The 72,089-nt window shown below is 32.1% G+C and overlaps 2 protein-coding genes across 2 annotated transcripts; both read left to right on the top strand.

Moving 5' to 3' along the window:
- Positions 1-28,664: 28,664 nt before the first annotated feature.
- LOC117683656 (uncharacterized) lies at positions 28,665-31,482 on the top strand. Its single transcript, XM_066073627.1, has 3 exons — positions 28,665-28,846; positions 29,203-29,252; positions 29,332-31,482. Exons 1-3 carry the CDS (start codon positions 28,829-28,831, stop codon positions 31,349-31,351), a joined length of 2,088 nt encoding a protein of 695 aa, XP_065929699.1. The 5' UTR covers positions 28,665-28,828; the 3' UTR covers positions 31,352-31,482.
- Positions 31,483-44,687: 13,205 nt separating this feature from the next.
- Positions 44,688-48,970, top strand: LOC117683757 (uncharacterized). The gene is made up of 3 exons (XM_034453573.2): positions 44,688-44,765; positions 45,777-45,826; positions 45,909-48,970. The coding sequence occupies exons 1-3, from the start codon at positions 44,748-44,750 to the stop codon at positions 47,965-47,967; spliced, it is 2,127 nt and encodes a 708-aa protein (XP_034309464.2). The 5' UTR covers positions 44,688-44,747; the 3' UTR covers positions 47,968-48,970.
- The last annotated feature ends 23,119 nt before the right edge of the window (positions 48,971-72,089 follow it).

The raw sequence follows: 72,089 nt of genomic DNA, 5'->3' as shown, positions 1-72,089 counted from the left end.
CAGGAAGAATTTGAAAACTTACGAGCACATTAACTTAAAGAAAACGTTAACCATAAAAGATCAAGAGCGCAATAGTTTGAAGTAGAAGAAAAACCAAGAAGATATTTTTGTTATCAAGAATCATGCAATTTTGTCAATTAACAAATAATCAAAGCTGAAAATTGAAAATAGTCAAATTATACAATCGCAAAAACAGATTTTAAACAAAACAAAGTTGTTTTATTAAACTTTATCTAAACAATGTTTACCACCATCCAAGATGGGAATTAAATTGGAAAGAAACAACGTTCGAATTATTTAATGTAAAGTTTACTGTTAACTAAGATGAAATGATAAATCTAAATTATACTAACGAGATGGAAAAATATTAAAGTTAACTAGAGCCGAGCTCGTTGCAAGCAACTAGGATAACTTCCGTTTAAGCTGCAAGCCAAGATAGGATTGTCAATCAGCCTTAATAAAACCATCCCCCTTCTCCTTACACTTGTTAGGATCTGACAGGTATTGATAGGAGGTCCTCTTTTATAGGAGGTCATCTTTACACGACCATAATTTCTGACCAATCAGGGCTTTAGATAATGAATTGGAACGCTTCAGAAGTTGATAGACAAATTAATTCATGCCTCTTTTCTTTGTAACCTCCAACTGCAGAGTCTTGAAGAGTTACCCCTCTTATAAAACAGATAAAGGCATGCAAATGTAGAGATCATGTGAAGATGACCTCTTATCGATACCTATCAGACCCAGACGAGTGTAAGGAGAAAAGGCAGTGGTGGTGGTGGTGGGGGGGGGGGGGGTGTCATCTAGCGTTTTTAAAATGCAACATTTGTTTATACCACTGCAGATTGGTAGTAAACCATATACATTAATTTGAGAAACAAACAAATCGTGTTAACAAATCTATGAATAGATGATGTACATGTATGCATAAAACAAATAAAACTAGGAATTCGAATCGGGACGGGTAAGGTTACAGTCATTAATCTGAAATTGTTTTGGGACAGTGATTATAGTTATAGTGAATTTTAACTAAAAGACCTAAAAAAAACAACAACAGAAAAGAGAAACGACGCACTGTACAGACACTCCCTGCTTTGGGAAAACTGAAAAAAAGTTTGCAGAGTTTTTTTAACGTCATACAGCTGTAACAATAAGAATAGATGCCATATACACGAAGAAATGGATACATATATTTTAAAAAAATTTAAGTGTTAATTCCCGCTTTTGCATGTGATATTATTTAGTTGATGATAGCTTAAAACACATTATTAATGTACATGTATGCGTATTTAATCATTCCGACCAAAAAATCAAAGCGAATAATATGTTTATGTACAACTGATGACAAGATACAAACTAAGCCTTTATCATAGTGTGTGAACACAAAAGTCACTGCACTGATTCATGGAAAACAGTGTTTTTATGTTTAATAAACATTTCGATTCCCTGTAATCATACTAACACCTCTACTGCTAAGACATGGAATAGTTTATGTAAAGTGCAGTGAAAAATCAAAATATTGAAACGAACAAAAACTGTAAATAAACGAAGACGCCTTCCCCCACCCGATGGTGTGCTATCACAGGATGAATGACCATCTTTAAGTCCTCCTTAAAGATAGCTTAAAGGTGTTTAAAGGTAACTTAAAGACGATCTTTAAGCCACCTTTAAGCTACCTTTAAGCTATATGTATTGCTTAAAGGTGGCTTAAAGAAAGCGTAAAGATGGCTTAAAGGCAGCTTAAAGACTATCTTTAAGTCACCTTTAAGCCACCTTTAAGCCATTAAAAAAAATTTAATTCAATGTTGTGCTTAATTTCCAACAAAATGTATTAACTTTATGAAAGAAAAGGTATTAAAACGGTTTTTGTTCTAGAAAGAAAAATGAAAAAAAACAAAAACAAAAACGGCCACTGCGAGAATTGAACCCGGGACCCTTAGTTTACTAGCATCACCACACATCCTCTGCGCCACGGCAACTTACATATATACGAGCGTTTTTATATCCTATATATCAGTGGATATTGAATCACTGTATTGAATGTGTTTACTTGAAAAGATTTTGACAAACCATTCAGTTTGTAACAATCAATTATATCTAATTTATAAATTACATGCATGCATGTATTTAGAATGAAATACGGAACTTGTCTTCAGTGAACAAAAATATATTATACCTAAATGGAAACCGTTAGGTTCACTATAGTAGGCTTTCTGACATGTAGTTAATAAATTTAAACCGAGTAGATATACGTTCATCTTATTTATAGCTATAAAAATGTAAGAAAGAAAATGAAATCATTTCTTTTATTAAATGCATTGATACTATTAGGGTATTTGTTCAATATCCCGCAATTTCCAGGTTTTCATGATCGCGGCGCCGTTCCAATATGTTTAAATATTTACATGTAATTGTATGTACATGATTTATAAACTATCAATTCTATAACAAACAAAATTACCAATTACCGGTGACGTATTTACTGCATGTGGAAATTGCAAATGACTTGTACATACAATTGTATGATGTGCCAGGCCGGGTATATTTGACATATTTACCCTTATACATATATTAAAATAATCAACCCCTATTTATGATCACCGGTACATTGATTAATTAGCCTCAATATTTTACTCTTACATACATGTATCGTTAATTTGTAGACGTAACATCTTTGAAACCCAGAGCTAGGAAATAATACTTTGAAAATGAATTACAAATCTAAATTAACTTTTATTCACTAGACTTATCGTATACTCGTACATACTAAAATTCAACGCCTTTAGAAACCCTGACGTGCACCTGGGGACACGACACACCTGTTGTGTATATCTTGTATATTCTGTGTTAGTTCCAGGGGTTTTCTTAAGTTGGACAAACAATAGACTTTAATTAGATATACACAAACATGCACCTGGGCACACGACACAACTGTTGTGTATATCTTGTATATTCTGTGTTATTTCCAGGGGTTTTCTTAAGTTGTACAAACAATAGACTCTAATTAGATATACACAAACGAACAAAACTATGTCTAGACAAACAAAGCAGTAATATCCTGCCCGATATAACAGAGGCAGTTGAGAGTCTTTTCATCTTTAACATGTATCTAGCAGATCTAGAGTTAGAAATAATGAAAATTGAAAAAAAAATACAAACCTTAAACCGATTAACAAATTAAATCATGCATTTTTGGTTCATTATCTCTATTTTGTTTAATAACCGGATGAACTGAGAGAGAGAGAGAGAGAGAGAGAGAGAGAGAGAGAGAGAGAGAGAGAGAGAGAGAGAGAGAGAGAGATTTTTCACCGATTAATTTATAATAGGAAACAAACATACTATAATTAGTTTTATGCACATATTAAGATACATAGACTGCGCTTATCCCTACAATAATTTTGAAACCCCCAAAAAATTATAAAGAATTTTATAACGGCAATCTGTGTCCATCGGAGCAGTGCTGATGATAGCGATCTGTGTTTAATGGAGCGACGATTAAAACCGCCTGGAACACCCCCCCTTCCTTGGAAATTATATTATCACTCGGATGACCCCCTTCCATCTCTATAAGAGAGCTTTTGCATTTAATATATGTGTTTATTGTTCAGCTTGATCAATATTGACTTAAAGGCAGCTTAAAGACAGTGTAAAGGCAGTGTAAAGAGAGCGTAAATGCCACTTAAAGATGCTTAAAGGTGGCTTAAAGGTGGCTTAAAGAAGTTTGGACATTAAGGACCTATAAGCACTTGCTTAAAGGTGACTTAAAGGCGGCTTAAAGGTCGTATAGCCTTTAAGCTGCTTTAAGTCACCTTTAAGCCACCTTTAAGGACTTGCTTAAAGGTGGTTTTTCGTCCTGTGTATACGAGAGGTGCTCAGTGGGAGGGATAACTCTTCGTATAATGTTTGGTCATGCAGGCACTTTTATTTTAAAGGATGAGCATAATTTCTCAGAAATCTTGAGAAGCAAATTAAAGGACAGATTCTAAAATCTTAAAAATCTTAACTGTGAGGGAAGCACGTGTACATATAGGGTTTGTGAAGAAACTTTAACTACTTTTATTTTAATACATTTTAGTTTTAAATATGCCAAAAAATTTGTTTGGACTTCATCTAAAAAGTGTGTGTGGAAAAGGGGTGTGTCAATGTCCCAAAATTTAATTTTCTAAATGTAAATTTCAGGGAAATTTTGATTGCAAGAAAAAGTCGGCGGGGTCGGGAGGGGTTGGGGAGGGGGGCAGAGCTCCCACTGGACCAAACATACTTTTTGCCACTTTAGTGCGGCACGATAATCGACCTATGTTTTACAATTATTTCTATAATATCACATATGCATGTTACTAACTTGTTTTTCATGTACATGTATGTATATTTGCAATCTCCTCATTGACATGTGTCTATTTGTATCACTAAATGATTTCGAAGTAAAAATACTGAAATTCTGCAGATCTTTAGAAAGAAGAAAAACACTTTTTTCTAAAATGAAACAAAAAATATGGATTCATAGACATAAATAAAAAGATGAAGTGAAAGTCACAGAGACATTATTTCTTCTGTTCTTTACTATTTCAGAGGGGTTACAATTGTACGATCTCCCATTTTGAAAAGTCAGATGTTAAATATTCTGCTGGGTTTTAAGTCGATGTGTAATTTTGAGAGGTGCTTCTATTTTCGGGGGAGAAATATGTCGCTTTTCTGTTAAGTCCAGTGAATTATGTTCCAAGGTGTTTCAAAGAAACTTGCATTACCCTGATGATTTCTATGGCGACCGACCGTATTGCAAAACGTATTTCAATAATTTTTAAACATGAGAAGAAATACATGTGTAATTAAGTCAAACTTGTATTAAACAGTCACCTGCAGGAGGCACCCAAAGTGACCTCTTAACAGAGGTGACCTTTGAATAGAGACTTGTGAATTTGCCAACATCAAATACCTTATTAAAACAATTATCACAATAAAACAATAATGAATCAAAATGATAGATAATGTAATTGATTGAATGTTTTTATAGTATCAATTATATTTACAAATAAGTACAATTACATAGCAATGCATTGTGCATTGTGCATATGATTTATATATATATTTTTTAAATTATTGAAAAAAGTCATTAAGTGGTAAAACCTTGTCGCTGACATTTTCACAATTATACAGTTTCATGAGTACCGTACATGTATATATAAAAAACAAAGACTTTTAATACAAATCAACAATTTAGTTTTTAACCGACAGTTTCTGAATTCAAAATCATATTATTAAATTAAGCAATTTTCTCTTGTGTTTGCGGCTAAATTAACCCATATGTGTAAAACGCAGATACTGTGTAGTACGTACATGTGTAGATACCACTGACCGCAAAGTAGTCCAGCCGAGATCGATATCCTCGGCCACGGGCAAGAGAAAGGTGACGTAATGGTACACGCACACGCAGCTCAGATTCCATATAGATTTCAAATGCAGACAGTATAATAACTAAATTGTATTACACATTACACAGAGGTTTTTTTTTAAATCCTTAATTTGAGTTTTACAAGACAGGAAAAAGAATGTTTATATTTTCTGTTTCTCGTTTTTAAAGGATTGTTCACAATAAAAACTCAGAGACATCAATAAAATGTTATTTATTTCCCTGAAGAACTTAACAAAACATGACTTTTAGTCCTCACATAAAAACATTTTCTTAATTTTTTTTTTTTTTATTAATTATGAAAATATATTTTCATTATTATGAATTAAGGGATCCCGTATATAATCTATACTTTCTGTGATAAATTTATGTCACTTGTACGCACAGACTTTCGTTAACTTGGCCGAATTGCCGCAAGTACTGGTCACCACGTTTTACTTTTTACCCTAATATTATGCAATACCCGAACACAAAAACAGTTTTATGAGATTAATAAAATAACAAACAATTTTTTTACAGTAAAGCCCATATCCAAAAAACTACCGTTTTAGAGTTATAAAGCAAAGACTTATAAGGGATTTAGACCCCTAATTTAAGGGGCAAGCCCCTTTTTTATGGTATCAAATATAAACTTTTAATACATTGCACTTCTTTTTTTCTATATGTGTTAGGGAAAAAAAATACATCTTAAAAGTTATGAAGTAGAGATAAAAGCAAAATTTTACATTTTTTGAAACATAAATTTCGAGATAATTTTTTAAGAAGTATACGTGGGTTAATCAAACATGTAAAACTAGGAGGACAACGTTCATGATGTCTACATTAAGGATTTGTAAATTTAAACTGCTTGCTACGGATTTACTCGGAGCGTGTGTGGGTACACGAAACCCACTTAAAATGTTCAAAGTGGAATAACTCAAAACCGGAAATAGAGATTTCACAATATTTTGCGCCATAGTGAGCTATTATCATTTCCAATAGACCCTGAACATTTGAATAAAATCTATGACAATTAAGCGAGATATTAAAGTTTTAAGAAACCTTGAGAAGAAAAATAAGCAGAAAAATAATTATGAAGAATTTCCAACAGAATCAGTACAATGATAAGGCAATTGAAAAATAGAATGCTTACCCCTCTTGGAAAAACTATCAATCATTTAGGTGGAATAACACATCATCAAAAAATGGCTGACTTCTGATCGAAACGACATTTCGTTTTCTTAATTTTATCGAATGGCAACAGGTCACTTACTCCATAGCCTAGTGGAAAAATTGTCGTCCTTGTGATTCGTACATCTCGAGTTCGGATCCTGCAGGGGGTCTCGTTACTACTTACTGAATTTGTTTTTAGATATTCATTTATTATCTCCAAACTGCAAACTTTTTGCAGTTGGAGATATGTACGCGGGTATGATAAGGCATCTCTCAGCGATCAAATTCCTCTGATCGATATACGTCACAATAAGAAGCAACATATGTCATACTTTACTCAGAAACATGTCAATTTTAACTTTATCTCTGGTTTAAATTATAAAAACTACAGGCATAAAATATCACTAGAAACTCTTCTAACTGAATATATCTTCGATTTCTCTGTATTACGTATAATTATCATTGATGACGTCAGAAGCATGTTTAATAGAGAAGATCATGTCGGAAGACAAATCATCGGAATGCAGTGTAAATAATGCCGAAATAAGACGTATTTAATGCATATATTTAAGATTTAGATGTGTTTTTAGTTCGGATATAATCGGGATAATACAGGCATGGATACTTTGTTTAATCAGCGAGTGTTATAAGGTAAGCAGATCGACATTAATATGGCTTGTCCAGCCTTTTCTCTGTCAGTGTGTACAAAAAGGCAAAAGTGTAACACTACCCCGGATAGCATAAAAGATGACTTTGGTAAATATCAACAGTATATGACCTAAACTACTTGAAAAGTGCTGCTAGAATCCTGTGCTTGTTTTAAATGAAATATACGTAGTATTTTCAATGAAATTATAGAAGTTGAGAGGGTTTCCGATAAATATTTAAAATATTTATGTTATGCGATCAACAATAGGATTCTAGCAGTAAAACTAATAAACATGAACGAATTGCCTATCGAATAATTGTAGCAAACATACAAATGAACTTTGGGGTAGTGTTACACTTTTTGATTTTTTTGTTAAGGTACAAAAGTGATCTATTTTTAACTGTCACGTGATATCAGGGCACGGCAGCTCCAAAGACTGAGTCGATTCCGAAGTAGAATCCACCTTATATACAATTTTAAAAATAATTGTTTAAACTTCTGCTGGATGGTAAACTGAACAAAATTTAAATAGCTGCAGTTATACAAGATTATAAAGATGGCGATCTAAAATGATGAAATTTCAGATTTGATAATTTTTCTCAATCTAGTCGGACAAAAGAACTAATATTATACACGGATACCTTTTTTATGATTTTTAAACTTTTTTAACGCAAAGTTTGTTTAAAATATATGGCAGATTTGTTATTAAGAATAATTATGATACAAGATACCCCAGAACAGTTACTGTATTAATCTTTTTAAGCTCAAACAAGGGCGGTAAGGAAATGTATAATGTACTCATCCCGAAAAAGAAAGAGTTGCCAACATCTAAAAAAGGGAAGAAAAGGGATACTACTTTTTAAGAAAAGAATGGAATTTGCCTTTTTAATATACTCAAGAACCTAGGTAACAATGGCTTCAAAGCCAATTATTGCACATAATTTCTGCTACAAAAAAATACCTATGTAACTACAATTGGCTCTGAATTGGGCTGAGATGACCTCTGTGATGACCCTTATGGACAACTGTTCTACTAATCTGAACATTCTCAACTCTAGGACGTCTTGTTCTTTGTAATATGTTAACCTATATCATATAAACAGCATAAACCGACAATGACAGGAACACATAGTTCAGCAATGCTTAAAAGAAATAATAAATTCAATATGAGTGAAGCTGTAGATATATAGGACAAAAAAGCAATGGATTAAATACAATTTTAATACCTTTTTACGGATTATACTATAAATAATCTTTTATCAATCAGTTACAAGAAAGGTAAATCTAGACTGTCATAAGAATGACGTGTTTGTTCTTGAGAAAGAAATATTGGAGTATCAATTCTTTTTATCAATATTCCATCTTATCGCGTTTTTTGCACGAGCGAAATTTAAATTTAATAGCACATTTCGCGTCTAATAATAAGGAAGATATTGACATATGAATAGTGCATAGTGCTTGACATCTTCCTTTGTTTACTTAGATGTTAGACACAGCTTAACCTTCCAAGAGCTAAAGAGCCCTTCATAAAAATAGATAAAAGATTTCATTTGACTAAATCTATGGGGACTGATTGATTTGATGGGTTTTTTTTAAAAACACAATCTTCTCAATTAATCTCTCTTCCAAAACTAGTTTAGAGTTAATGATTATTCACAATTTCAGTGAAATCTCGTTGTAAAGAACGTCACATTTTTGTTCTTTTTCAATCATTACAGTTACTGTAATAGCATGTTTCAGGAAGTATAGAATTAAAGATACACACCAATCGAAAACTATGTACAGGCATTAATGTCAAGATGATATTATTGTTGTGTTTTTATGCCAGCACTTCCTAAAGAAAGTTCTGGTATATTGTTTTAAACCTGGCCCGTCCGTCTGTCACGTTGTACTTTCCTAAACTACTCTTACATGTTATAAACCAGCAAGTTGAACTTTTTGAGTTTGATCGGGGTGTCATGTTGTATTGTACAAATGTTCAGAAATTCTTCGGTAGTCTTGGGGTCAAATATTATGAAAAATGACGTTTTTTCACAAAAAAAACCTGCCTCATCAAAAACCTCTTACATTTTCAACAATAGACAAATCATCTTTTCGAATAGCTTTAAGGGTGTCCTATAGATGCGCAATAACGTTTTGGAAATTTTAAACTGTCCTCGGGTCATTAATTGCCTGAAAAAAAGACGGTTTTTTTTCTTCAAACATCTGATTTCAAAAGGTCAACATATTTTGCAGTAGCCTAATGATCTTCTAGATTATTATGGGGGTGTCATGTTGATGTGAATTAGGTTATTCTTAATTTTTTATCACGGGGGTCAATTGGCAACAAAAATGACATTTTATTTTAAACATGTATGGTTCCTAGATGTCTTTTACAGTTTATGCAGTAAGTATGTCATCTCTTGGGATATGACAGGGGCTTTCCTATAGATGTGCAGTAAAGTTTGTAAAATCTCAATGTCATCCAGGGAGTCAAATAGTAGCAGGCAAGTGACGTTTTTTACTCCTAAAAAACCCAGTTCCCCGAACTCCTCTTATGATTTAATGAATAGGCACATCACATCTTGTATTATGAAAAGGACTGTCCGATAAATAACTTTTAAAATGATGGAAATTGTACAAATGCACAAGGAAAGTTACCAATGATAAGCTTATTAAGATATGTTGATACAGTATGTATGCTGGCAAAGGGAGACCACTTATGTAGAAAGTGAAATTATTTCAATGGTTTCTCATAATATTGCGCTACTGCATGTATTATACTTACCTACACTGGTCAACATCATAATGATAATCTAATTAGAGCACAATATGAATTCTTTTAACTGATCACTACAAAGGAAACGTTTATGGATGTTAATTGATCCTATTCTGCATATCTAAAACACATATGTACATGTAGACCACGTAAAACCCGTCTGACAAAAAGAGCTGGATAAAACTAGTACCCACTAATGCTGTAGATTTCTGTTGTGTACGTAACTTTAAGCAAAACCCATTAACTTACATGTTAAGCATGCATGTATTTTCACAATTTTATTCTTTAAAACTCCTTGCACTATTTTATAAATGAGCTACTTAACCATGTAAAGCACAAATTTCAGCTTAAATGTGGTATGGGACACCTGCATAGAAATAAACACTAAAGTATAAATATAATATTTTCACCCCAAAATTATGATACAGCACAGGACAAATTGGGTTAGAGAGTTAACTGCTTGTCTGTAAGTAAGAAATTAAATTTTGCTAGGCCTTTTCTAATTTTTACCTTAAGTTTCAAAATGTTAAGTAAACGTACTTTTGTTGGCCAATTTTTTAAGATTTGAAAAATCTTTAAAGTGTTTCGATTTGATAACATACTTTTAATCACATAAGTACCGACGTGTGTCCCATAACACCTTAAATAATTCTATTTTCTGTCCTGGCAGTCCAACAGTGTAAAGCTCTGCGCAATGTGTCATTTATTTTGCACGGTTTACCCTCTTCTTTGTTGCAACTACATGTACAGACTTTCGTTTCAATAAAAATATTCTGTTGTTTATTCATCTCCTGGGCAGTAGCGTCGCATGTACGGATTAAGAACTATTCAGTTTTTCCATTTGGAGTGGGGGTTAAGGTCAGAGTAGTAATTGTGATTGCAGGGATGGGGTATGGGGGTTGGAGTCCGAGGTATATTTTTGGTTTTTTGGTTTATTTTTGGTAATTTTACAATATATAAATTTTTCATCTTTAAATTTAAAATTCACATGCAAACCCCAAATTCTACATAAAAGGCTTCAGGGTGTATTATGGTACATGTATGAGATCTCATCCTTCACGAAAATTATATTTTTTAAAAAGTACCAGAAATTGCATGTGGCCTCTTTTTTACTAAAACTGGTACAACAATATTTTATTTAGGGGCCAATACCTGGTGCAGGTATTGCCGTCTAATGTCAATATCTAGTTTGTTTTTCTCTTTTTGGAATAGAAAATATGCCTGTTTTGGTTGTAAGAACCCGTCATTATCAATTTTGAACACAAACCTGTGTGCAGAACCTGCCTTTATTGTGTAAACGCATAGCAAAATATTATTTTAATAATTAGGATTGTTTGAGAAACTGTAGTTTCTTTGTAATAGTAAAAAAAACTTTGAGATTTTTCAAAGTCACCATGTTTCCATGAGGACAAAATGAGAAAACTAAAAATAAATTTCGTTAGGCTTGGTGAATTTGTATATGTTATTTGTATGTAAAAAAAAATGACGTATTTTTGTCGATAACGACACTTACAGAGGCCATGCAAATTGTTAAAAACTCAACGATCGTTTTGATAAAATATAAAATTCCTATCAACTTCACAAAGAAAATGAATAAATGTCATCCGGACAAGCTTGAGCTCCTACCTTTAAAAAAGATACATTGATAGCAATGGTGCTAATAATTCAGTCTTTAAAATTTGAATTATGTCAAATTGCACTAATAATATGTAACTACATTTTTTGAATCTAGATTGATTATACGTAATTATGATATAAATGGAAATGAGGATGACAAATTTCTATATATTTAAACATTAATAATAAGTAAATAGTAAGTAAACAAAAATTTATTATGCAATAACTTAATATTTCTATCTTTAGATCATTCCTAGTCTGAGTTTTCATTTTTTTTTAATGTCAAAGTATAAATACCACAGATATTACAGTTTGTAACTCTGTTAATAGCTAACATTATCATCTCATCTAGTATTTTATGGAAAATATGGGTAATTTGTCGACCATCGAATCTCCTCACCCACTTGACAGCTGTGAATTGAATTCTTATCAAACTCAAGAAATTCAGGAAAAGACAAAACATGATTTTTGGGGGTTATATTTGCTTGGTCAATAATATTTTCTGTCTATATTAAAAACGTCCTTTTTTCTAATTTTTGCTTTATACGGTAGGAAATAAATGAAACCGAAAGAAAGAAAAAATGATTTGCAAAAAAATAGATTGATATAGAATTTTTTATCTCTAATAAAATTGTGTTTTAACATCTTCTCAATGTGTTTTCTGTATTATCGCTTTGATCACATTTAAAAAAAAACATTTTAATTTGTTATAAGGCTTTGAAGGTGAACATTATAAAAGTTATTAACGGTATAATTGCCTCACATTATAGTTATGTGTTTTCATTTGCCACCAAAAATCTCTAGTTGAGAAGTACAGTGTATAGATTAGCTTCTTTATTTGACGCGAGTAATTGATTCTGCTGTTTTAATCACAAGAACTCGTCAAACGATTGTGATATCATGTAGTTTACAACTGTCAAGTATAGGAAAGCTATACAGGTCTAAGAATTCACGAAGGATGCTTCAAAGATTTTATGCTAATATCATATTCGTGTTTAAGTAGGAATTTACAATAGTAAACAAACGAGAGACACTCAAGGACTATTTGTTATTACAAAATTATGTATTTAGAAGTATTTTGATTACTTATTATAATCATCTATAAATACCAAATAAAAATCAATCGTTTTTAGAAGTTTTCTTTACTTCCTGACTGCTTAGTGCATGTATAACGTGGTTCATGTAATATCAACGTTTATTTATTTTTCAGAAATTATACACTTATCAGATAAAAATGTCTTCAAACGCCACACAGCATACGTAAGTAAATTTGTATTTTAACTTTACGGGTTGTAACATGCTCACCGATATCAAAATTATTTCCAAAATATTTTTTTTCCAGTCAATTGGTTTTGCAGTTAATGTCTGAGTCAGTTTATCATGGCATGTGTCACGAGATAGGGACGCCCAGAAGAAGTTAGCTATAGAAGGGACATGGTTGACATTAGCGAGTTTCTAGGAAATCTGTTGAAAAGAAAAAACCAGAGCAAAGAGATGAGAAGTGGTAGTTATAAAGAAGGATTCCGATTTGATAAATCAGACAGAGACATAATGTATCTCCAACCTAAGCACCGTGTAATTTGGGATATGTTTCAATTTGAGGTGTACAACGCAGACAGACATACACTGATTCTCTGTAACACTTCTGAGAGTCCGCCAGGATTCGAATTACTGTGGTTACCAATAGAAAGAACATACACACACGTTTATTTTGCTTGTGTACGGATAAACGAAAGGCTGTATATATCAAGTTCTAAATTCAGAGAGATCACATGTTACATGATAGCAACTAATGCTACAATACATGGACCATGTGGTAGTGGACTTGCCGGAAGAACAATGTATGACTATGCCCATTGTTATGTCAGTGACTTTTGCCCCCCCCCCCCGCTGCCTCCTCATGGATCGATAGATGTCACTCATGGCCTCCGCAGCATGTTGTCAGTAACATTGTCCGAAATGGTTGTCACTTTGTTGCAATAGGACACAAATTAGGAAACCATGCAGATATCGAATGGAGAATATCTTTTTCTCAGGCAGAAAACAAACTTGTGTACTCCATGAATCATACGCAATTTTTAATTTAAGGCTTGCTGAAAATGTTCCTGGATGATGTAATTAATGCTGGATTAAGCGATGAAGAGAAAATGCTGTGTTCATATCACATGAAAACAGCCATTTTTTGGGCCATTCAACAAAACATGCTACCTCAGTGGTGTCCAGGAAATATAATGGCAGGTTTCTGGATCTGCTTTAAACTTGTTCTTAAATGGGTGTATGAAGGGGTTTGTCCAAATTGTTTTATTCCCCAGAACAATATGTTCTTAAGCCGTATATATGGCGAAGATCAGAAAAATCTATTTAAAAAACTCAATAAATTGTATGAAAAGGGTAAATCCCTGTTGTTACACATTTCACCTATCAGAGACTATATCATTAACAGCGTAATCTATCTTGGATGTATAGTTTCTTACGAATACACTATGGGCTGTGAGATTTGTTGTGATTTTACTTTTTTGGAAGAAATAGAAAGACGTTATTCTATAATACCCAACAATCTACAGGACTGTGCAAAAGTCCTCCTTAAAATAGAACAGTTGATCTGTTCACCTCTGACAAGTTATACGACCATCCTGTTACAAAAGCTTACAGCCACAGTCCTTCAAAGTACTGCATTTGTACTACATGACTAATACATTGATAAAAATGACAACAAAAATACATATATCAGAGACAGAAACGCGCTCAACTTGCTTGGGTTATCAATGAAATTTGGATATTTGTCGGACATGCTGTACATTGCAATGTTCTATTACAAAACATTCAGATACAAGGAAGCTTTATCTATCATAGATATATCAAAAGTCAAGATGTCACAACCGTATGTCTTATTTAGAGGAAACGGACAACGTAGGGCGTATATTGAGGCTGTAGGAGGACAACCTTTGAGTACAAAAATGAGACAAGCAATACCAAACTATATACGGCTTGACAATGCGATTTGTTATATTACTGAATTGATGCTGGAACAGGAGTCTAGTAAACGGAGCCACAGAACTTGGATTCTCATATCACCATTCATTGTTGCAAATATGCTAGAGTTTTTAATCTGTAGACATAACGACACATCAAGAGCACAAGCGGCTCTAGATAATATAACTGCTCTTGTACAGCATGGCGAAGGTTTAGTGGATAAAGATTCTGATATTTCGTGGGAGATTCTTGGGATCTGTCAAGAGATCAAGGGCAACATCCAGGCTGCCCGGTTTTCATTTCAGCAGTCACTTGAACAATATCCATATCTTGAAATACAACTTGCTACCAGAGAGAGAATTCAAAGATTATAGATAAGGATGTGTTACAAAATAAAATTCCAACACTTTATTTAACATTTATTTTATCTATCTTTGACAAGTAAAATGTTTTATGGTGTGACTGTTGGGGCGAGCGCAGGATGTGTTCAAATAATGAATTATGATAAGTAAAAAAAAAATAAAAGTAGCAACGTAACGTATATGAATTTGAATGAAACATACTTATTTTTCAGAAAATTTTCATTTATATTTAAGCAGAATTTATCCCAGATACAATGTTGTTGAATAATAAAGATTTTAACATTATGTTCATTGCAGTTTATTTCCTCTTTTCTTTTCCTAAACTTACATATAAAAAAAATTGACTTATCATAAATCATAGAGTTGCCCCCACCCCCGATTTAAAAATAATAGTTATCTTTTTCTAAACTTTACATGATCATATGAGGAAAATGGAGTCCCCCCTCCATTTGGGAGCATGTAATAAATTGAAGTGAAAATAAAGATATTATTGAGCAAGTAAAGAACCAAAGGCATACTACACACTCACCATTTTTCACCCCGTATTAGAATTTTCCTGATTTTGAAAAAATTTTTTTTTTTTGCTTGTGAAGATTTTTTCAATGAGGCTGCCAAGCCCCCTAAAAAATGTTCCTGGAAATTGCCGAAAGTATAGTGAATAAAATAAATGTGAGGATTCATTCAAATGAGAGCAAGTTACAACTGTATCCTATCTCTGAAGAAATGTTCGCATTCGTTAGCTCTGCAAGATTTTGGTATTTATATTTCAGCAGATTTAATAATAACTAGTTAGAGTAATTTCCCCTTATTATGAAGTCAAAGTTACCGTCTCTCAAGTGTCGACTGTCTCTTTAAAAACTACCCTGAAAAAGAACTACGCGAAACGTACGGCCATATTTACTTAAAAAGCATGATGTTCTTGAAATTACAAATTTATTCTGTTTCTCAAAAGTTTTAAATTTAATTCTCGCAAGAATGTGAGGTTGGAAACCATTGGTACTTTGAATTGTGGATCAAAATTTACAGACGCAGAATAAAATCTATCGGATCAATGTATAAGCCTTGACGTGTATGACATCACTCGATTATTTTTGATTGAGAGAGTATTGAGATGAACTTTAGAGGTGAGATTATTTTGTCAAAGCCCTATAGTTGTGTCGACTGTATGCCGTATACATCGTTATTGGGTTTTTTTGCCATGAATTCAGGGAACTACTCGGACGATTAAAACAAGGCATTACTGGTCTGATTTACTGACGCAAAAAAGCCAAAAAACTGACGATGAATGAATATGCTACAAGTCTTAATTTTCTATTCACACACGCCTTGCCGCTATAGCTTTAAACCATGTTCAAAATTATATCTTAAAAAAAAAACAATAAAAAGCGTCTGATGTACAATTTATGGAAATATGTATGTGTTGATAAGTCAAATTGTAAAATATTAGCAATCGTCTCTGTGTTTTTCCATTAAATTAAGGTACCTATACATGCTTTTACATACAATAGCCTAATCACTGCGCTTGAATTTTCTTAATAGTTCCATAATTAGTTCTCAAACAATGATCTCTTGAATATCGTTTGAAAATATATTCTAAAAATGTTTTTAACCACCATGTTTTACAGTCATTTAATAATAAAGTTGATTTAATAGTTCAAAGAAAAAACCCAAGAGTTCTTAATCATGGATTATATTTTCAAAGCTCATCTCAAAAGTTTATTTGAATCAATTTTACAAAACAGCTGTTCTTGCTCTTTAGAACCAACCCCCTCCGTGATCTAAATTATATATCAATTATTAAATAAAATAACTAATTTCATGAATAAGGAAATATGAATAAGGCATTACATGGTTTGTTTTAGACATTGTGGTGTCAATAAAAGCCGTTAGTTGAGCAGAAAAAAAATCATCAATTTGTTTGTTCACCTGACTTCTCTCTCTCCCTCCCTCTCTCTCTTTCTCTCTCTCTCTCTCTCTCTCTCTCTCTCTCTCTCTCTCTCACTCTCTCTCTCTCTCTCTCTCTCTCTCTCTCTCTCTCTCTCTCTCTCTCTCTCTCTCTCTCTCTCTCTCTCTCTCTCTCTCTCTCTCTCTCTCTCTCTGTGTGTGTGTGGGGGGGGGGGGGGGGGTTCTGTATTTATCTTTCCGTGCAACGAATGAAAATTAATCATTGAAATTATAATGTAACACAATTTCATATGTCATCATATTTTACAACTTGACCGAACAATTCCTGTTGCTAGCCTTTAGGTAATCTAAATTTCTAAAACTGGCTTTATCAAGATAATTACAAATAAATAAATATATGTTGTATAGAGAATTCCTAACGATTTGATGTTATCATATTTCAGAGATGACGCATCCTCTCCCATCAATTATATTGAGATCACCTCTATATGGCTCTGAATAGTACTTCATTACTTAATCTGGAAATTCTCAATACTAGCTCGTCTTTTCTTTCGTTATATGTCTTCCTATATCTTTAAGGCAGCAAGGTCCGATTTAGACTTAAACACATTGTTGGTCATGCTCAAATCAAAAGTCAAGCGATATGAGTCGAGCTATTAAAATTATAGGACCAGGAAGCAATAAATCAAACGATATCTTAAAATTTGTCATTAACAAAAATTTTCATAAATTTAATCAATGCCAAAAGAGTAAAAAAAAGCAAACTTCATTTTTTTCTTCTAAAAAATGATGCATGCAATTAGACCATTGATTTATCTTATTTTTTTTAATATACTTAGAACCAAATTTGAAGCAAAGTTAACGGTCTATCCCCTTCCTATCGATCATGCTACAAACAGGAATTAATCAATTATTCATATAAAGGCCAAGATAGACAAAAAAATCAATATTTAACCCCCAATGTTTTTTGTCATAATTTCATTTTTCTTTTTTCGAGAAAATAGTAAATTGATGGCACAACACATGCCTGTTTAAAAGAAAATATTGGCATATAAAAAGTGCATATTGCTTGGCATCTTCCTTTATGTATTTTAAAATTAGAACAGCTGTTCTCTGAGTGTCTTAAAGACGGCTCAAACTTGAAAATGTAAGGACTCTATATGAAAATAGAATAAAAAACCCAGATTCAATTGGAGTATATTTAAGAGGACTATAAGAGTGTTGCCACTTTCAGAATATAATGATTTCCTTGACCATAAAAGGTCAATACAAAGATTAAGGAAACTATTGAGGTCAGTACAAAGATTAAGGAAACTATTAGAAATTTGAATCTTGCAAATATGAAATTTTACTCGACCAAAAATAGTATATAGCTTAAAAAAATAAATATAGATCATATGGGTAATTTTTAATCTTTTACCTTAATCTTTATGAGTAGATTTTTTTGTGTGTTTGATACCCAAAAGTATAGTAAAGAGTTAAAATTTGATTTAAAGGTAAACGTTTTCTTTTATTTTTGTGTTAAGAAGATCACACTAAAAATTATCGATTATTAACGAGAATAAGCGAGATAACTCGTTCCCATATCCCGAAATATTTTATTCGTACCATGATTTCTGGCATTTATATTTTTCGGAAATCTTTTGTCAAAGAAGGAGAATATGTTACTAGTAAGCAATCGAACATGAAGGGAAACTTTCAACGAGCTAGAGACAAGAAAGGTCGGTTCAAAAAAGGGTTCACTTGTTTTTCCACCGGCTGTGACGTAAATAACATCGATGTGAACAATAATGAAACTCAGACATACGTAGATGATGTAAATTCTGGTTTGGAGTTGGATCACTGTAAAAATGATAGCAAAGAACTTTCTCGATCGACATATATTGATATTTTTGATGGGCGAAGGATCGTAGAGTTTTCAGTTTTGGTTGATCATCTAGAGCGAGGATGTGTTGTGTGCCATAAACCACTAAATTAAGCAGAGTGTGTAAAAGAAAGACTGTATGGTCTTGCGAGCTTATTAACGACACTAGTACTTAAAAAAGTCAAGTTATATGGTTTTAATGAAATACCTTTATTAAATAGTAATAGGTGTAGTCTTAACCATGAATCACATTTTATTTAGGATCACCTTTTCAAAAGAGCATAAAAGAAACATTTAATAAAATTTAGAAGCCTTAGATAATTTACAACCGCGATGCCTTGTAGTGTTTACATGCTATGAGAGAGATTGCATAAGCACTCAGAATATGAAATGAAAATGATAGAAATGATAGAGCATTTACTTGTAGCACTTTTAAATCTCTCCATCTGTCACTGGGATTTAAGAATGTATGTATAATGTTCTTTGAGAGCAGTCTATTCTGTTGAAGACGGGTGATGCATCCGGAACACATTTGGTCTTTAAGAGAAAGAAACATATAAACAAATCATCCGGAACACTTTAAACCTTTTACAGAAAAATAAATACTGTAGAAACATATATTTTCGTTGGGTCAAAATTTCGTTGTTTTTAAACCAAACAAGATTTCGTTGGTATTTAATTTCGTCATATCGTAATCTTTTTGTATTCATTAATACCAGGGTTAAAAATTCGTCATGGATTTAATTTCGTTGATTTATATTGCCAACGAAAATAACGAAATTAAATCCTCAGCGAATATTTCTGCTTCTACAGTAAATCTGATGAGTTTAATCCTGTGAGATTAAGTCCGAAGGTGTTACGCATGACTAGTAAACATACAGAAACTTGCTAATATGATATGAAAACTAAATGTGTTTGGAACGGGGAAGTGTCAGACTAATTCATAAGTAGCAAGCTTTGGTGTTTAAAAAAGAGAGGGAGAGAGAGAAAGAAAGAAAGAAATAGAGAAAGAAAGAAAGAAAGAAAAAAAAGAACGAAAGAAAGAAAGAAAGAAAGAAAGTAAGAAAGAAAGAAAGAAAAGAGAGACTATCATATCACATTTACATTTAAGGAACGAATTTAATTTCTACTTATGTTATACGATAAAACATAACTTGGGGTAGTTTACGCTCTATAAACCGCGAAGCAGTGTATAAAAAGCGCAAACTGTCCCAAGTTATGTTATACTGGTATAACATAGGTAGAAATTAAATTTATTTCTTATAATTTAATTTTCTACTGCTGAAATCAGAGAGAAATGTCCATTTTTTAGTAAAACGACGTTAATCTGTACAAAATTTAAACGTAACGGCAGGCAGATTTATACGTTTTGAACGCACGTCGTATTGTAACGTTAGCAAGTACATTCAATTACAGAAATTGAACATGTACCCTCATCGAATATGTATGTAAATACATAAGTTAATTTTTAGTAAAAAAAGAAAAAAACCAGTTGTGTCATAATATATAGGTGTTTAAACAATTTAAGATATTTTTCGCATGATAAGGTGAACCATTTCACCTAAATTTATTTGGTGACGAAATATCAATAGACTTGTTAAATGGTTTTGCAGAAAATAAGAGTGAAGATTGAAAATTGCAAGGCAAATTGACACATTAAAATTGCACCATAAACAACCTAAACATGTGCAATTAATTTCATAACAGTTTATCGCTTCTTGAAATCAAAACTGTTCCTATACACTTCATTAATTATTTCCTTTTATTGCGGAAACACCGAGGGTGCTCGTTAAGACTATGAGGTAAACAAAATGTCCTTATTTAAATGAAAGCTAAACATGACCCCTTGCTTTCGAAAATCTTTACAGTTAAGTTTTTCATCAGCAAAAAATCTGTCGTAATGGTCGATCATTACAGCAAAATGATGAATGGTGTTCATTGTTCCACTCTTATTGAAATACATGATTATGTCTCTATTAATGAAACATAAGCTTGTTATGTAGCTGTGTATGAACGAAACGCAAATTTGAATTTGAAAACATGTGTTTGGATCGTTCTTAACAGAGTCAACAGATTTATGTATTGTATTAAATCCAGTGAATGGCTACTACTATGTCTCTTCAGTATTCAAACAGAAAGGATACAAGCATAATACGCGCATGTAAATTACAAGCAAGATTTACACGTTTAAAAATCATTCCGATGGTTGTCCTCATGAAACGGTCTTTGGCGGTGTAAAAACTTATAAACAAATGACCCCAATTCATCGACTGTATCTCAAACGCATAACGTTTACAAGTCACCTTCAGCATCATACAGTTTTTTTAAATTTGATATCTGAAAGCTGTTTTAGGAGAAGAGAAACTTGTGCATTACACAGTTTTTACCGGGATAATCTCTTCGTTTTTTTTTTGTTTTTTTTACTATTTTCTTACTTTCTATTATCAAGATTAAAAAAAAAACAATCATGGTTCTGGATATATGATTATGAATGAACGAATGAAACAAAAAAATATAAAACCGACATTTAATCAAGCGGTTGTCTTTATCAGGTTACATTGTTACTAAGTCATACAATTTTTACACGGCAGTTTATTGGATTTAGCTATGCCATTTACTGCTAATAAACCTACAGTTACAGTGTGACGTTATACATAAATAAACTAGACTTGACAAAGACTTCATTTATGGATTTTTGGTAGGGCGTCAGTTGATGTCGATAGCCTGCCAATTTTTTTTAATACCAAATAAATAAGATATTTATTTTTTCAATAAATACTGCACAATGGGCAAACTGCATAAAGCAATGTTGTTGTTACCGTTAAATATAATGAAAAAAACCAATAACTTTTTTTTGTTCGGATAAAACTAAACGAGAAATATAGCAATATGAATGTCAAAGAAGAGACTTGATTTGGAGTGCACGGAAAATGTTAGATTTTTTCATCTACATACAAAAACTCGACATTCGTCACGTTTTTGACCGAGTTCCATAACACCATTCCCATTAACTGTACTTTAATCATAATGTCCTAACAAGGATGTTAACACTTGAAGATGAAGAGTATTGTGCGCCACGTTATGATCATTTATTGACGGCCATGAAACCAAAGGGCAAACACCATTTTGTTGTAAATAAGGACTTTTGCATGAACTGCATGATCAAACTATTTTCGTGTGTTTTGTAATTTTTCATTTTACAGTCTGTAGCTTTTGGTTGTTGTCTTTACAAATCCAGTACAAATCTCTTTTAAACAAATCATTTATAATGCATCGTCTTTATTTCTGTATCAAGTTGTATGTAAACACACTGTAACACACAAAATATTCATTGGAAAAAAAAAAGATTTACAAAAGAGCATATAATAATGTTTAATCAGACGATGTCATACCGTAACAACAATGCGTATAATATAAAGTGCACGTGCATGAATTTTTAGATAAATTCATTTTTGCGTACGAAAGAGGATATTAATTCCAGAGTTTAAATGCTCTCTATGAATTTAAATCCGAATTGTTTCAGAGTAAACAGGTTGAAGCCATGTATATTTCTCTGTGTAGACCGCTTCAATCAATATTGTACATTGTTTCAATTATAAATACCATTCAGACAGAAACTGTTGAAACTATTGCTAATGACTCGAACATTTACTTTTTTTTCGCATGCCCCTTTTCGGAAACCTAAGGATATTGACACTAACAAATATACACTTCTACAATCTATACTAGTATATTAAAATAATAGCTCGAATTTTTGGTCTTTAAATACCGAGAAATCGGAAGAGTACTGTCTTTTGTTTTATATATTTTAAACAGCATTGGTACTTGAAGATTACCAATTTGTTTTCATTTTTTCTCAATCAAGCTTCGCTAATTAATAATCAACGAAAATGCCTCTAAAAATCCGGAAATCATTTTTTGGATTTTACAATCTTGCGCATGCACATTACCTTCACGTTTAATCACGGGAGGCTCTTTAGTTTATGTTTCCACAATATCACATTTGCATGGATAAACTCAAATACATGTAAATTTTCATTGAAATTTTGTCATATATTCTGTTCATTATAGGAAATACGGGAGATAATTCTAAAATGAAAAATCCCGAGAGTTTCAAACGTCAACATGGTGTGTAATTTCGAAGTGAGTAAAAAACGTTGGTGAAAAAGTGTTGAATTTTTCATTAATATGAATTAAATTTTAGATGAAAGATATTAACAGCCTCAAAATGGTTTGTTATGAATAATTTAACTATTATTTTCAATGCAATGTAGCTTCATTAATTTTCTCTAAAATCGTTTCGGAGCGATTCTGATATTGTTTGCTACATTACGGGTATATGGGAGGCATTTTAACTGTGGCGAGACATAGTCAGGAAGAATTTGAAAACTTACGAGCACATAAACTTAAAGAAAACGTTAACCATAAAAGATCAAGAGCGCAATAGTTTGAAGTAGAAGAAAAACCAAGAAGATATTTTTGTTATCTAGAATCATGCAATTTTGTCAATTAACAAATAATCAAAGCTGAAAATTGAAAATAGCCAAATTATGCAATCGCAAAAACAAATTTTAAACAAAACAAAGTTGTTTTATTAAACTTTATATAAACAATGTTTTTCACCATCCAAGATTAAATTGGAAAGAAACAACGTTTGATTTATTTAATATAAAGTTTACTGTTAACTAAGATGAAATGATAAATCTAAATTATACTAACGAGATGGAAAAATATTAAAGTTAACTAGAGCCGAGCTCGTTGCAAGCAACGAGGATAACTTCCGTTACAGCTGCAAGCCAAGATAGGATTGTCAATCAGCCTTAATAAAACCACTCTATCTCCTTACCGTGTTAGGATCTAACAGGTATTGATAGGAGGTCATCTTTACACGACCATAACTTCTGACCAATCAGAGCTTTTGATAATGAATTGGAACGCTTCAGAAGTTGATATACAAATTAATTCATGCCTGTTTTCTTTGTAACCTCCAGTTGCAGAGTATTAAAGAGTTAGCCCTCTCATAAAACAGATAAAGGCAAGTATATAATAAATTACGGTTTGGTTTTAATGGATTGTATGCAAATGTAGAGATCATGTGAAGATGACCTCTTATCGATACCTATCAGACCCAGACGAGTGTAAGGAGAAAGGGTAGTGGTGGGGGTGGGGGGGGGGGTCATCTAGCGTTTTTAAAATGCAATATTTGTTTATACCACTGCAGATTGGTAGTAAACCATATACATTAATTTGAGAAACATAAAGAAATCGTGTAAACAAATGTATGAATAGATGATGTACATGTATGCATTAAACAAGGAATGTGAATCGGGACGGGTAAGGTTACAGTCATTAATCGGAAATTGTTTTGGGACAGTGATAGTAGTTGTAGTGAATTTTAACTTGAAGACCTAAAAAAAAAAACATTTAGAAAAGAGAAACAACGCACAGTTCAGCCACTCCCAGCTTTGGGAAAAATGGAAAAAAGTTTGCAGAGTTTTTTTAACGTCATACAGCTGTAACAATAAGAATAGATGCCATATACACAAAGAAATGTATACATAAATCTTAAAATGATTTAAGTGTTAAATCCCGCGCTTACACATGGTATTATCTAGTTGATGATAGCTTAAAACACATTATTAATGTACATGTATGCGTATTTAATTATTTCAACCAGAAAACCAAAGCGAATAAAACGTTTATGTACAACTGATGACAAGATACAAACTAAGCCTTTATCATAGTGTGTGAACACAAAAGTCACTGCGCTGATTCATGGACAACAGTGTTTTTATGTTTCATAAACATTCCGATTCTCTGTAATCATACTAACATCTTTACTGCTAAGACATAAATTAGTTTATATAAAGTGCAGTGAAAAATTAAAATATTGAAATGAACACAAACTGTAAATAAACGAGGACGCCTTCCCCACCCGATGGTGTGCTATACGAGAGGTGCTCAGTGGGAGGGATAACTCTTCGTATAATGTTTTGCCATGCAGGCACGTTTTTTTAAAGGATGGGCATAATTTATCGGAAATCTTGACAAGCAAATAAAAGGAAAGATTCTAAAATCTTTAAAATCTTCACTGTGAGGGAAGCACATGTACATATAGGGTTTGTAAAGAAACTTTAACTACTTTTTATTTTAATACAATTTAGTTTTTAATATGCCAATATTTTTTTGGACTTCATCTAAAAAGTGTGTGTGGAAAAGGGGTGTGTTAATGTCCCAAATTTAATTTTCTAAATGTAAAATTCAGGGAATTGTGGTTGCAAGAAAAAGTCGGCAGGGTTGGAAAGGGTTTGGGAGGGGGCAGAGCTCTCACTGGATCAAAAATCCTTTTTGCCACTTTAGTGCGGCACGAAGATCGACCTATAGTTTTACAATTATTTCTATCATATCACATATTCATCTTACTAACTTGTTTTTCATGTACATGTATGTATGTTTGCACTCTCCTCATTGACGTGTCTATTTGTATCACTAAATGATTTCTAAGTAAAAATACTGAAATTCTGCAGATCTTTAGAGAGAAGAAAAACACTTTTTCTACAATGAAACAAAAAAATATGAATTCATAGACATAAATAAAAAGATGGAGTGAAAGTCACAAAGACATTATTTCTTCTGGTTTTTTTTACTATTTCAGAGGGGTAAGAATTGTACGATCTCCCATTTTGAAAAGTCAGATGTTAAATATTCTGCTGGGAGAGGTGAGGGGTGCTTCTATTTTTGGGAGACAAATATGTCGCTATTCTGTTAAGTCAAGTGAATTATGTTCCAAGGTGTTTGAAAGAAATAAGAAAACCGTCGACACGTGCACTACCCTGATGATTTCTATGGCGACCGATGTACTGCAAAACGTAACGGTATTTCAATAATTTTTAAATATGAGAAGAAATACATGTGTAATTAAGTCAAACATGTATTAAACAGTCACCTGCTGGAGGCACCCAAAGTGACCTCTTAACAAAGGTAAATTTTGAATAGAGACTTGTGAATTTGCCAACATCAAATACCTTATTAGAACAATTATCACAATAAAACAATAATGAATCAAAATGATAGATAATGTATATGATTGAATGTTTTTATAGTATCTATTATATTTACAAATAAGTACAATTACATAGCAATGCATTTTGCATGTAATTTTTATATATTTATTTAAATTATTGAAAAAAGTCATTAAGTGGTAAAACCTTGTTGCTGACATTTTCACAATTATAACACCAACTGTTTTCATGAGTACCGTATATATAAAAAACAAACACTTTTAATACAAATCAACAATTAAGTTTTTAGCCAACAGTTTCTGAACTCAAAATCATTATTAAATTAAGCAATTTTCTCTTGCCTTGCCGCGGACTTTTTTGACACCTATTTCATACATGTTATAAAACATACAGTGTTAATACATACTTAAACAATTCACTTGATTTCCATTCATATCTGATCTGCCAATTATGTAATATAAATACATCGATTAATTTATTTTCTCTCGACTCAAGCGTATAATTATTGTTTACACTAATAACCCGACATTCGGAAGCTATGTTTAAAATCCCCTGGTGTAAATCATGTGACCGGCCAAAATGGCCGCCTAATGCATGTCGACTGTACACTTTTGGATCAAAATACGATAACCGCTGACCGCGTTAGACGGATGACCTCTCTTTAGAGGGCAATTATATAAGGTTTTTCATCGGGAGAAAATAAAATGACCGCATAGGAAAGGTGACTGCTTAATAGAGGTGGCCGCTTCTGCAGTTTTGACTGTATTATAAATTTAAGATCTTTGACGTAAAACTATATATTTATATTTAAACAATTGACCACAGCAGTAAAAGTATCCTTCCAAGTGTTTTTAAAGTTATATAATTACCTGGAGCTATCTATGTCAAGGGCTGTGTGCACTAAAGCGACACGAGATTTTTCGGTAGCACGGCCGGGGTGGTTTAGCTAAGTCAGACTGGCCGAAGGAATAATTAATCTCTAATTCACTTTAAAAGGAATAAAGATATAGGTCTTATATATAAACTCTTCACATGTTTTTGTTGTAATAGCAATGTTTACTATTTTTGTGAAGATTTATAACTTAATAAGGATAATTAAACACTCATTTATTTAAAAACAAAATATACATACAGGTTGGTTATGTGATAAATTCCAATAAATTTATTTGCTGTTTTCCCCTTTTCTTCTTGAATTTTTAGTGGGGAGCCAGGTAGTTTTTATCAAGTACCAAACCGTCTTTTTTTACAATGATTATTAGTTTAACATGTGATTGTATGTACGTGTTGATTTGATATATTGTAAAATTTAAAAAAAGGAAATAAAATTATAAAAGTACAAATCTTGCCGTCATTTAATCAAAAACAAAACCGTACTTAAAAAGCGTATGCAGTCATTTATAATAAAATATAGTTAATAAATAGTGTTTGTCAAGTTCGAAATGCATAATACCTAAATTTTTAAAGTATGGGTTGCCGGAAGGCAATACTTTTAAAGCGTCGTGCAAAACGTAGGACGATTCTGTTTAGGTGAGCCCGATTCGAGTGCCGTCGCTATACCAACTCTATATTACTTGTGTAGCAATCTTATCTACTCAGGCACTATCATTTGGCATGGAATAAAAAGGACACAAGACCGTTTAAAACTAGGACCGATTTTAATTTGTAGCAAAATAAACAATACTTTTTTCTTGATGCACCATGTTCAGTTTCAAATGAGCATTAAGTGCTCAATAAATACACGTAGGAAACTTCCATTAGAAATTCTATTTGTTTTATTTCTGTTTTTTCTGTTTAAAAAAACCAAAGCAAATTCAAGCAAATATTGGGTTTTTATCTTCCTAAACTATAGAACAAACATAAAGATTTAAACCCTAAAAGGAATAATTCTTTTTTTTTTTTTTATGGAACCACTTAACGCTTAACAATATATAAAAACACTTCACGTCTGATCAAGAGGAAGATATTGAGATATAAATAGTGCATAGTGCTTGACATCTTACTTTATATACATAAATAGTTAGGTACAGCCCAGCCTTCTAAAATCTGAAGAACTCTGTATAGAAATACATAAAAGATTTCATTGAACTAAATTGAAAAGGACTGATTGATTCGATTGGATGTTTTTGCGAAAACCCAGTCATCTCGAAAATAAAATTTGCATGAGTCCAAATTATAGTTTAGAGTTAAATGTTATTCACAATTTAAGTGGAACCTCGTTGTAAAAAACATCATATTTTCATTTTTTTTTATTTAATAACATTTTTCAGGAATTATATATACTTCAAAATACACACCAATCAGAAAACATCTACTGTACATATTTTGATTGGTTAGATGATATATGTTGTTAACGATCCTTAAAAAGTCCATGCAAATTGCCAAAATTGAAAATTCCACATCAATTTAAAAAAAGAAGATAATTCAATGCAAAATATAAATTCGCCAAAATAATAGTAGAAATCAATTTTGACATTGTTTTCAATGTTATGTCAACTCTCGGTGTACAAGGTCAACAAATAGATAAACACTGTTATTATGTAACAACATACATTAAAATAAAACTGATAATTTCCAATTACAATATAAGTGGAAGTTGCCATATACATGACATATTAACACCAATAGTTTAAAATAGTTAGTAAATTGAATTATACAATGCAGCGGTTGAATGATTATATATCGAGATTATTCCTAGACTGAATTTTCATTTGAGAAAAAAATGTCAGTGTAAGATTACCACACATTTAAACTCTGGTTTTTTTCTACTTGAAAAACTTTCTGCAAAATTGGAAAAACCATATTTTGTTGTAAAGAGGGTTTTATGATATGATGGCTAATTTAGACTGTTTTTATTCATTATCCATGTAAAAAAAGAAGTTCTATTTTAAGCTAAATAGTTTAAAGTTTTTCTTTACTGTATGACAATTTAAAGCTAAAAATATATCTAAAAATAAATTGAAAAATCTTATTGTTGACCACTGAACCTCCTTACCCGCTTCACAGCTGTGAAATCTTATCAAACTCAAGAATTTCAGGAAAAGACATAACATCCGGACTTTGAAGCAAATTAACAAACTAGTTTCCAAGAGAGAGGACGCAATTATTAGATAGCGCCTTGTATGGTTAACAGTTATGTGGTAAGTAACTAGACAATTTTTTAAGACGAATTTGTGAGAAAGGATTCCGATTTCATGTAGTTTAAAACTGTCAAGAATATGAAACCGATATTTTAGAATTTGTGAAGGATGCTTTTAAAGATTTTATGCAAATATTATATTCTTGTTTGAGTAGGAATTTACGATATTAAACAAATGAGAGAAACACAAGGGCTGTTGATTATTTAAAAAAAATTAAACATTTTGCTAAGGAGTACTTATTATGATTATTTATAAATACAAATTAAATAATCAATAATTTTCAAAAGCTTTCCTGACTTCTTTACAGCTTCGTGCATGTACAGCGTGGTAATATTATAATTTATTTACATTTTCAGAAATCACACACCTATTGCATGAAAATGTGCTCAAGCACAACACCACACACGTAAGTCAATTTGTATTTTAACTTTACAAGTTACAACTCGCAAACCGATATTAAACTTATTTTTAAAATATTTTTCCAGTCAGTTGGCTTTCCAGTTAATGTCTCCGTCAGTTTATCATGGGATGTGTCACATAATAGGGACCCCAGAACACGTTAGCTGTAGAAGGGATATGGTGGACATTAGCGAGTTCCTGGATAATCAACGGCGTGCGAGTAATTCTTGCAAAAAGATGCAAAGTGGTAGCCACAGAGAAGGATTCCGATTCCATAAATCAGACATAGACGAAATGTATATAGTACCTAGGCACCGTGTAATCTGGAATATGTCACAATTTGGGTTGTACAACACCGACAGACATAATCTGATTCTCTGTAACACCTCTGAGAGTCCGCCAGGATTTACTTTACTTAGGTGCTTACACTTAGAAAACATATGCAAAATCGTTAAAGATGCTTGTGTACGAAAGAAAGGAGATTTGTACATATCAAGCTCTAAATTCAGAGAGATCACATGTTCTCTAATAAGACCTAATTCTACAATACATGGACCATGTGGTAGTGGACTTGTCGGAAGAACAATGTATGACTATGCCCATTGTTTTGTCAGTGATTTTTGGCCTCCCACTGCATCATCATGGATAGAAAGATGTCATGCATGGCCTCCGGAGCATATTTCTAGCGACATTTTCCGAAATGGTTGTCACTTTGTTGCGATAGGACACAAACTAGGAAACCACGAAGACATCGAATGGAGAATATCTTTCTCCCAGGCAGAAAACAAACTTGTGTACTCTATGAATCATACGCAATTTTTAATTTATGGCTTGCTGAAGTTGTTCCTGAATGATGTAATTAATGCTGGATTAAGTGATGAAGAGAAAATGCTGTGTTCATATCACATGAAAACAGCCATTTTTTGGGCCATTCAACAAAACATGCTACCTCAGTGGTGTCCAGGAAATATAATGGCAGGTTTCTGGATCTGCTTTAAACTTGTTCTTAAATGGGTGTATGAAGGGGTTTGTCCTAATTTTTTTATTCCCCAGAACAATATGTTCTTAAGTCGTATATATGGCGAAGATCAGAAAAATCTATTTAAAAAACTCAATAAATTGTATGAGAAGGGTATATCCCTGTTGTTACACATTTCACCTATCAGAGAATATATCATTAACAGCCTAATCTATCTTGGATGTATAGTTCCTTACGAATACACTATGGGCTGTGAGTGTTGTTTTGATTTTCCTTTTTTGAAAGAAATAGAAGATTGTGATACTGTAATAACCAACAATCTACAGGACTGTGCAAAAGTCCTCCTTAAAATAGAACAGTTGATCTGTTCACCTCTGACAAGTTATACGACCATCTTGTTACAAAAGCTTACAGCCACAGTCCTTCAAAGTACTGCGTTTGTACTACATGACAAATACAATGATAAAAATGACAACAAAAATACATATATCAGAGACAGAAACGCACTCAACTTGCTTGGATTATCAATGAAATTTGGATATTTGTCGGACATGCTGTACATTGCAATGTTCTATTACAAAACATTCAGATACCAGGAAGCTTTATCTATAATAGATTTATCAAAAGTCAAGATGTCACAACCATATGTCTTGTTTAGAGGACACAGACAACGTAGGGCGTATATTGAGGCTGTAGGAGGACAACCTTTGTCTACAAAAATGAGACAAGCAATAGTAAACTCTCTACGGCTTGACAATGCGATTTGTTATATTACTGAATTGAAGCTGGAACAGGAGTCTAGTGAACGGAGCCACAGAGGTTGGATCCTCATATCACCATTCATTGTTGCAAATATGCTAGAGTTCTTAATCTGTAGACATAACGACACATCAAGAGCACAAGCGGCTCTAGATAATATAACTGCTCTTGTACAGCATGGCGAAGATTTAGTGGATAAAGATTCTGATATTTCGTGGGAGATTCTTGGGATCTGTCAAGAGATCAAGGGCAACATCCAGGCTGCCCGGTTTTCATTTCAGCAGTCACTTGAACAATATCCATATCTTGAAATACAACTTGCTACCAGAGAGAGAATTCAAAACTTAAATGACCAAGAAGTGCATTGACCACCAATCACGTTAATTAATAAGAACAATTATTTGTGACAAAAAGGGGAAAAAACAATATGTTAACTAATCCAGATGATAAACATTTCATATGTCAGTCATAGCTGGAATGTCATCTTTGTTCTCCAATGAGTTGCTATTGATGTAAAAATACTATTTATTACTTACTAAGGAATAAATACTTATTTTTTCCCTTTAAAGGATTATAGATATGGATGTGTTACAAAATAAAATTCCAACACTTTATTTAACATTTATTTTATCTATCTTTGACAAGTAAAATGTTTATGGTGTGACTGTTGGGGCGAGCGCAGCATGTGATCAAATAATGAATTATGATAAGTCAATAAAAATAAAAGTAGCAACGTAACGTATATGAATTTGAATGAAACATACCTATTTTTTAGTAAATTTTCATTATTAATAATTTATAATTTTTTTTTCATTTATATTTAAGCAGAATTTATCCCAGATACAATGTTGTTGAATAATAAAGATTTTAACATAATGTTCATTGCAGTTTATTTCCTCTTTTCTTTTCCTAAACTTACATATAAAAAAAATTGACTTATCATAAATCATAGAGTTGCTCCCACCCCCGATTTAAAATCAATAATTATCTTTTTCTAAAATTTACATGATCATATGAGGAAAATGGAGTCCCCCCTCCATTTGGGAGCATGTAATAAATTGAAGTGAAAATAAAGATATTATTGAGCAGGTAAAGAACCAAAGGCATACTACATACTCACCATTTTTCACCCCGTATTAGAATTTTCCTGATTTTGAGAATATATTTTTTTTTGCTTGTGAAGATTTTTTCAATGAGGCTGCCAAGCCCCCTTAAAGAAATGTTCCTGGAAATTACCGAAAATATAGTGAATAAAATAAATGTGAGCATTCATTCAAATGAGAGCAAGTTACAACTGTATCCTATCTCTGAAGAAATGTTCGCATTCGTTAGCTCTGCATAATTTTTAGAAGATTCTGGTATTTATATTTCAGCAGATTTAATGATAACTAGTTAGAGTAATTTCCCCTTATTATGAAGTCAAAGTTACCGTCGCTCAAATGTCGTCTGTCTCTTTAAAAACTACCCTGAAAAAGAACTACGCGCAACGTACGGCTATGTTTACTTAAAAAGCATGATGTTCTTGAAATTACAAATTTATTCTGTTTCTCCAAAGTTTTAAATTTAATTCTCGCAAGAATGTGAGGTTGGAAACCATTGGTACTTTGAATTGTGGGTCAAAATTTACAGACGCCGAATAAAATCTATCGGCTCAATGTATAAGCTTTGACGTGTATGACGTCACTCGATTATTTTTGATTGAGAGAGTATTGAGATGAACTTTAGAGGTGAGATTATTTTGTCAAAGCCCTATAGTTGTGTCGACTGTATGCCGTATACATCGTTATTGGGTTTTTTTGCCATGATTTCAGGGAACTACTTGGACGATTTAAACAAGGCATTACTGGTCTGATTTACTGACGCAAAAAAGCCAAAAAACTGACGATGAATGAATATGCTACAAGTCTGAATTTTCTATTCACACACGCCTTGCCGGTATAGCTTTAAACCGTGTTCATAATTATATCTAAAAAAAAACCCAATAAAAAGCGTCTGATGTACAATTTATGGAAATATGTATGTGCTGATAAGTTAAATTGTAAAATATCAGCAATCGACTCTGTGTTTTCCCATTAAATTAAGGTACCTATACATGCTTTTACATACAATAGCCTAATCACTGCGCTTGAATTTTCTTAATAGTTCCATAATTAGTTCTCAAACAATGATCTCTTGAATATCGTTTGAAAATATATTCTAAAAATGTTTTTAAACACCATGTTTTTCAGTTATTTAATAATAAAGTTGATTTAATAGTTCAAAGAAAAAACCCAAGAGTTCTTAATCATGAATTATATTTTCAAAGCTCATCTCAAAAGTTTATTTGAATCAATTTTACAAAACAGCTGTTCTTGCTCTTTAGAATCCAACCCCTCCGTGATCTAAATTATATACCAATTATTAAATAAAATAACTAATTTCATGAATAAGAAAATATGAATATAGGGATTGCTTGGTTTGTTTTAGACATCGTGGGGTCCATAAATGCCGTTAGCTGAGCAGAAAAAAATCATCAATTTGTCTGTTCACCTGACTTATCTCTCTCTCTCTCTCTCTCTCTCTCTCTCTCTCTCTCTCTCTCTCTCTCTCTCTCTCTCTCTCTCTCTCTCTCAGGGGGGGGGGGGTCCTGTATTTATCTTTCCGTGCAACGAATGAAAATTAATCATTGAAATTATAATGTAACACAATTTCATATGTCATCATATTTTACAAATTGACTGAACAAATTCCTGTTGCTAGCCTTTAGGTAATCTAAATTATAAAACTGGCTTTATCAAGATAATTACAGATAAATAAATATATGTTGTATAGAGAATTCCTAACGATTTGATGTTATCCTATTTAGAGATGACGCATCCTCTCCCATCAATTATATTGAGATCACCTCTATATGGCCCTGAATAGTATTTCATTACTTAATCTAGAAATTCTCAATACTAGCTCGTTTTTTCTTTCGTTATATGTCATCCTATATCTTCAAAGCAGCATGGTCCGATTTAGACTTAAACACATTGTTGGTCATGCTCATATAAAAAGTCAAGCGATATGAGTCGAGCTATTAAATCATAGGACCAGGAAGCAATAAATCAAACGATATTTTAAAATTTGTCATTATCAAAATTTTTCATAAATTTAATCAATGCCAAAAGAGTAAAAAAAGCAAACTTCATTTTTTTCTTCTAAAAAATGATGCATGTAATTAGACCATTGATTTATTTTTATTTTTTTTAATATACTTAGAACCAAATTTGAAGCAAAGTTAACGGTCTATCCCCTTCCTCTCGATCATGCTACAAAAAGGAATTAACCAATTATTCATATAAAGGCCAAGATAGACAAAAAAATCAATATTTAACCACCAATGTTTTTTGTCATAATTTCATTTTTCTTTTTTAGAGAAAATAGTAAATTGATGGCACAACATATGCCTGATTAAAAGAAAACGTTGGCATATAAAAAGTGCATATTGCTTGACATCTTCCTTTATTAATTTTAAAGTTAGAACAGCTGTTCTCTGAGGGTCTTAAAGAAGGCTCAAACTTGAAAATGTAAGGGCTCTATATGAAAATAGAATAAAAAACCCAGATCCAATTGGAGTATATTTAAGAGGACTATAAGAGTGTTGCCACTTTCAGACTATAATGATTTCCTTGACTAATAGAGATCAATACAAATATTAAGGAGACTATTGAGGTCAGTACAAAGATTAAGGAAACTTTTAGAAATTTGAATCTTGCAAATATGAAATTTTACTCGACCAAAAATAGTATATAGCTTAAAAAAATAATTATAGATCATATGGGTAATTTTTAATCTGTTACCTAAATCTTTATGAGTAGATTTTTTTGTGTGTTTGATACGCACAAGTATAGTAAAGAGTTAAAATTTAATTTAAAGGTAAACGTTTTTTTATTTTTGTGTAAAGAAGATCACACTAAAAATTATCGATTATTAACGAGGATAAGCGGGATAACTCGTTCCCATATCTCGAAATATTTTATTCGTACCATGAAGTCTGGCATTCATATTTTTCGGAAACCTTTTGTCAAAGAAGGAGAATTACTAGTAAGTTACTAGTAAGCAATCGAACATGAAGGAAAACTGTCAACGAGCAAGAGACAAGAAAGGTCGGTTCAAAAAAGGGTTCACTTGTTTTTCCACCGGCTGTGACATAAATAACATCGATGTGAACAATAATGAAACTCAGACATACGTAGATGATGTAAAAGAAAGACTGTATGGACTTGCGAGCTTATTAACGACACTTAAAAAAGTTGAGTTATATAGTTTTAATGAAATACCTTTATTAAATAGTACTAGGTGTAGTCTTTACCAGGAATCAACATTTTATTTAGGATCACCTTTTCAAAAGAGCTTAAAAGAAACATTTAATAAAATTTAGAAGCCTTTTATAATTTACAACCGCGATGCCTTGTAGTGTTTACGTGCTATGAGAAAGGTTGCATAAGCACTCAGAATATGAAATGAAAATGATAGAAATGATAGAGCATTTACTTGTAGCACTTTTAAATCTCTACAGCTGTCACTGGGATTTAAGAATGTATGTATAATGTTTTTTGAGAGCAGCCTATTCTGTTGAAGACGGGCGATGCATCCGGAACACATCTGGTCTTTAAGAGAAAGAAACATATAAACAAATCATCCGGAACACTTTAAACCTTTCACAGAAAAAATAAATCTTATGAGTTTTATCCTGTGAGATTAAGTCCGAAGGTGTTACGCATGACTAGTAAACATACAGAAACTTGCTAATATGATATGAAAACTAAATGTGTTTGGAACGGGGAAGTGTCAGACTAATTCATAAGTAGCAAGCTTTGGTGTTTAAAAAAGAGAGGGAGAGAGAGAAAGAAAGAATTAGAGAAAGAAAGAAAGAAAGAAAATAAAGAAAGAAAGAAAGAAAGAAAGAAAGAAAGAAAGAAAGAAAGAAAGAAAGAAAGAAAAGAAAGACCATCATATCACATTTAAATTCAAGGAACGAATTTAATTTCTAACTATGTTATACGATTAAACATAACTTGGGGCAGTTTACGCTCTATAAACCGCGAAGCAGTGTATAAAAAAGCGTAAACTGTCCGAAGTTATGTTATACTCGTATAACATAGGTAGAAATTAAATTTATTTCTTATAATTTAATTTTCTACAGCTAAAATCAGAGAGAAATGCCCATTTTTTTTTTTAGTAAAACGACGTTAATCTTTTCAAAACTTAAACGTAACGGCATGCAGATTAATACGTTTTGAACGCACGTCGTATTGTAACGTTAACAAGTACATTCAATTACAGAAATTGAACATGTACCCTCATCGAACATGTATGTAAATACATATGTTGATTTTTATTATAAAAAAAACAGTTGTGTCCTAATATATAGGTGTTTAGACAATTTAAGAAATTTTTCGCAAGATAAGGTGAACCATTTTAACTAGATTTATTTGGTGACGAAATCTCGATAGACTTGTTAAATGGTTTTGCAGAAAATAAGAGTGAAGATTGAAAATTGCAAGGCAAATTGACACATTAAAATTGCACCATAAACAACCTGAACACGTGCAATTAATTTCATAATAGTTTATCGCTTCTTGAAATCAAAACATTTCCTATACACTTCATTAATTATTTCCTTTTATTGCGGAAACACTGAGGGTGCTCGTTAAGACTATGATGTAAACAAAATGTCCTTATTGAAATGAAAGCTAAACATGACTTAACAGTTAAGTTTTTCATCAGCCAACATCTGTCCTAATGGTTGATCATTTTGTAACGTTTACAAGTTACCTACAGCATCATACAGTTTTCTTAAATTTGATATCTGAAAGCTGTTTTAGGAGAAGAGAAACTTGTGCATTACACAGTTTTTACCTCCCAGTGGATAACCTCTTCGTTTTTTTTTTGTTTTTTTTTACTATTTTCTTACTTTCTTTTATCAAGATTAAAAAAAACGATCATGGTTCTGGATATATGATTATGAATGAACGAATGAAACAAAAAAATATAAAACGGACATTTAATCAAGCGGTTGTCTTTATCAGGTTACATTGTTACTAAGTCATACAATTTTTACACGGCAGTTTATTGGATTTAGCTATGCCATTTACTGCTAATAAACCTACAGTTACAGTGTGACGTTATACATAAATAAACTAGACTTGACAAAGACTTCATTTATGCATTTTTGGTAGGGCGTCAGTTGATGTCGGTAGCCTGCCAATTTGTTTTAATACCAAATAAATAAGATATTTATTTTCTCAATAAATACTGCACAATGGGCATACTGCATAAAGCAATGTTGTTGTTACCGTTAAATATAATGAAAAAAAACCCAATAACTTTTTTTTGTTCGGATAAAACTAAACGAGAAATATAGCAATATGAATGTCAAAGAAGAGACTTGATTTGGAGTGCACGGAAAATGTTAGATTTTTTTCATCTACATACAAAACTCGACATTCATCACGTTTTTGACCGAGTTCCATAAAACCATTCCCATTAACTGTACTTTGATCATTAGTTCCTAACAAGGATGTTAACACTTGAAGATTAAGAGTATTGTGCGCCACGTTATGATCATTTATTGACGGCCATGAAACCAAAGGGCAAACACCATTTTGTTGTAAATAAGGACTTTTGCATGAACTGCATGATCAAACTATTTTCGTGTGTTTTGTAATTTTTCATTTTACAGTCTGTAGCTTTTGGTTGTTGTCTTTACAAATCCAGTACAAATCCTTTTATAACAACTCATTTATAATGCATCGTCTTTATTTCTGTATCAAGTTGTATGTAAACACACTGTAACACACAAAATATTCATTGGAAAAAAAAAAGATTTACAAAAGAGCATATAATAATGTTTAATCAGACGACCTCATACCGTAACAACAATGCGTATAATATAAAGTGCACGTGCATGAATTTTTAGATAAATTCATTTTTGCGTTCGAAAGAGGATATTAATTCCAGAGTTTAAATGCTCTCTATGAATTTAAATCCGAATTGTTTCAGAGTAAACAGGTTGAAGCCATGTATATTGCTCTGTGTAGACCGCTTCAATCAATATTGTACATTGTTTCAATTATAAACACCATTCAGACAGAAACTGTTGAAACTATTGCTAATGACTCGAACATTTACTTGTTTTTCGCATGCCCCTTTTCGGAAACCTAAGGATATTGACACTAACAAATATACACTTCTACAATCTATACTACTATATTAAAATAATAGACTCGAATTTTTGGTCTTTAAATACCGAGAAATCGGAAGAGTACAGTCTTTTGTTTTATATATTTTAAACAGCATTGGTACTTGAAGATTACCAATTTGTTTTTATTTTTTCTCAATCAAGCTTCGCTAATTAATAATCAACGAAAATGCCTTTAAAAAATCCGGAAATCATTTTTTGGATTTTACAATCTTGCGCATGCGCATTACTTTCACGTTTAATCACGGGAGGCTCTTTAGTTTATGTTTCCACAATATCACATTTGCATGGAGAAACTCAAATACATGTAAATTTTTATTGAAATTTTGTCATATATTCTGTTCATTATAGGAAATACGGGAGATAATTCTAAAATGAAAAATCCCGAGAGTTTCAAACGTCAACATGGTGTGTAATTTCGAAGTGAGTAAAAAACGTTGGTGAAAAAGTGTTCAATTTTTCATTAATATGAATTAAATTTTAGATGAAAGATATTAACAACCTCAAAATGGTTTGTTATGAATATTTTAACTATTATTTTCAATGCAATGTAGCTTCATTAATTTTCTCTAAAATCGTTTCGGAGCGATTCTGATATTGTTTGCTACATTACGGGTAATGGGAGGCATTTTAACTGTGGCGAGACATAGTTGGGTTATTCTAACTAATTTAAGCAGAGTCAGTGTAATGAAATTAAAAGCATTATTGAAGGCTTAAAGCTTGCTTATTTAAATGTCAACAATGCGGTGTGTTGATGTATCTATTTTGTAAATGTCCGATATCATATGCAATGTCAACCCGTGCACGCACGGGTCAAAGTCTAGTTCTATTAACATTTAAAGATAAGATAAAAAGACGATTCGAACAAACTAATGCTGATTTATTAGCAGGAAGAAATTGAAAACTTACGAGCACATTAACTTAAAGAAAACGTTTACCATAAAAGATCAAGAGTGCAATAGTTTGAAGTAGAAGAAAAACCAAGAAGATATTTTTGTTATCTAGAATCATGCAATTTTTTCAATTAACAAATAATCAAAGCTGAAAATTGAAAATAGTCAAATTATACAATCGCAAAAACAAATTTTAAACAAAACAAAGTTGCTTTATTAAACTTTATCTAAACAATGTTTACCACCATCCAAGATGGGAATTAAATTGGAAAGAAACAACGTTCGAATTATTTAATGTAAAGTTTACTGTTAACTAAGATGAAATGATAAATCTAAATTATACTAACGAGATGGAAAAATATTAAAGTTAACTAGAGCCGAGCTCGTTGCAAGCAACGAGGATAACTTCCGTTACAGCTGCAAGCCAAGATAGGATTGTCAATCAGCCTTAATAAAACCATCCCCCTTCTCCTTACACTTGTTAGGATCTGACAGGTATTGATAGGAGGTCCTCTTTTATAGGAGGTCATCTTTACACGACCATCATTTCTGACCAATCAGGGCTTTAGATAATGAATTGGAACGCTTCAGAAGTTGATAGACAAATTAAGTCATGCCTGTTTTCTTTGTAAACTCCAACTGCAGAGTCTTGAAGAGTTACCCCTCTCATAAAACAGATAAAGGCATGCAAATGTAGAGATCATGTGAAGATGACCTCTTATCGATACCTATGAGACCCAGACGAGTGTAAGGAGAAAAGGCAGTGGTGGTGGTGGTCGGGGGGGGGGGGGGTCATCTAGCGTTTTTAAAATGCAACATTTGTTTATACCACTGCAGATTGGTAGTAAACCATATACATTAATTTGAGAAACAAACAAATCGTGTTGACAAATCTATGAATAGATGATGTACATGTATGCATAAAACAAATAAAGCTAGGAATTCGAATCGGGACGGGTAAGGTTACAGTCATTAATCTGAAATTGTTTTGGGATTATAGTTATAGTGAATTTTAACTAAAAGACCTTAAAAAAACAACAACAGAAAAGAGAAACGAGTAACAATAAGAATAGATGCCATATACACGAAGAAATGGATACATATATTTTAAAAAAATTTAAGTGTTAATTCCCGCTTTTGCATGTGATATTGTTTAGTTGATGATAGCTTAAAACACATTATAAATGTACATGTATGCGTATTTAATTATTCCGACCACAAAATCAAAGCGAATAATACGTTTATGTACAACTGTACAACTGATGACAAGATACAAACTAAGCCTTTATCATAGTGTGTGAACACAAAAGTCACTGCGCTGATTCATGGAAAACAGTGTTTTTATGTTTCATAAACATTTCGATTCCCTGTAATCATACTAACACCTCTACTGCTAAGACATGGAATAGTTTATGTAAAGTGCAGTGAAAAATTAAAATATTGAAACGAACACAAACTGTAAATAAACGAAGACGCCTTCCCCACCCGAGGGTGTGCTGTACGAAAGATGCTCAGTGGGAGGGATAACTCTTCGTATAATTTTTGGTCATGCAGGCACTTTTATTTTAAAGGATGAGCATAATTTCTCGGAAGCAAATTAAAGGACAGATTCTAAAATCTTAAAACTCTTAACTGGGAGGGAGGTACATGTACATATAGGGTTTGTGAAGAAACTTTAACTACTTTTATTTTAATACATTTTAGTTTTAAATATGCTAAAAAATATTTTTGGACTTCATCCAAAAAGTGTGTGTGGAAAAGGGGTGTGTCAATGTCCCAAAATTTAATTTTCTAAATGTAAATTTCAGGGAAATTTTGATTGCAAGAAAAAGTCGGCGGAGTCGGGAGGGGTTGGGGAGGGGGGCAGATCTCCCACTGGACCAAAAATACTTTTTGCCACTTTAGTGCGGCACGATAATCGACCTATGTTTTACAATTATTTCTATAATATCACATATGCATGTTACTAACTTGTTTTTCATGTATATGTATGTATATTTGCAATCTCCTCATTGACATGTGTCTATTTGTATCACTAAATGATTTCGAAGTAAAAATACTGAAATTCTGCAGATCTTTAGAAAGAAGAAAAACACTTTTTTCTAAAATGAAACAAAAAATATGGATTCATAGACATAAATATAAAGATGTAGTGAAAGTCACAGAGACATTATTTCTTCTGTTCTTTACTATTTCAGACGGGTTACAATTGTACGATCTCCCATTTTGAAAAGTCAGATGTTAAATATTCTGCTGGGTTTTAAGTCGATGTGTAATTTTGAGAGGTGCTTCTATTTTTGGGGGAGAAATATGTCGCTATTCTGTTAAGTCCAGTGAATTATGTTCCAAGGTGTTTCAAAGAAGTAACATTTTCCATGTTTAGAATATTATACATGATCTTAGATCCTTTTCGAGGTGAGCAAAATAATTTAATGTGGAAAGGTATAAAAGGCCTTGGGTTACCATCTTCTTTTGAGATTCCATGATAATGTAAACTAGTTAAAATAGATTGAGAACATATATTAACAGCTTTAAGATATACAGAGCTTTATGTACAGTTATGTTTCAGTTCAGATCAGATTTCTTGAAAATTTCTAGAAAAATTTTCTTTAACATTAAATTCATTAAGTACCATTGAGTTCATTTTTGGTTCTGAATAATATTTTCTCTATAGTGAATTATTTTTTTTTTTCACATATTAAAACTATGTTTATTTAGAAAGTACAACTTTCGGCAGTACAGAATATCAGAATATAAATAATGATTGCTATAATTCACAAGAATGAGATATTTTCTAAAATCAATGGGGGTTCTTGGGTATTAGAGGAGTTCACACCTCCACAAAATTAGATCTTTACCTATTGCCCTGGGCAGTGTGTTATGCTGTATGAACATTATGGGACAATTAAATATTGTATAAACAGAAGTCCATGCCAAACATGTATAAAATCTATTCATAATTATAAGACATCTTTTTTATATTTTAAACTTGGAAAAAAAAGTAATTGAGATGTAATTGAAAAGTAATTGAAAATACACAATATTTTTGGAATGTATTTAAAATACATTCAATTACTTGTAATTGAAGAGAGACTCAATTACAAATTACTTTCAATTACTTTGAAAAATGTAATTAATTACACTCAATTACAAATACTTTTTTCAATTACCCCATCCCTGCTTGGGATATGATAGGGGCTGTCCTATAGATGTGCAATCAAGTTTTAAAAATCTAAATGTCATCCAGGGAGTCAAATAGTAGCAGGCAATTAACTTTTTTTCACTCCTAAAAACCCAAGTTCCCAGAACTCCTCTTATGAGTTAACGAATAGGCACATCACATCTTGTATTATGACAAGGGCTGTCCTATAAATAACTTTTAAAATGATGGAAACTGTACAAATGCAATAGGAAAGTTACCAATGATAAGCTTATTAAGAGATGTTGATACAGTATGTATGCTGGCAAAGGGAGACCACTTTTGAAGAAAGTGAAATTATTTCAACGGTTTCTCATTATATTGTGCTACTGCATGTATTATACTTACCTACACTGGTCAACATCGTAATGATAATCTAATTAGAGCACAATATGAATTCTTTTAACTGATCACCACAAAGAAAACGTTTATAGATGTTAATTGATTATACTCCGCATATCCAAAACACATATGTATATGTACACCACGTGAAACCCGTCTAACAAAAAGAGCTGGATAAAACTAGTACCCACTAATGCTGGAGATTTCTGTTGTGTACGTAACTTAAAGCAAAACCCATTTACTTGCATGTTAAGCATGCACGTATTTTCACAATTTCATTCTTTAAAACTCCTTGCACTATTTAGTAAATTAGCTAAATAACCATGTAGCTTAAATGTGGTATGGGACACCTGCATAGAAATAAACACTAAAGTATAAATATAATATTTTCCCCCCAAAATTATGATACAGCATAGGACAAATTGGGTTAGAGAGTTAACTGCTTGTCTGTAAGTAAATTAAATCTTGCTGGGCCTTTTTAATGTTTACCTTAAGTTTCAAAATGTTAAGTAAACGTACTTTTGTTGGCCAATTTTTTAAAATTTGAAAAATCTAAAAAGTGTTTCGATTTGATAACATACTTTTAATCACATAAGTACCGACGTGTGTCCCATAACACCTTAAATAATTCTATTTTTTGTCCTGGCAGTCCAACAGTGTAAAGCTCTGCGCAATGTGTCATTTATTTTGCACGGTTTACCCTCTTCTTTGTTGCAACTACATGTACAGACTTTCGTTTCAATAAAAATATTCTGTTGTTTATTCATCTCCTGGGCAGTAGCGTCACATGTACGGATTAAGAACTATTCAGTTTTTCCTTTTGGAGTGGGGGTTAAGGTCAGAGTAGTAATTGTGATTGCAGGGATGGGGTATGGGGGTTGGGGTCCGAGGTATATTTTTGGTTTTTTGGTTTATTTTTGGTAATTTTACAATATATAAATTTTTCATCTTCAAATTTAAAATTCACATGCAAACCCCAAATTCTACATAAAAGGCTTCAGGGTGTATTATGGTATGAGATCTCATCCTTCACGAAAATTATTTTTTCTAAAAAGTACCAGAAATTGCATGTGGCCTCTTTTTTCCTAAAACTGGTACAACAATATTTTATTTAGGGGCCAATACCTGGTGCAGGTATTGCCGTCTAATGTCAATAACTAGTTTGTTTTTCTCTTTTTGGAATAGAAAATATGCCTGCTTTGGTTGTAAGAACCCGTCATTATCAATTTTGAACACAAACCTGTGTGCAGAACCTGCCTTTATTGTGTAAACGCATAGCAAAATATTATTTTATAATTAGGATTGCTTGAGAAACTGTAGTTTCTTTGTAATAGCAAAAAAACTTTGAGATTTTTCAAAGTCACCATGTTTCCATGAGGACAAAATGAGAAAACTAAAAAAAAATCTCGTAAGGTTTGGTGAATTTGTATATGTTATTTGTATGTAAAAAAAATGACGTATTTTTGTCGATAACGACACTTACAGAGGCCATGCAAATTGTTAAAAACTCAACGATCGTTCTGATAAAATATAAAATTCCTATCAACTTCACAAAGAAAATGAATAAATGTCATCCGGACAAGCTAGAGCTCTTACCTTTAAAAAAGATACATTGATAGCAATGGTGCTAATAATTCAGTCTTTAAAATTTGAATTATGTCAAATTGCACTAATAATATGTAACTACATTTTTTGAATCTAGATTGATTATACGTAATTATAATATAAATGGAAATGAGGATGACATATTTCTATATATTTAAACATTAATAATAAGTAAATAGTAAGTAAACAAAAATTTATTATGCAATAACTTAATATTTCTATCTTTAGATCATTCCTAGTCTGAGTTTTCATTTTTTTTAATGTCAAAGTATAAATACCACAGATATTAACTCTGTTAATAGCTAACATTATCATCTCATCTAGAATTTTATGGAAAATATGGGTAATTTGTCGACCATCGCATCTCCTCATCCACTTGACAGCTGTGAATTGAATTCTTATCAAACTCAAGAAATTCAGGAAAAGACAAAACATCCGGCCTTTTTGAAAAATAAACATATAAGTTTTAAAATGCAGCAGTAATTTGGTATCACAATTGTATGGTAAACAGTTATGTGGTAAGTAACGAGACAAGTGTGTTTCTTAAGATGAATTTGTGAGAAAGGATATTCTTACATATTTGTAAGTCTTAATGCGTGGTAAACAATTTTCCTCTGATAAGCTCTCCAAGTATTTTTTTTCAGAACGAACTTGTGAGAAATGATATGTTAGTAATTAAAACGTCTGTCAATAAATTATTTTTTGGGGGTTATATTTGCTTGGTCAATAATATTTTCTGTCTAAATTAAAAACATCATTGACATTTTTTCTAAATTTTTGCTTTGTACGGTAGGAAATAAATGAAAGCGAAAAAAATAAAAAAATGATTTACTTTATCATAGATTGATATAGAATTTTTTTTATTTTAAATTTTTATCAACAACTCTTTTAAAACTGTGTTTTAACATCTTCTCAATATGTTTTCTGTGTTATCGCTTTGATTTTTGTTTAAATTGTGTTCGTTTACATTTAAAAAAAATTAATTTGTTATAAGGCGTTGAAGGTGAACATTATAAAAGTTATTAACGGTATAAGTGCCTCACATTTTACGAACTGTCTTTTAAAGCGATTCCATTCTTTTGTTCTTTTTTTAGTTATGTGTTTTCATTTACCACCAAAAATCTCTAGTTGAGAATAACAGTGTATAGTTTAGCTTCTTTATTTGACGCGAGTAATTAATTTTGCCGTTTTAATCACAAGAACTCGTCAAACGATTGTGATATCATGTAGTTTACATCCGTCAAGTATTGGAAAGCGATACCTAATAATTCACGAAGGATGTTCAAAGATTGTTTGCTAATATCATCTTCGTGTTTAAGTAGGAATTTACAATAGTAAACAAACGGGAGATACTCAAGGACTATTAATTATTTCAAAATTATGTATTTTGAAGTATTTTTAGTACTTATTATAATCATCCATAAATACCAAATAAAAATCAATCGTTTTTAGAAGTTTTCTTGACTGCCTGACAGCTGAGTGCATATATAACGTGGTTCATGTAATATCAACGTTTATTTATTTTTCAGAAATTATACACTTATCAGATAAAAATGTCTTTAAAAGCCACACAGCATACGTAAGTAAATTTGTATTTTAACTTTACGGGTTGTAACATGCTCACCGATATCAAAATTATTTTCGAAATAATTTTTTTCCAGTCAATTGGTTTTCCAGTTAATGTCTGAGTCAGTTTATCACGGCATGTGTCACGAGATAGGGACCCCAGAAGAAGTTAGCTATAGAAGGGACATGGTTGACATTAGCGAGTTTCTACAAAATCTGTTGATAAGAAAAAACCAGAGCAAACAGATGAGAAGTGGTAGTTATAAAGAAGGATTCCGACTATTTAAATCAGACATAGACATAATGTTTATCGTACCTAAGCACCGTGTTATTTGGGATACGTCTCAATTTGAGGTGTACAACGCAGACAGACTTAATCTGATTCTCTGTAACACTTCTGAGAGTCCGCCAGGATTCGCATTACTTTGGTTACCAAAAGAAAGAACATACGAAGACCTTTATTCTGCTTGTGTACGGATAAACGAAAGGTTGTATATATCAAGTTCTAAATTCAGAGAGATCACATGTTCTCTAATAAGACCTAATTCTACAATACATGGACCATGTGGTAGTGGACTTGTCGGAAGAAGAATGCATGACTTTGCTCATTGTTTTGTCAGTGACTTTTGGCCTCCTGCTGCGTCCTCATGGATAGATAGATGTCATGTATGGCCTCCGCAGCATGTTGTCAGCGACATTGTCCGAAATGGTTGTCACTTTGTTGCAATAGGACACAAATTAGGAAATCATGCAGATATTGAATGGAGAATATCTTTTTCTCAGGCAGAAAACAAACTTGTGTACTCTATGAATCATACGCAATTTTTAATTTATGGCTTGCTGAAATTGTTTCTCGAGGATGTAATTAATGCTGGATTAAGTGATGAAGAGAAAATGCTTTGTTCATATCACATGAAAACAGCCATTTTTTGGGCCATTCAGCAAAACATGCTTACTCACTGGTGTCCAGATAATATAATGGCGGGTTTCTGGATCTGCTTTAAAATTGTTTTAAAATGGGTGTATAACGGAGTTTGTCCTAATTTTTTCATTCCCCAAAACAACATGTTCTTATGCCGTATATATGGCGAAGACCAGAGAAATCTATTCAGAAGACTTTATGAATTGTATGAGAAGGGTTCATCTCTGTTGCTACACATTTCACCTATCAGAAACTATATCCTTAAATTCCTAATCTATTCCGGACCTATAGTTTCTTACAATTGCACTTTGGGCTCTGAGGTTACGTTTGATGATAAGTTTTATAGAGAAATAGAACAAAGTGATGATATAATAACCAGAAACCTACAGTCCTGTGCAAAATCCCTTCTCACAATAGAACAGTTGATTTGTTCACCTCTGACAAGTTATACGATCATCTTGTTACAAAAGCTTACAGCCACAGTCCTTCAAAGTACTGCTTTTATACTACACAACCAATACATTGATAGAAATTGCAACAAAAATACATATATCAGAGACAAAAAGGCACTCCACTTGCTTAGATTATCAATGAAATTTGGATATGTGTCGGATATGCTGTACATTGCAATGTTCTATTACAAAACATTCAGATACAAGGATGCTTTATCTATCATAGATATATCAAAAGTCAAAATGTCACAACCGTATGTCAGGTTTAGAAGAAATGGACACGGTTGGGCGTATATTGAGGCTGTAGGAGGACAACCTTGGTCTACGAAAATTACACAAGCAATAGCAAACAATCTCCGGCTTGACAATGGAATTTGTTACATTACAGAGTTGTTACTAGAACAGGAGTCTGGTAAACGGAGCAATAGAACTTGGATCCTCATATCCCCATTCATTCTGTCAAATATGCTAGAGTTTTTAATCTGTAGACATAACGACACATCGAGAGCACAAGCGGCTCTAGATAATATAACTGTTCTTATACACCACGGCGAAGAGGGTTTTGTGGCTAAAGATACTATGGATATTTCGTGGGAGATTCTTGGGATCTGTCAAGAGATCTCGGGCAACATCCAGGCGGCCCGGTTTTCATTTCAGCAGTCACTCAGACAGTATCCATGTTGTGAAATACAACTTGCTACCAGACAGAGAATTCAAAACTTAAATGAGCAAGCAAATCATAGACCATCAGTCACGTTAATTAATAATAAAAACAATTAGTTTTGACAAAAAAGGAAGAGAACAATATGTTAACCAATCCAGATAATACCAGATAAACACTTCACATATCAGTTTTTGTTGGAATTTTTAAATATATTTCTCCTTATGTCTTCACTGGACATCAGGACGTTCTATTTCCTGTGAATATATTTAGCCTTTTTATGCGCCGTGAGCACAAATCTAAACGTCATCATGCGTTTTGGGTATATCTATTATTTTAAAATTAAATGGAATGTTCAAATTAACATCACCAATTGGATATGTACTCTTAAAAAAATCATTGAATGATACATGTATGTACATGTCATTAATAAAAATTGTTTTTTTTACAAAGATTCTGGTTCTATATTTTTAGTTGCGAAAGGAAACTAAATGATATGTTCATATGGCTGTTCCATGTATGCTTCATATCCCTGACTAAGAGCATATTAAAGGTTTTGAAGCGACGATACACAAATATTCAATGCAAATAAATAAGGAATAAGGAATCATTCTTTGAGTAATATGAGGTGATAAGTGTGGTCGGGGCGTGATCAAATCCAAAAATAATCAGCCAATGCTTAAATGGCATATGTGTTCTTGAATGATTAGCTATTGTTGTAAAGATAAAATTAATCATTAAATAAGGAATAATTAATTATTCATTTACTTTTAAAGTTTTATAGATATGAATCAGATACGTAATTCATTCCTTTATTTGTATATTTTATCAATGCAAAAATTGAACCGTGTTTGAATTGATATCCTTTCCTAAGAGATAAACAAAGTCGTCTTTTGTGCAACATATGCAAATATGTATATGTGGATTTGTAATATTGTAAAATTTTTACATTCTACTGTGTGATTTTCCATTAAATTCTGTAATCATTAAATGCCTCTAAATGCAACAGTCTAATCACTGCGTATGAATTTACACGAAATTTTCATATGTATTTCCTAAAACATTGATTTCTTTCATGTTGTTTTAAAGATATATTCCATACATGTTTTTAAAAACACCATGTTTTACAGTTATTCAATAATAAAGTTGATTTTATAGCTAAAAGCGAAAATTCAAGAGTTATCTTTCATTGAATTAATTTTTAAAGCCATTCTCAATAGTCTATCTGATAACCAATTTTAAACGGTTTTACAGCTGATATTCATGTTTTTATTGTGTGGATGGAAATTTGGTATTTTTTGTATGTATAACAAATAGAATTAAATTTGATTCGTAAACATCGTTTTATTCTATATAATTCTATATGGAAAACGCTTGGTACGACACGTTTATAGGACCAAACTATGAGGGCGGATACTGTAGTTTCATCAATATTCAAGGGTATCAATTTTCGTGGATAAAGTAAAAATCACAGTTTCAAGGATACGTAAATTCGTGGTCAATGATCCTATCAATACATAATGTTAGAGGAGATTGCACTTCAATAAACATTAAATTTCATGGACAAACCTATCAACGAAATCCACGAAAATTGGTATTCAACAAATATTGGTGAAACTACGGTAGCATAAAAATGATTCGGTCAATTTTGTTATAATTTTGCAAAAAATTAACTTTTCTTTTTCCTTCCATCGCTGAAAATTGAGTGAAAATCCTATGTTTGTAATTTTTTACATATTTTATGAACTAAGAATCAACGCTCTATCCTCTTTCCTAGTTCCTAAGGATCATGCTATAAAGAAGCTTTAATAAATCATTTACATGAAAGCTGAAGATAGACGAGAAAAAAAAGTATTTGACCACAAATTATCATCTTGTAATTATTTATTGTCGTCGCGTATTTTTCTCGAGCAAAATGTAATTCAATATGGTACTCCACGTCTGATCATTAGTAAGATATTGACATATGACGAGTGCATACTGCTTGACATCTTACTATATTAAGTTTTAAGCCAGAACAGCTGTTCGATAAGATCTTAAACTTGAAAATTGAAGAGCTCTATATAAGAATAGAAAAACAGTTGAATAATTAGATTAAGTCTATGAGGGCTGGGTGACTGTTGCCACTTATAGACTATAATGATCTCCTTGACTGAAAAAGATAAATGAAAATTTCAGCAATAAAATTTTAAGTGTATATTTCATATATTGTATCCGTCATGTTTCCATTAAGTTTAACATCAAGTTGCCGTTAGCCCGGTAGGATGCCAAGCAGCTTTCTACTAAAATACCATCAAACTTTCTCGAACATATCTTGTATTTGAACTGTATTGTTAACTATAAAATCAAAGATTTCTAAATCTATATTTAACAATCTGAGATTGTATTAAATAAAGTTATAAATCTTTGATTTTAAACTTTTCATCTAACACAAAAGTATTGAATCTTGCAAAAAAAGTTTCTCAACTAAAAACATTATACAGTTTTTAAAAAGTATCAAGAGTTTGGGATACACTATAGATCTAATGATTAATTTTAAAAACTACCTTCTGAAGAGTAAACCTTGTGTATGTTTAATGCCCAAAATTATATTTAATGACATTATTCATCATTTTAGTGGACCTTCTGATTTTTTTTGATAAAAATTAATTTTTATTCCTGCTATTTGATAGCATATTCCAGGCGGTATAAAGTTCTCAATGCCGACCACTCAACCCCTACGAAAGTGTATGGATTTTTAATCTATCGTTACTAAGTTTGTAATAAATCTAGAGGTGCTTGAATGAAAATTCACAAGGCTTCCCTGAGATTTGTTAGTTTCTTGTGAATTTAGAGTGGAAGTATTTGAATAATATTCTCAAAAACGAGGGTTGTTAGAAAAGTGCGCGGACAAAGTGATTTACGGCAAAATTACTGTGTACTTTGTAGCATGGCATATGTTTTATTAAATGACTACTAATTGAAAACGAGTATGCAAAAAATACTGTGAATTTGACATTTTTTTTCCAAAAATACAGCAATTTTTACTTTGCATGAATTATAGTTGCGGAACACCATTTCATATTTTTACGGCGTCAGGTGACGTCGAAAAACTGAACGTCAACCATGTTACTCTTTTTCAAAGTAAACACCTTTCAGTACCACACTTTTTTCAACTCATTTAACCGATTTAAAAAATGCACGTTTATACCATTATTTGTCAAGTATTTGTATAATGTCATTTGTGGCATATAGTAGATCATTTAGGTCCAAAAATCCCTGTCGATGCAGTCTCGTCTTAAGATAAGGGAAAAAAACGGGCTGTTTTGGGGTGGGGGGGGGTGCTGCAAGACCTAAAACAAATATGCTCTTCCATCTTTAAACATCTGTGATTCTAATTGTAAACCTTTTTACTATAAAAATAGCAGCATCTAAGAACCTTTTGGTCTCTATCGGAGATTTTCTGCATGCATGCATACAATATTAGATAATAAAGGCTCGGGGTTCCAAGATATCCATGGACGTCATCGTTTTTGACTCATTTTTCGAGCGTTGTTCGTCTAAATCCGGCGATTAAACGGCCAGAAATGCTTCAATTTAATCGAAACTTTCATAAAATGATCGTCATAAGAGTTATTTTGATGTCATATGAAATATCATTCATTTCTATGAGCTTAAACAGTACCTTTTGTTAATAAGAATATTCGTACATAATATAAGAAATTAAAAAAACGGACATGTTCCGTGAAGCATATCCTATCAAAATAATAAAGCTGTATATTTTTAAGGTACATTTAAAACAAGCAAATCTGTAAATGTTTCTTAAAAATTACGTCAAGATTAAATCTGAAAAGTTTCGCCGGCATCATGGGAATATTCCGCTCACAATTGAACTTCTCCGCAAACTTTTCTAACAACCCTAGTACATAAGTACTGGTTGTTTTTCATATCAAATCCTACTTTGATTTATGCAAAAACATGAAAATATATTAAGACATATATCTTTTTTCACCTAGCAGTTATTTAAACTAAACGATGATATTCAGAACAGAGTTATCGTACCTGTTCAACCACTCTACACGTGATCAAAAATATAAACATTGGGTTGCTTAAAGATATCATAGTCATATTTTATGCTTTTGATGTGCATTATCATGCTTTTTTTTTTTAAAGGAATGGGTGTCTGTTTTGAATTATAACTTACTATATCGAGCCAATTTCAAGGAACATTCTGCATACAATAGTAATACAATAGAATTAACTTATCGTTCGTGTTCAACCACTCTACACGTGGTTAAAAATATAAACATTGGGTTGCTTAAAGATATCATAGTCATGTTTGATGCTTTTGATGTCCATTATTATCCTTTATTTTAAACGAATGGGTGTCTGTTTTGAATTATAACTTACTACATCAAGCCAATTTCAAGGAACATTCTGCATACAATAGTATAGTCCAGTTCTCTATTGATGCTATTTCTTGGTCAGGCGCTGATCGAAAACTAATCCTTTGGGGGAACGCTACAAAGCATGTTAATTGTTGCAAGAGCAGAAACAACTTTATATTTTCTATTGTCACAATTTTTCTAGAACTCATATATCCTCCAGTTAATGGAGATAAAGCTTAAAATCAGTAAACGTCTAGATTTTAATTTATATTTGACTACAAGTACCTACATTCTAGGAAATAGACTATAAACACTGGCACGATTTTTCCTGCAAAAATGAAATGGTGAAATTAATCTACGTGGTCTAAATTTAAATGACAATAACATTCGCAGGAGAGCCCTCGGATAACATGTATTAACTGTTTAGAGGATTTTATTGATTTACTATCGGCAATCAGGCACGTAGCATCAAGAGGGTCGAGGGCAGGTCTCCTGCCGCTACTTTTATTGGAAGAAAAAGAATGAAAGATTGAATGAATGAATTAAAGAGAGAGAAAAAAGAAAGCGAAAAGATGCCATCATATTACGTTGAGTTAATCAACGGTCAATGATTTTTTTCCAGCCTATAAAACCTTATATTACGAAAATATAGATATCATATTACTTACAGTTCATAACACCATTGTGAAGAATAAAAACATTCTTTAGATATATCAAGTGGAAACTAAAAATAGGACAAGGAAAATTGCAAAGACGGTATTGTTAAGTTATCAATGTTTTATTACCAAATTTGTTTTAGTTAATTGATCATATCATAGAAGATAATATAACATTAAAACATAGATAAAAGCTTGTGCGGGTGAGCTATATTTAGAACAGCTTGATATCGTTAGGATACGGATTTTCATATTCATGGTTGATTGGTTAGATATTGAACTTTCCATATCGGATATGTCGAATCAGGCACCCCTCCTAATTGATGATCATTACAACAGAATGATGCACTGCGTTCATTATACCACTCTAGTTCTTATTCATGAGTGTCTTCTAATATATGAAATATAGGTATGTTATGTAGCTGTGTATGAACGAAAGGCAAATTTGAATTTGAAAACAGGCGTGCAAGGTAGGTGCATGTAGTATAACAAATCCAGCGAAGGGTTGTTAATTTATCTTACAATGTACATTTTAAGTATAACACAGCAAGGATGCAAGCAGAACGTGCATGCAAATTACAAGCAAGATTTATAGTATTTGTTATTGCAATTTTACGTTTGCAGCACTTAACAAATAAAATTGCTCACAATGACGTCTGTCGTAGACGTTAAAGAACTATTCCGATGGCTGTCCTCATGAAACGGTCTTTAGCGACCTGAAAGACTGAACAACACCAATTTATCAACAAATCGACATTTTCACAAAAACATAACGTTTACAAGTCACCTAAAATCTCATATAATTTCCTAAAATTTGATGCTCTATAGCTGTTTAGGAAAAGATAAACCGTTTCATTAGACAGTCAGAACTAGTTGTTCCCTCCCAGCAGGTAGTTTCTTCTTATTTCAATCTTTTATCAAGACTTTAAAAACAATCTTGTATGGATATATGATTATGAAAAAATGAATGAATGTATCAAATCAATTCAAAACGGACATCTAGTCAAGCGGTTGTCTTTAACGGGTTACTTTTTTTTTCACTTAGTTATTCAATTTTTGAACGACAGTGTATTGGATTTTACTGTGCCAATAACTGCAAATAATCTTACTGTGAACGTTATACATGAAAAAACAACAATACCACATTTATGCATTTTTGAAGAGGCGTCAGTTGATTTCGATCACCTGTGGACTTTTTTTCAAATAAAATGGAATCAAATATTTTTGTTTCAAATAACTTGTGCACAAGAAGCAAACTGCAATCAAATAAGCTATCGTTATCAATAATTTAAAAGAATAGAACCAATTACTTATTTGAACGAATAAAACTACACGAACAATATAACAAGAGGATTGTCAAACAAGTGGCATAATTTGAGGTGCAACAAAAACTGATGGGTTTGTTTTTTCATTTGCATAAAAAAACCCGACATTCATCACGTTTTCGACCGAGTAGTAAAACACAGTTCCCATGGACTGCACTTTAAACACAATTGCTCAACAAGGATGCCTACAATTGGAGATGGGATGAGGGGGGGGGGGGGTAATGTTCGCCACTTAAAGACCATTTATTGACGACCGTGAAATGAAATAGCAATTACCAAAATGATTTTGATCGTAAATGGGGACTTTTGACTGCATTATCATATCATATCCTGTCGGCGTTATAAATTATTCCACACTCTATGGCTTTTGGCTGATGTCTCAACAAATCCAGTACAAAGCATTTTATCACAAAGCATTCATAATGCATCTTTGTAAGTTTAATTGTATGAAGATAAATTGTAACTTGTTTAGTGTTACGCAATTAATAAAGTGCATCGATTTTCAAATAAATTCATTTTCATGTTAACAAGAGGACACGAATTACAGTCTTATTGGTTTTTATGAAGTTTAAATCATACTGTATAAGAGTAAAATGGTTAAGTCCATTTAGCTTTTTGCTTTGTATAGCAGTTGGATATTTTTTTCTGTCTAATAAAGCCGCCTCCATCATTTTTGTACATTCTTTTAATTATTCACAACAGTCAGACTAAACTGTGGAAATTAATGTACCATTACAAATTATTTTGTCATGCCTCTTTTTCATACTCAAAGAAATTGACACAGACAAATATAGATTTCTGAAGGAAACTCTGAAAACGAAATATGCTTTTCTTAAGGATACTCTAAATAGTGGAAAATTAAAACATCTATTTATAAAAAAAAATAAAAATCGTACATTATTTTAAGACTGGATGACGTTTGTAATACCAACTCAACGTCAATATTTACTGGATTGATTTTTGCCTTCTGTTGTTTAAATTTGACTGGAAAAATCAAGCACAAGCTAGTTGTGATGATTCAATAGTGCAATACATGTACACCTGTGCATACTGCTGAGTATAAATTTCATTTTCCTCGTAATTGAAAACAATGTTTTTTCAATTAGGATGATTTTAAACAACTCTCCTATGCAGTTACTCAGACAAACCAAAAGTGAAACAGTGTTGTGACCTCAGCACAAATCGTCGCTGCTGACAAGACTTAGTTCTTGAAAATAATTGATAATTTTGATGTAATGTATGCTAAAGCATTGTTTTTCAAGGAAACTTATTTATAAATACCTTGAAAATTGTCAGATTTTAAATGGTACGAACAATTTAGATATTTTTTGTATCGTATGTATTCCTACGCCAGAGTTCAATGAAGTCTCATTCAACTCGACGCTCGGCTGTCTACGTAAATCTCCGACAAGCAGAGTCTCTCTTGCTTGTCGGATATATACGGTGTCAGCTGAGCGTTTGGTTGAACGAGACTAGAGTTCAATATTGCTGGGATCAATACAATTTTCGAGAAAAATGTCTATTACTGATACATAGTTTGATTGAATTAATTTTATCTTTAAATATTATTTAACGTGATTCATATGGGGTTTCTCGACATTCTTGTCGAAAAAGTCCAATAATTCAAATTATAAAAATATGCGTAATTCAAATACAAATTAGAAATTACATGTACTTGTCAAACAAAATAACATATTATTAGTTTTAAAATAAATAAACAACGAGAAAATCAACTCCCGTCAGTTTTTCAGTACTTTGATTAGCTATGGATCTTCTTTCAGAAAACCAAATATAAAAATAGAGCAGTACCAAAACTGATAGCGAAAAATATATGGATTTTACTTTGATAGATACATGTAATACATTATAATTTCTAAACAAATCATATCTAAGGATTTCAAAAATATATGATGGTTAATTTGTTGACCACCAAGCCTCTTTAAAATAGATTTGATGCTTAATTTATTTGCCTCCTTAAGTGCATAGAGACGTCATTTATTGCTAACTTAAACACAGTCTCCGTCCGCCTTAACGAAAATGAATGAGAGTTTTGCGACATCATACTCAGACACTGAGCTAATGGGATGCAAAATCGAAGAAAAGAGCAATCGGTGAATACTTGAATCCTATGAATTTCTTTGGTTCATGCTATTATCTTATTCTAATGCATTTAAACGAACAGCATAACCTGTATCATCATACAATAGTGTACAATTAGTGTCTTCATGATATCAAATAAAAAAGCACGAAATCCCCATTAAGAAACATAACGCCCTTGAATGACTTTTACATAATTAAAACAAAATCATGTTTCGCAATTTTTTTTTTCCAGAACTATTGTCATTTGTATTAAATTGTTGAGTCTCTGGGGAAATGTTCGTAGTTAATCGATCGAAATATAAAACTGTGTGCACAGCTTTTTATTCTCATTCCCTGTTGCTACTGTTCCAGCTTGTTCATTTTGTGTAATGATATCCAGTGAAGCGGATTCAGGATATAACATAGTTTTGAGACTCTCAAAATGTGAGTAGAGATCCAGTTTTTCATGAAGTTTCTTATCGAAAATACTCTCAATTTCTTTTGCTTCAATCATACGTTATTATATTTTGTTTTCATATGAAACGAGATAAGTCTGTAGATATAAATAACATGACTTGATAAAGCAAAAAAATATATATATCATAGTTTTGATTACGGAGGTGATGACTTATGTACATATACACAAATCGGACATATCAAATTATGAAGTACAATGACGTTGTTTCATGGTATGCGCTTCGTGTACGCCAATGTTATAATAAAGAGGTTGTATGGTCAACTAATTATTCAGCCGATCTGCCTTAAACTTTTAAATATACTATTTAGGGCAATAAATATTTATTAAGTAGAGACACAATTTAAATATGTCAGCTTTAAATTTTAATATTTTCCTGCATCTTTAAAGGGGCATGGTCACGATTTTGGTCCATTTCTTTGTTTCTGTGTTTATTATCTACAATGCTATAAGAATGCATCTCTAGTGATAAAATGGAATTTGGGAGTCATTTGTAGGGTTATAAGCAAGATACAGGGCTTGCAATTCTATTCTTCGTGATGCAAACAAGGCTTGTGCATTGTTTTTCTTTACATCGATTCCAGAAACCGGTAAAAATTCTTTTTTAAGTTTATTTGTCAATCTCCTTATACTGTTTAAACATAAATTAACAGTTTCTAACTTTTAAGACATTCATCTTAGGTCTGAAACTGGATTTTTACTTGAACATTCAAAATGTAAACAAAAGCGTTGTTTGTAAAGCAAACAATAATAAGCTCTGTAACTCGCTTATAACTCGACGAATGACACTCAAATTGTAGTTTCCTATTAAAAATGCCATACCAAAGCATTGTAAACAGTAAAATCGGTAAAAATAATTTCTGACCAAAATCGTGACCATGCCTCGTTAAACAAAGTTCTTTTTCTAAAGAAGGTTAAAACAGTTTTAAAATGGCCACCACAATCCATTCCTTTCAATTATGTGATGAGGTATTTCATGTTATAATTGATTAAAATTGTCGGGTTTTTTTCATTCATTTGATACATTTAGCTTTATAATACAACAACACACGTCACAATACAATTAAACAATTCAAACACTTTTTTTTATTGGCCATACAAAATGTATTCTCTCCAGAGATACGGAGCATACGTAGAAGTTCTACCTATCCTCGATTGTATTTATGACGTCATTGTATAAAGTTAAGTTGAGTATATTTAACCTTTTTGCCAGTTAAATGCGGAGGTTTGGCAAATTTGACGTAATGGTGTTCCTAAAGAAGAGTGTTTCAAAAAGACTCACATTCAGTTAGGTGTAAAAATAGTTTTTGATTTGAGGGTTTTATCTAAATGTTTAAGGTTACAATATTGACAGAATCTGCCATTTTGATTTTACATTTAGTCTTTTAAATGGCACAAATAGACACTAATTTTTTTTTTCAGAAATATTTTTCCTTTTATTTCTTACGACATAGCTAAACATTGTAATTGTAAATTAAATAGAAAACGGGTTTTTATGTCCATATAGGATAAGAAAAACATCTTTATCAGACTTTTATCATTAGTCTCTACATATTTATGCTGGATCTAATAATAATGAAAAAAAATAATCAATAAGAATACTAAAGTTGAATCGAATATTACAAACAGGAAACATTGAATTTGTTATTTTGTTTATGCACATGTAACAACACGATTGTAATTGTCAAAAGCTATTAATTTTGTTTTTGTCATTGATGAACTTCAATTAATTATGCATGAATGTCGTGCCCACGGAATGTGAAACTTTTAGATAAACGGGCACTGACATCCACAAAAAGGCGATTCTATAGAATATAAACATTTTATTAACTGTATTGTAGACCCCTCACCAGCTATTATCCTGTCGGTTATTTGATTCTTAGCTGTATATTGCAATATGCAATTTCAATACAACTCTTAAATATAAAGCAAATAGAATTTGAATAATGCAAAAGTGTGTAGCATCGGCTTTAAACTATCTATGACGTCCCTTTTGTTTGATTGTCGATGTAAAAAAAAAAGATATAAAAATGATGGGTATGCTTTAAGATAGTGTTATGTAGCTTGATATATAATCGCTTAAAATGCTTAATAAAATTAAGGTTCTGCTGGTTATTGATTTTTTAACTTAACTGTTTTTATCTAAATATAAGCGTATTGCGTATAACTTTCAGCTTCAATATATGTGTAATAAGCACAGACACATACTATCAGTGGGTTTTTATTGGCGAAGCAAAGACTTTTCTTTTAAATTTTAAATACATAAAATTAAATTACTATGAAGCCCCCTTCAACTCTTTTGTAACCTTGTAAAAATTGAATTGAAAATTAGAAACTGAACAATGCTATTATAGTTATGGGTATACTACTACCCACAATTCCATGTATTTGAAAATTTTCAAAAACCTGTTACGTGCCTGAAACAAGCAGTGCAATATTTCTCTAAAACGTGTTCTTATTCATTAATTACTGCCAAGGATCACGCCAGCATCGAATTCTTTCTTAACTGTGTTTGTATCCATTATTCACAGTTGATTTGAATTCTCGCCAGTAGGGAACTTTGAAAGTGAAAAGCTGTTCTTAATAATGTGCCGTTGAAGTATATATTCATTATTTTGGCTTTTTTGTCTCTCTTATAACTTTCAAGTCTTTTAAAGCAACTAATTTCACACAATTTACTTCTATCATCTTAATAATTCATAAGCGAATAAAAGAACGACCCTATTATGTTAACTTTGATGATTTATGTATTAAGTTTTAGATGTAGCGATTACTGCAGAAATATAGACAGCATGCTGACGTTGGTTATGCTTTATTTTGCTTTACCTATTATTCTGTTCTGTTAGTTTTATCGGTTCTAATCAATCATATACATATTGCATGGTTTAATGTTACAAATGTGTAGTTTACATTTATCATAAAGTGCATAAAGTGAATATAATAACTAATGGTCTGCACATTTGTTATCTTTACAGCTTTAAGTGATTGACAGGAGAGGAGCTGGTTGATAATGAACTCATCAGTAACACGTCCGGAGCATATCATCCCTGTCTACTTGGAACTGGAGACACTGGAATACGCCATTGTGGTTTTGTTTATTACATCACTGGGATTAATCGGAAATATCATAGTCATACTCAAAATTCTGTGTGATCCAGCGTTCCACAAAACACCCTTCATCGCGTTTTTGACTTTGGCGCTTTCTGACCTGATATGTTTGATACTGTATATTGTCCAAGCTGTCGTTGAACACGTAAACACAGAATTTGCAAACGAGAATGGAGAAGTTTTTATGGCGATTACATATGCAACTACGCATGCGTCAGCGGCCCATGTGATTTTGTTTCTTGGCCTTCGATACTTTTACGTAAGAGCTCCTATCAAGGCTCGCCTTTTACAGAATAAAAATATCATCAAATGGTCTTTTGCGATTTGGGCATCCAGTATAGTGTTTGGGACATTGTACTTCGTCCTACGGTTTGAAATTCCAAATATTGATGTTCAAGCCGTTGTTCTAAGTTTTCGAGGATATCTGTTATTTTTACCTGTGTGTTTTATAGTGTATTTCCATATTCAAAAAGTACACGAATTGCATCATTCTATTAATATTTTGGGTCTGAAATCACATATCCGGCGTATGTCGCGCATGCTCACAGTGATATTGTTTGTCTATATCTTATCTGCTCTTCTTTTCCCAGTTTGCTTTATTCTTATCTACAACAAAGTATGTGAGGAGGAAAGAGAGTGCACACATATCTTAATCATCGCTAGAATCATGTGGCTAGTGAATGCGTCAATAAACCCTGTTGTATACTTTATATACTCAAGAAAAACACGGTTATTTTTAGCGTCCCTGTTCAAGAAGTTTGCAAAAAGAAGGAGCGTGACCGGAAGGGAATTGATAAGTATGAATAACCTCAAAACTCCAGTGACACCAACTAAACTGTAGACAACGTCCTAATGCAATGATTTATTTGCCTCAAAATATGATGCATCCATTTTCAAATTATTGTATCTCCCCTTTATACATTTTTTGAAGGATCTATTTTGATTATATTTTTCCGAGAAAAGAATAAAGTATGCATTTTATAAATAACCAGTCTTTCTTATTCTCTCATTCGTTTTAAAGATAAGTTTGACCTACAACTGTGATTTGCACACTTGTTTGCTGTGTCGTTCTAGAAACCGCAATAATTTGATATGTTATAGATTCCATAGCCAGTCAAAACAATTCTTTTCCGACGCAAAAGGAATTGGTTATCATTTCATTTGAACATGCACATTTCTACTAAATCATGCTTAGCGTTGGTTGGCATTAGCTACGTGAATTTGTTTGCAATTATCGTTACAAAATCAATGCTGCAGTTCTGAAGTCTTGTTTCCACTCAGCAGCTTATGATTATGGTTGTATTGCTCATTGGAGGAGATATAGATTACTATATGGCAATTTTTATATCCCATCCTATATCAGCCCGAGGTCGCTGTATATTAGCCCGAAAGCCGTCCCGCTCGAGGGCTGATATACAGCGACCTAGGGCTAATATAAGGTGCGATATAGAAATTGCCATGTTTTGAATTTTATATCATATACTTATAGAAAATATTAAAGAAACAATAAAAAAAAATCATGTGATGAATTATTATTGTTAACAAATCACTTCGTGTCTGAATATTCCATCTCTAATAAACTTCCCTTAAATTTTTGCACCAGCTGTTTGTATACAAAGTTGACTTCGACGTAACTATTTGACGTCATACTCGGAGATCGGAGTTGAACGACGCATACCGAATTTTACGTCATAAAAGCCAATGATTAACGGAAAGGGGTGCGATATAACACCTGAAGATTGCCGGAGAGGGGTGTGATATAAATTATATCACAACCCTAGGCTTTATATCACACGGGTAGATGAATTTTCTGTTTATATCGCACAGGGCATATTTTCTATATACGATATAACTAATTTTACTGGTTTAGTAAAATATTTTATTAACCTAACATTTATCTTATTTTGTTTAGTTATCTAGTAAAAATACTTATCAGGTGTTGTAAACTTCTGTACTTCGCTTGTATTACAGTTAATTTCCATGTGTACAAATAAAAGCGTTTCCCTTTTCTCACGTTTATTTTTTTCCAAAAACTCCAAACGCTTAATGTGTAGGTTTCAACGTCTGATATACTTTGTATTTCTGTTATAAGTCTATCATTGTGTATTCAAAACGAATCAAATAAACCCCAAAAGGTCTATATCAAATTGTTTCTGTGTTAATCAAACTTAAAAAAAATAATGGTAACTAGATACGATCTCGTTACGAGTAACGAGTAGGTCTTCTTTGCGATTTCTGTTTTAAATCATACCATGAATAATCGATACAATTTCAGAATTACCCCCCCCCCCCCTCCACACACACACTTTCAGATAATGTATACAAATCCCTAATTACGTAATAAATGGGTGTGTCAATGAGTTTTCCAGATAGATATTGCTACAATCAACAACTTTTCTTCTATAATGCATTACGAAATCGTAATCGTTTTTATGTAATTTGTTATAGACTTTACGAGTCTCTTGCCCCCCCCCCCTCCAAAAAAAGGGGGCCAGCCCCTCTGTCTTGATTTTTTGAAAAGGTCTTAAAAATACTAACATTTTTTGTTCTTTGACCCATCTAAAATTGTTGATCATTTTTGAGATACAAATGATTGAATATTAAAGGGGCCAGTCCCCCTTTAGATCCTTAATGGGGACAAAAATTCGTGTTTTGATAAGTGAATCGATTTAAATCATAAATTCAAACATTTTCTCTTCTATGATGTCAAAAAAATATGTCTTCTTCTCTAGATATATTGCGTCAAAGTTTAAGTACTTTGGCCCCTACAAATCCATAATTACGTAATAAATGGGCATGGCAATGATTTTTTCTATTAGATATTGGTACGATAAACAACTTTGCTTCTATAATGCATTACAAAATCTTTATCGTTTTTAAGTTATTTGTAATAGAGTTTAAGAGTGCCTTGGCCCCTTTTTCTTGATTTTGTTGGAAAGAACTTTTGATTTTCTACCACTTTTGTTATATATCCTTTAACAAAATATCAACTGATAAAAAGATATAAATGAAAACGTGTGAAAATTTTGAAAGAAAAATTCGTACCCAATTTTCGTGCCAAGGCGAGCTCCAAGAAATGGCGCAACAGGCATTAAACAACTACATGCTGCACAACTATAGTCTACCTATCCGGAATATTTCATATCCATATCCCTTATGGTTTCCGAGTTTATAGCTGCACGTCAAAAAAGGTCGTCAAAAATTACAAAATGGCCGACAATTGGGTACCGGAAGTGACTACAAAAAAATTAAGAAAAATGTATGAAGTTTAGATCACGCCGAAACATCTGTGAAAAAAAAGCTACGGTTGAGATCAGTAAAATAGATTTCGAAAAATCTCGTGCACAAAATTTGGAAAAAATTTAATAACTAGATCTCGTTACGAGTAAGGGATAGGTCTTCCGTCCAATTTGTTTTATACGATAAGGTTGACAAAATTAAACCCGTTGAACACATTTTTAATCAATTGTCTATCATTCATTAAAGTTTCATGTCTCAATCACTTACAGTGACTAAAATCCCGCGGATATCAAATTTATAAAAATGATAGCTATTTAAGATATCTAATATAACTCACCGGAAGTAGAATTAGATTGCTTATTTAACATTGTATAGTTGAAATATATAAGATCGTGTACTAATATATTCATTCCATTTAAAATATACAAACTTAGGGGGAAAATAATTTTTAAGTGCTCCCGGTGACGACTGGAAGTGACAACAATTCAATCAAAATAAGGAAAACACAGATACATACTTTAAGCTATCATCAAACAAAGTTTGGTTGTTCAAGTCGTCACCGTATTTGAGGTTTCGTGGAGTCATTTATTTTTTGTCTCTTGACAAGGAAATGGACAAACGGAAATTCTCAGTGAAATTAAAAGTTAGTTTTCATGAACATAAGACCACTGTACTTTACTTTACTAAAATTGTCAAAGAAATAGTTAAACTTTCAAACAGCTTGATTTGTTTGAACCCTTCCGGTGAGGACCGGAATGGACGGTCGACAAAATGAAAGTGGTTTAACACATTTTCTATCAAAGGTTTATTATCTGTCTTAGTCTGGTGTGTTGATCGCTTGACTTTCTGACATCGTGTGGGTAAAACAGTTAAAAAAAAAATTAAAAAGGCTATCTGAGATATTTGAGATATCTCACCGGAAGTAGAATTTTTTTATTTATTTAACAGTGGATAGATGACATATGTAAGAATTAATACTTAAACTTTAATTCTATATGAAATAAAATTAATGCAAAAAAATAATTTTTAGAGTGCTACCGGTGACGACCGGAAGTTATGACGAACAAAACAAAATAAATTGAAGAGATTTACAACTATAGATCTATAATCCTACAAAGTCTGAATGCCCAAGTCTTAATTATAATTGAGACCTCAATGTCACAAGATTTTTGACGCGGTACAGGAAACGGACGACAGGAAACGAACTTTGGAAAAAATGAAATAAATTCCTGAGGATAAAGTTTTGATCTATTACTCCTGCTAATTTCAATAAAATCTATCAACCCATCTCTGAGAAATCTTGCAGACAAAACATTGGGAACAAAATTCGTACCCAATATTCGAGCCAAAGTGAGCTCCTAAGAATGGGGCCACTGGCGTAAAACAAAAAAAATAGGATCAACTTCAGACTATGGTCTACCTATCCGAAAATTTTTTATTCATGTCTCTAATAATTTCAGAGTTTTAGTGTGCACAAAAAAGGTCGTAAAAATGAACAAAATGCGACGACAAAAAAATTATCAAAAATGTAATATGTAAACGGTGTGACCATTGGACCGAGCGCAGATTTAACACAGTGCAGTTTGATTTTTGTATGATAAAATCTATTTAAAACGCACACAGTAGGATCCGCCTGCATGGTTGCCTACTCATACCATTCGTCAAAGTTAAACTAAACGTCGCGTGCTCAGTCTTCATTATGACGTCATATTTCAGACGTAATACGTTCAAGTTTTGTCTTCGGAAATAACCGAAGAGAGTTACGTGATTCCGATTGTTTTTTATTTCTTCTTTCATTGTTCATCAATTTAATTCATATGAATGCCGATGTAATAAAATTGCATACTTTGTTCAGTATCTAAAAGATCAGTTCCTTGACGTTAATGTTTTTATTTTCCATCTGATAATTTGAAAAGACATACATAAAGCAAGTCGTGTTTCTTGATTAAAGCACTACTGAAACTTATCTGGTTTCCTTTTTAATTTATTTTAATTCAAATTAATTTCTATTAAAACACTGGAACTTATTTAATCGAGTTAAGGGGCAATAAACATCGATAAGTACCAGTCAATCAATGACCGAACTAACTTTTTAAAAACAAAATGGCTGCCAATATGGCGGCGCCCAGGGCTGGAAGAAATTTTTTTTGGCCTTAGTACCCCTGATTCAACATTCATTTTTCACTGATTTTCTTATATATACGTGTTACCATTAATCCTCGCTTCGCGAGGCGGGCTTCGCCCGCCTCTCGCTGCACTCGGTATTAAGTTCATATCAAGTCTAATCATCTGTGGGTGTGTTTTGTGTCTATATGCAAATAGTACAGGGTCATCCTCTAGGGTTATTTATCATTAATAACCGTTGAGTAAAAGTGGTGGTATGAAATGTTTGATAAGGTTGCATGTGCCCGACGCTGGCCTTGTAGCCCTGCTTTCAAAGAGAATCATTTCAACTTGTTAGAAAGTGATAGCGAGCGAGCATGAGTTTATCAATTGTAAGTTAATCTCTGTAGTCTTTATTTGTTTATGATGCATGATAGAGTTCTGAGAGATGAAAGTGAGTAGTTAATTGAGTTATAGGAGAGTCTGAGGAGTGAGAGATAATTGGTATTACCATACCCAGGGAACGCGTGCGAGTTTTGATGTTATCGAGCGAGGACGCATTTTATGAATCCAAGGATATTACAGGTGTTTCATTTAAATATTGTGTTCGTTGTAGATATGTAAATAATCTTGTAAATATAAATTATAATTACTAATCAGTGCCGGTGACAGGGACGACCCCGACACACAAAGTTAAATACTTTTATAATATACTCTTGTCATTTTACAATTTGGGATTGTAAGTTTTAATTTAATACATTAAATGGATGAACCCACGATGGGTGGTAGCTGTTGTGGTGTTTAAATCAACACCTGGTACATACATTACATGTACTTGGGTTTTACCAATATTCTTTGATTACATGTATCATTTTTCGTAGATGTTGTTGAGTTGATTCAAGAAATTTAATGTCCATTGTAGCTTAACTTTAATTAACACATTGCATTTATATGTTCACTTTCCATGAATTCAGTCTTTGAAATTGTTTTATCCATCTGATCCGCCAAAATTGACACCCACGAATATACATGAAACCCCAGTAATCAAGCCTCTCAAATATTAAAGGTCACATAACTTACTATAAAAAATAAGTCGCCTATTTTGTGCAGTCAATTAACAGCATGTGGGTCATTCTCGTGTCTCCCTTTTTCTACGTTTAGAGATACTTAATAAAGAAGAGTGCTTTTAATTTTTATCAAACTAAATTGCAGTTGTGCGGATAACAATATGGCAAAGTTTTTCAAGAGAATATATAATGAAAAAAAAACTGCTACTTTTGATTTGACGGGCATGGTCACGATTGTGGTCAAAATTATTATAGTGTTAACAATGCTTCATTACGGCACAATTCGTAAGCAACCATGTGAGTGTTGTTTGTTATAAATTATAAGTAAGTTACAGAGCTTAAACTTCTTGCTATGTAAACAAAGCTTTTGTTTACAATTTGAATATTGAAGTGAAAATTCCAGTTTTAGACCTAAAATGAATGTGTTAAATGTTAAATGTTAAACTATTTAATTATGCTTAAAATGAATAAAACGATAGGATAGACAAGTCAACTTAAAAATGATGTTTGCTTGTATATTGAACATATGTAAACAAAATACAGGCAAGTGCCCTGTTAACATGACAAAGAGTGGTGAGCCTTGTTTCTTAGTTCTAACTCTATACGACTGACTCTCAAATTCATTTGATAATTAGAAATGCATTACTAATAAAACATAAGAAACAGAAAAGTAGAATTTGCCCAAATTCGTGATCATGTCCCTTTAATATTAAACAAATATAGAAGCCTTTTACACAATACATTTTTTTTGCCCAAACCCACGTATGGTTTATATTTGTTAAAATAATCATTATCTCACAATTATTTTAATTACTCGAGGCAACAAAAGCAAGGAGTAACAGAAAAATGATAAATAAAACGTAATGGTCACTGTTATAAAAATTTACGTTCGACGAATTTAAGCATGTATTTATATTAATTTTACATGTAAAAGGTTTTGTAAAATATACTTTGTGCAAAAAAATTATTAGAATTTATTATTCGATCTCCCTTTGACATGTAATACCTTATGTGGTACGGCTAACCAAATTAATCTATATTACATCTCTCTCTTCCCCCCCCCCTCTCTCTCTCTCTCTCTCTCTCTCTCTCTCTCTCTCTCTCTCTCTCTCATTGTGACATTGAGGTTCAGCTGACATTAATGTATATAATCGCCATTTAATAGCTTCATTGTTTACGTCACAATGTAACAAAAATAGTCAAACTTTCATGACATTGCATTTAAATGTGCGCAAATAAACGTCATTTAAATGAGTGATGGACAATATTTTCTCATTTTGTTGTATTTTTTGAAAAAAAATACAAGGAAATAAATTTCATTTCTACCATAATATTCAATCATAACACAACGTGGGACAGTTTCTACTTTTTATAGACCGCTTTATAAAATATAAATATCAGCTATTATGATAATTATATATAATGTGCCTAATTGGTTTGGAAAGTCAAGTGACACGGTAATCAAAACGTGGTGTCTCCTGGGGAATACATATCATATTCCAACTCTTCGGAAACCGCGCAATTTTTAATTTTAATGGTATGAAAAAGCCAATATGAGCATACGAAAACTGTGGTTAAATTCAAGTTACAATCTTATAAACTTTCTTCGTGATTGTTAAAATAAACAATTTTGATTTAAATCAATAAAGATAATTGAAGGAATGCAAAAAAAAAAAAATTTAGAACTCGACGTATTGTGTAGTATCATATGATATTCGGTGTAATAAAATATTTATTGCATGAATGTTTCGAAAATACGAAATTTATTCCCCCGGGAAGAATTAAATTCCTAGCAGGCGATCTTTTTTGGAAATATGATATTTCTAATGGAAATAGTTCTTTTCATGTTCCCTCACAATCATTGAATAACAGAATTATATTGATATCAAATGTTAATTATATTAAAGTGTTGCATTCAAATATTAATCATACATGTTACAGTAAAAATCAAAGTACTGAAGTACTGACGGGAGTTGATTTTATCGATTATCATTTATTCAAAATCAACGATATGTGATTTTGCATGGCAAGTAGTATCAGTAATCGAAATATTTCTGAGAAATTGTATGGATCCATGCAAGATTGAACTCTTGTCTTGTTCAACCAAACGCTCGGCTGTCTCGTTTATCTCCGACAAGCAAGAGAGACTCTTTTTTGTCGGATATTAACGGAGACAGCCAAGCGTCTGGTTGAACGAGATTACATTGAACTCTAGTGTAGGAATACATACGATTATAAAAAATATCTAAACTGTTTGTACAATTTAAAATCATACTATTTTCATGGTATTAATAAAAAAAAATTCTTGAAAAACAATGCTTCAGAATACATAGCATTGAATTTATCGATTATTTTCAAGAACTAGGTGTTGTCGGCGGTATTGATTTGTGCTAAGGTCCAAACACTGTTTCACTTTCGCTTTGCCCGAGTAAGTGCATAGGAGAGTTGATTAAAATCAACTCTCAAAAAGGAAAATATTCCCCAAATATATGTAAGATAAGTCGTATAGCGTAGGTTTAATCGAATTCGTTCTATAAATATACTTATTTTGTTATGTTCAAAATAATGACACAAAATAAATGTTAAATCCTATTAAATTTTACTAAATATAATTCTAAATCTTTGATATTAACATATTATACACGGCTATTTTAATTCATATTTAAAAACAAAGCCTTTCGAATTTATAAAAAAAGTTAACAATTGAAAAATGTTCTTACTTAAAAGTATCTAATGCAAAGTGCAAAGAAACAGTTCTGTTTCTTTGTTTTTAGATATGAGGGTGTGCATGTTACGTAATATAATCATAAATGAAACATTTAAAAGTTCTCACGAAAAAATAAGAAATACTTTTTTATATAGCTTTACAAGTGCATAATTTCTGATTAAACATTTATTCTAGCGAGCCCTGACATGTCCGTGCGTAAGACAAGTTAAATTAAATTTGCCTTCATTAAACAGCATCAAATGCATCTGTTAAAAATGTACACTTTTTTACAAATGCATATATATGATACTGTTTCTTGATTAGATTTCATTACCATCACACCCTTATATAAATTCAAAGAACACACGACTGTGTCTCTGTACTTTGGAAGACTCTTAAAGTAAGAGCATTGTCAATTGTTATTGTTGTTCTACTGGAGGAGGGGGGGGGGGGTATCAGCCAATGGAAATGTACATTATTTAGATTGGTTGACAGCCACAGAAATTCTGTACTTTTTAAAATATGGAACATATGGACAGAGAAGAATTTAACTCATAATAATTAGAATTTTTTTTATCACATTAACGTTCCTGTTTGCATCATTTTTTTTTTACCTTTTACTAGGCTTGTTGCTTAAGAGGGCTAGATGTTAAACGAAATAGCCATCAGATCTTCCTAATATGTTAATATATGAATTATTGCTAAACTATAAACTATAAGATGTAGAGTACAAAGTTCCAAAAAATGTATCTATATTTTTAATGAAGTTCTTCTCTTAAAGAAGATCACATAAGTCTCAATATGGCCACAACGATCGGATATTCATAGATAAACCTTTTGAATTTGTTGTGATCTTTTGAAAATTGTTTTCGTAATGACATTGCAAAGTTAGAAAATGAAAAGCTAAATATCTAAACATCTTCACGTTTTGATTTTGCGAACTATGTGAAATAACTGCTAGTGCATAAAACTGTAATGTATATAATACTTGGCTTACCTACCCCTTCGCTACCACTTCATAAAATAAGGTTATTAGTGTGATATTGCTTTCTTTACGGGTCGTTTGTGATACATAATCACTTTTCATTATGTTCGGATTAGTTCAAAATTGTTAAATTGAAAACAACCTTTTTATATTTGTAATCAAATATTATTAGACCACAGATATGAGATGAATAATAAAGATTCAACTAGAGCAAAGCTCGTTGCAAAGCAACGAGTGGGTCTTCCGTTAATATCGAGAGTAAAGCTATATGTTCCTGTAAGAAGCAGAGTTCTTAAACCAATAACAAGAACACCTAAAACGAACAGAACAAAAATCGAATAATTCTTGGTACGACTTTACAAAATCCGAATGATTTTGAGTATGAATTAACAAAAACCTTTTCGATTTCAAGAACGACTTAACAAAAAAAAATCCGAATTTGTTCAAGTACGACTTAACAATTATTTTTGGTACGAGCTAATTTAACTTTTAACTTTACGCTATTTTCTAAACCAAGGACGCGGAATCAAATTTTCCGGATAAATCAATTTTGAACCCTAATTTCTCTGTAGTGCATGGTCCGATTTAAAAACAAATTTCAGCGTTAGATTAAGCCTTAAAAAGTTCTTTGTTTCTGCTTTATGAATTATATCAAATTATCGCTAAGGAAAGAGTTATAAAAATACATAGTAGCCCTTATAGCCCCTAACTTGAGGGGCCAGCCCTTTTTTCTTTATATCAAATAAAAGGTCTCGCAAATATAAACTTATTTTGTTCAACATGTATTCATGAATTGTTAAATGTTGTCGAGATATCTGAGCAGTTGTGTTTAAGGGCCGACCCTTTAACCCCTTACCGAGGCCACTAACAACAACATTTTTGGTATCATATTGTTAAGAATATTATTTTGAACAATTTTTGTTCTACATTGCTTTTCAAAATATTTATCCTTTTTCAGATATAAATGATCAAAGTTTTGAATTCTGGCCCCTTGAAACCCCCAATTACGTAATATATGACTTAAGTATGGTACTGTATAGATAAACAGCTGCACAATGAACATCTTGCTTCTATAATTATTAACAAATTATTGTTCAGTAAAGAGTTATTGTAAGAAGACATTTGAGCCCTCTTGGCCCCTAATTTGAGGGACCAGCCCCTTTTTCTTAATATCAAATGAAAGGTCTCGAAAATATAAACATATTTTGTTTTACAAGTGTTCACGAAATGTTAACGGTTCTTGGGATATTTGTACAAATGTGTTTTAGGGGCCGACCCTTGAACTCCTAAATGGGGTCATAAACAAAAGCATTTAAGGTAGCATATTGACAAGAACACCATTTTAAGCAACTTTTGTTCTACAATGCTTTTCAAAATATTTATCCTTTTTCAGATATTAATGATCAAAGTTTTGAACTTCTGGCCCCTTGAAGCCCCTAATTACGTAACATATGGCTTAAATATGGTACTGGATAGATAAACAGCTGTACAATAAACATTTTTGCTTCTTTAACTATTAACAAATTATTGTTCAGTTAAGAGTTATTGTAAGAAGTATTTAGAGCCCTCTTGGCCCCTAATTTGAGGGGCCAGCCCCTTTTTCTTGATATCAAATGAAAGCCCTTGTAAATTGGAACAACTTTTGCATTACATGTTATAACAAAATATGTACACATCGAAAGGTATTACAGAAAATGTGCAAAAATTTCGTGAAAAAATTTGGTGCTAATTTTCAGGTTCAGGCGAGCTTCAAGGCCTTGAGCAATTTTCATTATTGGAAGCATGGGGGTACATCTACAGACATTCATCTACAATCCCTGAAAATTTTAAGCTTCTACCTTGTTTAGTTTCGGAGGAGATGCGTGGACAAAATGACCCTTAAAAATTTACAAAATCATCTTTATCTGAAACCGGAAGTGACGTCATCATGCAAAAATTTAATAATATGTAGCGACGATGATGTTCTATCACTCCTAAAAATTTCGTGCAAATCGGTTGGGTAGTTTTTGAGAAATAACGCTCCAAAAAAGTCAGAAAAAGAAAAAAAAGAATAATAAGACTAGAGCAAAGCTCGTTGCAAAGCAACGAGTGGGTCTTCCGTTAATGTCGGAAGTAAAGCTGGAAGTTCC

The sequence above is a fragment of the Magallana gigas genome, chromosome 10, assembly GCF_963853765.1.
Source record: "Magallana gigas chromosome 10, xbMagGiga1.1, whole genome shotgun sequence".
Classification (NCBI taxonomy): Eukaryota; Metazoa; Mollusca; class Bivalvia; order Ostreida; family Ostreidae; genus Magallana; species Magallana gigas.
The sequence above is the reverse complement of the archived record's forward strand: the minus strand, read 5'-3'. Positions and strand labels throughout refer to the sequence as shown.

Bases quoted from the DNA above. Each gene is read 5' to 3' on its own strand.
- LOC117683757 (XM_034453573.2), top strand. The intron at 45,827-45,908 runs GTAAGTAAATTT...ATTTTTTTCCAG, and splicing joins TTAAAAGCCACACAGCATAC to TCAATTGGTTTTCCAGTTAA.
- LOC117683656 (XM_066073627.1), top strand. The intron at 29,253-29,331 runs GTAAGTCAATTT...ATATTTTTCCAG, and splicing joins TCAAGCACAACACCACACAC to TCAGTTGGCTTTCCAGTTAA.